General features: G+C 55.5%; 4 protein-coding genes across 5 annotated transcripts in view; all 4 read right to left on the reverse strand.

Moving 5' to 3' along the window:
* TOMM40 (translocase of outer mitochondrial membrane 40) overlaps positions 1 to 8,762 on the reverse strand; it is a 12,037-nt gene extending 3,275 nt beyond the window's left edge. The window contains exons 1-6 of the mRNA XM_080645898.1: positions 8,667 to 8,762; positions 8,303 to 8,570; positions 7,542 to 7,609; positions 7,001 to 7,093; positions 6,107 to 6,208; positions 5,921 to 6,026 (exon numbers count right to left, since the gene is read on the reverse strand). Of these exons, the coding sequence (XP_080502024.1) occupies positions 5,921 to 6,026; positions 6,107 to 6,208; positions 7,001 to 7,093; positions 7,542 to 7,609; positions 8,303 to 8,564 (631 nt within the window). The 5' untranslated portion in view covers positions 8,565 to 8,570; positions 8,667 to 8,762. The remainder of the gene's footprint in view (positions 1 to 5,920; positions 6,027 to 6,106; positions 6,209 to 7,000; positions 7,094 to 7,541; positions 7,610 to 8,302; positions 8,571 to 8,666) is intronic.
* Positions 8,763 to 10,166: 1,404 nt separating this feature from the next.
* Positions 10,167 to 39,351, reverse strand: NECTIN2 (nectin cell adhesion molecule 2). 2 transcript variants are annotated; one of them, XM_080644362.1, is made up of 9 exons: positions 38,655 to 38,937; positions 27,384 to 27,773; positions 23,913 to 24,209; positions 22,948 to 23,065; positions 22,019 to 22,167; positions 15,011 to 15,164; positions 12,170 to 12,233; positions 11,912 to 11,998; positions 10,167 to 11,320 (listed from the first exon to the last, which is right to left on the reverse strand). In XM_080644362.1, the coding sequence occupies exons 1-9, from the start codon at positions 38,740 to 38,742 to the stop codon at positions 11,054 to 11,056; spliced, it is 1,614 nt and encodes a 537-aa protein (XP_080500488.1). In that variant the 5' UTR covers positions 38,743 to 38,937; the 3' UTR covers positions 10,167 to 11,053. The 2 variants fall into 2 exon arrangements, with proteins under 2 accessions (XP_080500488.1, XP_080500489.1); XM_080644363.1 differs by lacking the exons at positions 10,167 to 11,320; positions 11,912 to 11,998; positions 12,170 to 12,233; positions 15,011 to 15,164 and adding exons at positions 17,832 to 18,518; positions 39,159 to 39,351.
* Positions 39,352 to 45,593: 6,242 nt separating this feature from the next.
* BCAM (basal cell adhesion molecule (Lutheran blood group)) lies at positions 45,594 to 55,393 on the reverse strand. Its single transcript, XM_080643882.1, has 15 exons — positions 55,226 to 55,393; positions 52,883 to 53,004; positions 52,089 to 52,317; positions 51,930 to 52,000; positions 51,592 to 51,688; positions 51,297 to 51,479; positions 50,906 to 51,042; positions 50,461 to 50,617; positions 48,328 to 48,443; positions 48,082 to 48,223; positions 47,762 to 47,898; positions 47,453 to 47,597; positions 47,227 to 47,371; positions 46,141 to 46,258; positions 45,594 to 46,043 (listed from the first exon to the last, which is right to left on the reverse strand). Exons 1-15 carry the CDS (start codon positions 55,305 to 55,307, stop codon positions 46,038 to 46,040), a joined length of 1,887 nt encoding a protein of 628 aa, XP_080500008.1. The 5' UTR covers positions 55,308 to 55,393; the 3' UTR covers positions 45,594 to 46,037.
* Positions 55,394 to 61,106: 5,713 nt separating this feature from the next.
* The window catches only part of CBLC (Cbl proto-oncogene C), a gene marked incomplete at both ends in the record, with an annotated part of 16,826 nt that continues 9,750 nt past the window's right edge, over positions 61,107 to 68,182 (reverse strand). Inside the window, 7 exons of the mRNA XM_080644139.1 lie at positions 61,107 to 61,177; positions 61,276 to 61,350; positions 61,418 to 61,422; positions 61,472 to 61,587; positions 64,792 to 64,926; positions 65,286 to 65,447; positions 67,868 to 67,999. Of these exons, the coding sequence (XP_080500265.1) occupies positions 61,107 to 61,177; positions 61,276 to 61,350; positions 61,418 to 61,422; positions 61,472 to 61,587; positions 64,792 to 64,926; positions 65,286 to 65,447; positions 67,868 to 67,999 (696 nt within the window). The remainder of the gene's footprint in view (positions 61,178 to 61,275; positions 61,351 to 61,417; positions 61,423 to 61,471; positions 61,588 to 64,791; positions 64,927 to 65,285; positions 65,448 to 67,867; positions 68,000 to 68,182) is intronic.

Genomic DNA, 68,182 nt, shown 5'->3' on the forward strand with positions numbered 1-68,182 from the left:
CATGATGCTGCTTCTCAAAGAAAATCAGATGCACAGACTCGAACTGGCCACGGGAGCAGGGCAGAAATGGGGAGAGGGCGGGCACGATCAGTGAGTGAGCACACCTGGGAAGGGGCTGCCAGCGGGGCTAAGGCAGTGGTCGGCAAACTGTGGCTTGCGAGCTGCGATTTGCCGCTCTGTTGACTAATTAGTTTGCCGACCACTGGGATAGGGGCTTAATCACAAGGAACAACAACAGCCTGTAATTATTGGAATCGAGAGACTAGGTCAGTGGTCGGCAAACTCATTCGTCAATAGAGCGGCAAACCGCGGCTCGCGAGCTGCAGTTTGCTGACCACTGGGCTAAGGGAAGCCAACGGTTCATGGTCAGGCCCCTGGTGGTGTCTTCTGGGGAGGCTAGGGTCATGGGTGGGCTCACTGAGCCACTGTGTGCACTTCTTCACAACAAGCAGATGATACAATCAGCCCCCGAGCTGGCATTAAACCATTACCAGCACACCTCTGGCCGGGAACATCCTCATTCAATTGAGGGAAACTGAGGCCCACAGAATGAAAAGTGACTGTCTAGATCAGGGGTGGAGAACCTTTTTGTGCCAAGGGCCATTTGGATATTTATAACATCATTCGCAGGTCACATAAAATTATCAACTTAGCCTGGTGCCCAGGCAGAGTGGCTCAGTGGTTGAGCACTGACCTATAAATCAGGAGGTCACAGTTTGATTCCTGGTCAGGGCACATGCCCTATTTGGGGCCTCAATCCTGAGAGGGGGTATGCAGGAGGCAGCCGATCAATGACTTTCTCTCATCATTGAGGTTTCTCTCTTTCCCTCTCTGAAATCATTAAAAATATATTTTAAAATAATTAGCCTGCTATATTTGGTCAAACATTGAATTAACTCACCCCTAATGCCTTGGCAGGGCCAGACCAAACGATTATTGGGCCTTATATGGCCCATGGGCTGGACACCCCCAACCTGTGGCCTAGAGTCAGAGGGGCCTAAAACTCACTGGCCTCTCAGGTCTGCCAACTGCTGGGACTGAGGGCTGTGTGACCCCTGAACATCTCTCCAGCTATCCCTCCTCGCATCTCCTGGGCCTGCCTTGTCCCTTGACGCCCAGCTCCACCTTCCTCCCTGGCCTGCCTGAGCCTTACCCTCTCCCAGCAACTCACAGAGGGATCCTGCTAAAGCACAAACTCAACCCCGTCCTCCCCCTGCTCAGAACCTGTGTGGCTCCCGTGCTCAGATCCTGGCTCCTTACAGCACAGCTTGCAAGGCCCCATGTGGCTTGGCCCCACCTTCCAAACAGAGCCACTTTCTCTTCCCTAACACAGCCGGCCACACGTGCATCTAGGCTGCCATCATCCCCAGGGGACTCTGGCACTCACCCCGCTCTGGTACCCCGCTTCCACCACTCCTGCCATCATGGGAACTCAAATCCTGTGGTCTTCACTACTGAAGTCTCGCTCCCAGTCCCCACGTGCCCCATGGGACCTGGCTGTTTCCATGCCGCACTCCCTTCTCTGCTCCCCAAGCACATATCCTGGGCCCCTGGCCCTTGGCCAATGTGGCCCAGGGCGCTCTTCCTCCCAGAGACGCACAACTCCCTGGGCAGGATTCAGCTCCTTTTTCTTGAACATCTCACTCCTTCCCCATCTATCTCCTCACCCACTCAGCCAGCCCCAGCTCCCCCATGGCACGTGAGCTCCCCGAGCCAGGGCTTTGCTGAGACCAGCAGCTCATCTGGACGCTATTCATTCTGCAGGGTCTACAGCAGCCATGAAGAACCCAGTGAGTCCAAATCCCGCGAGGAGAGAAAGTGGGTCAGGTTTGTGAGACCAAAGAGCAGGCCTCTGGCAAGGAGCAGAGCTGCCAACCTGGGAAAGAAGTCCCGTCTCCTGATCCACCTCCCAAACCTGCTGGACAGGGGCAGGTTTAGGCTCCCACTCCCAGACCTTTGCCCTGCTTGGCTGGGGCCACCCCAGGATTCCTTGGGGAAGTCACCTGGGGCAGGAATGGCAGGTGCCCAGGGCAGAACCTGAAGGGAAGGTGGTTCTCGGCCCCCGCCGGACAGGACTTCTTTCTGCACTGCCCCCCACATGCAGTGCCCGCTCCCGAGCGCTACCCTTCCCTTCATCCTCACTCGCTCGGACAGACAGGGCCATTCAGGGGAGTGGTCTCTGTCACTCCAGGTGAGACAGCTGGCCGCCTGTTCCAAGTTCTCATAGCGACCTGAGCTTTCCTGAGCAGGATTTCTCCCAACAGCGAGCCATCACTGTGTGATCATTTGCTTAAAGGCCAATGTCTCTCCCTCTGGCCCCGGGGCCCTGCGAGGGCAGGAGGGGTGTCTCAGCCCCTGCTGTGTCCCACACACTAGGTGCTTCAAATGACACAGAAGCTCCCGAGGAGCCGAGGCCATGGGGAGGAAACCAGGTAAGAACATGGGCCCTTGAATTAGGCCGTGATTCAGATTCCAGCTCCTTGGAGTCCAGGCAACTTGATTTCACTCGGGCCCGTTTTCTCATCTGTGAAACGGGGGCCATCAAAACAGACACCTCAAAAAACAAAACACAGACACCTCTACCCATTGTGGGGTGGCACTGAGACACACAGAGTGAGCCCTACCCACACACCTGGCCTGGAGCTTAGCGCTGAAGATGTGCTCATGCTGAATCCTTCAGTGAGAGGTGGTCACTGCTATTGTGCTCTTGTGACAAATGAGGAAACTGAGGCTCAGTCCAAGCTGTCGGTGGTAAGTTACTCCTGTGCTCAGCAGTGACCTGGACCAGTAGGTCCTGTTTTTATTAGTCTGAGGGGGAGGAGGAGGGGCTGGGAGACCAGTGTTGGGAGCACAAAAAGTCAATGCGGGGAGCATGTGCTGGGGAAGGAGGTGCTGGTACCAGAGAGAAGAGCATGGACTCTGGAGTCTGACCTGCTGCGTCCTTTGGGAATCGCTTCCCCTCTCTGGGCCTCAGTAAGATGGGGACAATGGCAGCACCTTCCCCACAGGGCTGTTCAGAGGATCCAGGAGCTACTGCCTTGCTGCTCTATTCCCAGCGCCTAGAACTGAACGCAGGAGAAGATGCATATGGCATGCTCAGGGCTTGACAAAAGGCTGAGGGAATGGATGGGACCTGCCATCACACTGCTCACTCCTTTGCTCAGCGTTTCCTGGGCACCTATTCTGGCCCCAGTATGGTCCCAGGCGCTGGCATACAGCAGGCAAGTTCCTGGCCTGAAAGAGCTGACATCCTAGCGTAGGAGACAGGTAATAAAGAGTGAGACAATTTCAGAGGAAAGTGCCATAAAGACTATGGGACAGGGTGAGGCAATACTACAGACATAGGTACACTCTAGTCACAGAAGGTCTGTTGGTGAGGGTGATGTGTGCCCAGAGACTTATTCAGCCATGTCAAAGCCAGAGAAATGCCCCAGCCGGTGTGGCCCGATGGTTGAGTGTTGACCTATGAACCAAGAGGTCACGGTTCGATTCGCAGTCAGGGCACATGCCTGGGTTGTGGGCTCAATTCCCAGTAGGGGACGTGCAGGAGGCAGCCAATCAATGATTCTCTCTCATCATGGATGCTTCTCTCTCTCCCTTCCTCTCTAAAATCAATAAAAAGTGTGTACATGTGTAAAGGTCCTGGGGTAGAAAGAACATAGCGATTCCAGGAAGTGTCAGAAAAACTCACATAGTCCAACTGCAGTGGATGTGTGAGCAGCAGGGGTGATGCCATCAGGTCAGAAAATGTTTCTTCCTGCCCGTGGCCCCGCATTCCCCCCACGGATGAAGCTTCACCTACGGGGCCTCTCATGCCCAGCTTCCCCATCTCCTGCATTTTATGACATGGCCTTCCCCTCCCTCCCCTTTCCAGCTGCTTGCCATCTCCTGCCAGGGTAGCTCCTCCTCTTCCTTTGGAAGCTCAAAGGCGCTGCCTCCTCTGAGAGGCTCCTTAGCCTCTGGCAGGCAGAAGGCAGGAGCGCTCCCGGGCCTCCCAAGGCTTCCGGCGCCCTGCCTTCATAAATGCCCTAGGACTCACTGCCCCGGAACCCACTCTCATGACCGATCAAAGGCAGGAATCAACAACTCCATCCTTCCAGGTGTTCAAGCCCAAAACTCAGAGGAGTCGTCTGGATCCTCTCTTCTATCTCCCATACCCAATCCACTAGCAAACTCCGTCGGCTCCACATTTAAAGTACACCCAGACTTGATCACTTCTCACCTCGTCCACTGCCCCTGCAGTGGGTCCCTTTCTTTCTGTCCTTCACATGTCAGCACAAGGGATCCTGTTAGAAGCCAAGTCACATCATGTCCTTATCAAGTGCCTCCGGTGGCCCCCGACACAGAGTTAAGACCAAACTTTCACAAAGCCTTGTGTGATTTGGTCCCCTGACCCCTATCCCTCACACTCACCCTCCTTCTTCATCCATTGCAGCCACTCTCCTCCTCTATGTTCCAGTCAAGGGTCCTGCCTCAGTGCCTTTGCACTTGCTGTTTCCTCTGGTTGAAAAGCTCCTTTCCCACATGTCTGCTTGGAACCCTCGCGTCTGCCCTCAGTCTTGGTTCAAATACCATCTATGTAATGAGGCCTTCTCTGAGGACTCCATCCAACCCTCCTGAGACCCGAATCTTCCTGTACAGCTCCATCACCTGACATCATTTCTTTATGTACTGCTTTACCTGGGTTTGCCTCCACTAAGATGGGAGCTCCCACAAGGCAGATTTAACTCTCCTTTGTTCAGCATCTTATCCTCTGTGCCTAGAATACATATGTACACGATCAATAAATAGTCACTAAATAAATGTAAAGAAACCAAAGGCAGACACCCAGAGACAAAAAAACAAAACAAAAACACACACACAGGATGTGAGGGCGATCTGGCTGCGACATCTGTCACCCCATTGATCGCCAGGGTTGATTCGGCTGATCTGGCTGGCTAGGCGGGTGTCCCCCTCCTCCCTCACTGATCCATGTGCGTCCCTCCCGAAGCTGCGCGCTCGAAGAAGATGACCTTCCCCCCAGAGGAGAGGACCGGTCTTCGGTCAAGGGTATACGAGTAGCTGCGCTCCCGCTAGAACCTCCAAACAAGCTCTCAAAAACACACACAAAAGCCCGGCTGGTTGTTCAGTGGTTAGAACGCCAGCCCTCGATCGAAGGGTTCTATTCCCAGTCAAGGGCATATACCTGAGTTGCAGGTTCGATCCCCGGCCTTGCCGGCAACCAATCAATGTGTCTCTCTCACATTGATGTTTCTTGTTCTCTTTCCCGTCCCCCCTCCCTAGCTCTCTCCCTCTTTAAAAATCAATGGGAAAAAACATCTTCGGTTTAACAACAAAACACACACACACACACACACACACACACACTAAAACAACGGAGAAACTAGAAGTGGAGACAGAGCCCAATGGTTCCTGCCCCAGCCAACCCAAACAAGGAATTTTCCTCGCCAATCTCTACAGCTCAGACTATGTCTCCTTCCCGACTGCAAGTGGAGCCTGCCGCCTGGGCGCTGCTCTGTGCCCTCAAACACCACCAGGGCCCCACGAGTTAATAACAGTAGCTCATTTCCTTGGGATCCATTATCACATGCCTGACCCTCTTTGAAGCATTTCACACACATAAACTTACATGACCTACTCAATGGCCCTGTGAGGCGGCCCGATTTTACGGGCAAGACAGCTGAGGCCCACAGAGGTGCCGGAAGCTGCCTACAAGCTCAATTAAGCCAGCGGCAGAGCTGGGCTTTGAATCTGCTTTCTTACCCACAATGCTATGCTGCTTGATGTTTCAAAACCCCTCCTGCCTGTGCCCATCTTTCAGATGGTAGAAAGGAGGTACAGAGAAAGGGACGGACTTGTTGGTAAAGCTGGGACTAGATTATGACCCCCCGCCGCCCCGGCCCAGCCCTGCGCCTCTTACCTGAACCCACCAGGACGTCTGGGTTCCCGAGGGTGACGGCTGCTGTGAAGTCAGAACCCCGGTACTCCCCATCTACCTGCCAGTTCACAAACTTGGACTGCTGGGTCTGTGGGGAAGGAAGGAAGTGTGAGGGCAGCCTGGTGCTCAGGATGGCCTGGGGGAGCAGGTGACTCGACTCCCACTCACCTGGATGGCCATCTTGGACCTGAGGCCAGGGCCCAGCTGGTGAATGACCTGAGCATTGAGGCTGCCACTATTGTCCATGTCGCCCACCAACACGGGGAATGCCTGTGAGGCAGAGAGTAAGGTAAGGTAAGAGGTTAAAGGTCAGAGGCCTAGAATTACGGACGTACATAAGTGATGGGCCCAGGTGAAAAGCTCAGAATCAGAAAGCTTCAGTTTGAAGGCCTCCCTTCCGGGAAGCTCTCCCTGACCACCTCGGCTGAATTAGGCTCCCCTCTGGGCTCCCACAGCCTCTGGGTTCCATTTCACTCCTGCCCACCTTGGACTGTTACTCCCCGGGAACAGACTGCCCCTCTCTCCACTAGACTGTGAGCCCCACAGCTGTTTCATTCACTGCTATGTCCCCTGCAGAGAGCTGGACACAGAACCGAGATACAACGAAGGTTTGCTGACTAAGTGCATTTATTGAATGGAACCAGTTAACGAATTCAGTCTCCTAACTCCACCTGTATCCTGCCCCAGTCTCCTTCCAGGCCTCCAGTTTTGCCCCCACTTCCCTAACCTAGCCTCTGCACGGCATCCCGAAAGACATTTCTAAAGCATAAATCTGACCGTGACCTTCCCTAGTTCAAATCTTTCCATGGCTCTCCAGTGCCCCCTAGAGAAAGTCCAAATGCCTAGCTTGGCATTCAAAGCCTCATGCAACATAGGATTGGGCAGAGAGCAGGGGTTCAGGATGAAGAATGACCCATATTACAATGCACCCTGGAGAGACACAGTCTCCCCTTTACGGCACCCTCAGCGGCTCTGGCTTCTTACTGACAAAGCCTTCTGGTGTTTGGCTACATACTTGTTAGAAGAATGATACAATGAATGAAATGACAAGAAGAACCTCACCTCTGTGGGACTCAGCTGCTTTGTCCCCACGTATGTGACCCCGAAATGGTAGTTGGACTCCCCGATTGTGCTGAGGGCTACTGTGTGGTTCACCTGAGAGAAGAGGGAGGGCTGTGGGGATGAAGCTGTAGGCCACCCCCCAATAATCCCAGCTGAGCCCACCTCCAGCACAGCTCCCCTCCAGCCTGGGATGGGGGATATTTGCCTACTGGGCTTCCCTATCCAGGAGGAAAAGACAGGCATCTCTTGGCTGGGGGCCTGGAGTAGACTCAGAGGTGTGGCTGGACTAGATTAGAGATTTAGAGAAAGAATGCACTGGGGGTGGACTACATACCTGGCATTTCACTTCTACCTGGATGTTATGGGGGAAGGGGAATCTCTGAATTCTGGGTCCCTAAACACCGCCACTGAGAAGTCAGCCTGGCACTGTCTCTTAGTCTTTGCAAGTACCAAGGAGCCCAGCCCTTTTGGGAGGAGTAAGGGGGTTGTATGCAAAGGTGCAGGGGGTGGCTGGATGACCTCTGGAGGCAGGAGGGCTCACCTGGAAATGGTTACTCAACCCTTTGTTGACTGTGAGCTTGACACCTTCCATCTGAATAGGAAACAGCTCTGAAGAAGAGAAATACTGTCACCCACACTCACCCTACTCTCATCCCAGCTCTCCCATCTCCAAGGAACCACAGCAGAATGGTCCCACAAAGTATCCAACCAGTAAAATGGCAGGATGGCCTGATGGATGGGGCCAAGACCAGGGCCTCTGCCTGCGTCCAAATCCCAGTGCCACCACCCACTACTGTATGCCTTTAGTAAGTTACTTTTTCGGTGTCAAACTTGTCATCTGCCAGATGACACTCACCACGTGGGAACATTGCAAAGACTTAACAAGTTAACACACACTGAATGCCAGGGCAGAACTCAATAAATCTCCATCATTTTTGCTACCATGATTATTCCAAGCCAGAATCCGGAAGCTTTGGGGGTTCCATCCCCACTAGACCCTTGCTGACACTGTGACCTTGGGCCTCAGTTTCTTTGCGGATCACATGAGGAGGCTGGCTAGGCCGATCCCTGGGGCTCCTAGGCTTTTCTCCGCTCCTATGCCATTCCATTCCAAGGTTCCACCATTTGATCCCATCGTTCTAAGCCCCAAGTCCAACGTTCCACCACTTGATCCCAACGTCAACTCCTAACGCTGTTAAATAATTCCAAAAGTCGGTGCCAATTCCCAAGGTTGCCTCAATGTACTCCCCCTTTCCCCGAGATACGGGCCATCACACACCCGCCAGGTCCCTCGCCCCTCACCCTTGCACTTCCGGTGGCACTCCTCGAACGTGCCGGGGTTGGGAAGGCAGCCGCAGGCCCCATCGTCCGCGGTCCCTGCAGGCGTCCCGGGGTTCCGTTCTGAACCTCGACCCGCGCCGGCCCCAGCACCCAGGCTGCCTCCGAGCGGCGGCAGCGTGAAGCCCGGAGGAGAGGGTGGAGGCGGCGGCAGACCCACGAGGGCAGGCGCGGGCGGCGGCGGTGGCCCTGCGGGCGGCGAGCTAGCGGCCAACACGTTTCCCATGGTCGCCTGCAAGGGAAAAGGTCAGAGGGCGGAGGTCAGGGCCCGTGGCCCCGGGCCCAGTCCCCAGCCAACCCCCGCCCTGCTCAGGGCCCCGGTTCTCACTGGCGGCAGCGCCTGTTCCCGGCCTGGGCTCCGCTCCCACCCCGTGCGCCACGCGCAACCGAACCCACTGCCGCCGCCGCCACCACCGTCGCCCCGCCCCGCCTAGCCTATTGGTTCAACATGCCCTAGGTTCCGCCCACCAGCTTCAGGGTCTGGCCCTGCTATTGGAACCATGGATTAGAACCCCACCCATTTCTTCGAAACGCCCTTTTTTATTGGCTCCCACTCGCAAGCAGGTCAAAGCACACCTGCCCGCCCTTCCCATTGACTTGTGGAACCCGTGCCTATTGGTTTGCTACGCCGCGGGTTTCGGCGCTCCTTTACCATTGGTTTGTGCTGAGAACTTTGCAACGCCCACTGACTCGTCGCCTCCGCCCCTCTTCAGAAGGCACGCCTCTTTCCACTTTGCCCCGCGGAGAAGTTGCCATAATAATTGGCCGGCTTTGGCCCTTACAGCATTATGATTAGCTCCGGCAGGCACAGGTTCCCCACCCCTGTGACATAATCAGACTGGTGCGCTCATTGGCTAATGTGCAGGGTCGAGGGACACGGGTAAAGGTGGGTTGCGCGGCAGAGGCTGCTAGGCAGCAAGGTCAGGCCTCGCGTCCCACCAGGCACCGCGGCAGAGGGGCAGGCCCCAGTCCGGAGTCAGCGACCGAGAACCGGAAGTTCTGGACCTTCCCACAGTGCATCGGGAGAATTCTAACCGGTTGTGTGAACCTTCGCCGGTTTCTTGTTACCCACAATGCTTTCCCTGTTTAACGCGACAGTTGCCATAGTCCCACCGATCTCTCGTTACCCATCATGCCTTCTGTCCCCCGCTCCCCACACCCCGGACCTGCGTCACTGCGGCTTCTATCTTTGGCCCATTCATTTCTGTCCCATTACCCAGCATGCCCCCGTCCCATTCATTTCAGTTTCACTGCCTTTAGCACATTTCTGTCTGTGCACTTCCGTCGTTCTTCTAGCCCTTCTTAAATTAACCATCATGTTTTGAGTCTATTATCTAGCATGCCTGCGGCCCCTATTTCTCCATTTATTCATCTGTCTGCCTCTGGTTCATTCATCCAGATCTATTACCCATCAGGACCTGAGCTCTTATTACATTATTCATAATTTTGACTTTGGTCTATTTTTACTTGCCACTTATCCATTAAACCCGAGTCCCTCGTACTTAATTATTACCATTTATATCTCTGCTCCGTTTATTTCTGTCCCTTAGACTGCTGTTGCACTGTTTCCTTTTCATTAACCACAAGCTCTGGATTCCTCTCCCCTCTCCTTCTATTACCCATCGTTACATTTTTTTTTTTTTTTGCTTATGCATATTTAGCCATTATCCCTTCCATTATTTTTGTCATGTCTTTGGCTCTTTTATTTTTGTCTATAACACATCTTGACTTCGTCTACTGATTACCTTAGGTCCTTGGCCCCCTATTTATTACCCATCATCATGTTCCACCCTCCTCCCCTTCACATTCCACAGAATACACAAGTTGAGACCTGGTCAAAGTACAAATTCATATTGGTGGGAAATGCCCTATTACAAAACAATATCAGATCCCTTACCCCAACCCAGGTGTGACCATCTCCCCCCCCCCCCCCCCCCCCACACACACACACACACTCCAGGGAGATGTTTGGGTCCCATTCCACTGGGCAGCAGTAAAAGGACTTAGTAGTCTTCAAAGTAACACGAAATTATTCTCTCAAGGCTGGGGTCAGCAAGGCACACTCTGCATGACACTCACCCTATCTAGTCCTTGATGGGGGCTTAATTCCCTGAAGACAGGATTTGGGGAAGTGGGGACTCAGGAAAGGGTCCGGACCCTGTGACTCCTGCCTGCAGGAGGAGGGAGATGGGGAAGCTATACCTTGGGCTGGGGACTCCCCTCCTTCCCACCACTGGGGAACAGACAGGGTGGGGAGGGGGCAAGTGGGGCTCTGCTGCCTGGAGGGCTCAGGTCTGAGCAGCAAGGTGCCTGTCCCCCAACATCCAACCCAGCAGAGCTATTGGGAGTTTACTACCTAAGGACACATTAGAGGTCTGGGGTTTTCTTTGGAATTTGGGAGGAGATTGCAGAATGTGAGACGTAAGAGGTATGAACTAAGGTCACAGTTTTAGGAGTCCTTGGGTCAGATTGTGCAGAAACATATTTCCCCTCCCTCAACTCATGAGATAAGGATGCCAGGTTTCCATTGTCAAGGCAGGTTTCTCTAGGTCAGAGATAATGGGTTAGAGGTCACAATGGATCCACCAAGGTAGAAGTCACAGATGAGATGCCTGTGTTTGCTGACAGTGGCCTGGCCAGAGGTCAAGCGGCACTAGATTCCTGGCAGAAAGTTGAGGGATCAAAAAGAGAGGTCAGAGCCAGGGCCATGGCAGCTCACACATACATGGCCCGGGACATGACAAAGCCTTTGCCTGAGTAGGAGTCAGAGGGACTAGCGTAGGAGAGGGCGTCATAGATGGGGTTGATCTTGTCCAGGTAGTCCTCCTCATCATCATCCATGTCCTCCAGATCCAGGGGTACCCTCTCCACAACAGGCGGCCCTGGAGGCGCCAGGATGGGGGACCCTAGACTCATGGCCCCCAGGAGCAGGGGCCCCGGCCGCTCTTCCAAGGTGGGCAGCTCATGGTACCGAGGCATTTCCTGGGGGCAGGGAGGGAATAGGAGCTCAAGGTCACTTCCTGAACTTGACATAGAATCCCCTTGACTCTAAAATCTTGACCATCTCCCCACGCCAACCAGACCCAATCTTACCCCTTGTCACGGGGTCAATCATATGGCTTGTCCCTAATTCAAAGCCCAGAGCATGGACCTCACCCTGTCAATCCTGAGTCTCTACTCTGTCTTTTGATTTCTGACCTGAGTCTTTCCCCATGAACCTTTGACTTTGATCTTGACCTCAACTCAAGCCTGAAATAGCCCCTTCAACTTTGACTAGTTACAACTTCAATATCTGACCCCTGACTTCCAGTAGACGGCTGATGGGACTATATATGTCTTGTCTTACAGAATCTAGCAGATGTAGATGTTCAACCAATCTTCACTGAGCGACTTTAAACTCTAACCTCATGTCCTTGGAATTTTTCAGTCGTGACCTCCCCCACTGAATTGTAAACATAGCTCGATGCCATAAGCTATGACCAGAGACACAGCTCTGAATTTGAGTTGTGACCTTTAATCCTTAACCTCTATGTCAGCGACTGTACCCAGCCTCATCCTCACCCGAGATCCTACCTGCTCAGCACATGAGACGCCAGCATCAAAATAGGGGGTCTTGAGTGGGCTGTGCTCTGAGGCCCCAAGAGTGAAGAGCTGGGAGGGCTGCAGTGGGAGGGGGTGGGATAGGTCAGGACCCCCGCACAGCCCACCTCTTTTCCCCAACTCCCTCTTCCCCACCATGGCCTTACTGGGGAAAGGTGGCGGGGTGGGGACGGGGTGGGGGTGGGGGGTGTGTGCAGGGAGGCGGCCCTGGGTTCCAGGCAAAGTGCTTACCATCTCTGGCTCCTCCAGCTTTGTCTTTGGGGTTGGTGGCTTGTATGATGGAGGCCCCTCCAGGCTGTGGGGTAGGAGGTAGACCAGGTAGAGGCTCAGAGCTAAGAAGCCCCCAGACCCTAGGGCCATTGCACAAGCTCCTCCTTCTGCCTGATATCCCTTTCTACCCCTCCCCCCCATTCCCCTTGCCCAGCTAACTCCTACTCATCCCATGAATCTTCCTCCAGGAGGCCTCCCTGATTCTCCAGGAGGATCACGATCTCCTGTGATGTGGTCACAAATGGTTGTACACCTCCCTCTCAGGGCATTTAACTGAGTTTGTATTTGAAGTGGGGTGTGTTTTTTTTTCCTTTATTGCTTTTCAGAGTGGAAGGGAGGGAGGGAGGAGGAGGAGAGAGAGAAAAACATCGATATAAGAGATACATCAACTGGTTGTCTCCTGCACACACCTGAACCCACAACCCAGGTACATGCCCTTGTCCAGGAATCGAACCAGCGACCCTTTAACCACTGAGCAACACTGGCCAGGGCTGAAATGTTATTTCTGATTTTACTCAATGACTGTGCCCAACCATGAGCAATGTGAGGGAGAAAATGAGATCTTTGATCAACATGGTGTTCCCAGAACCCACTATGAAGAATTCAGTAAGTATTTGTTAAGAGAACGAATAAAGGATTGAAATGCTTTCCTATCCTCCAAACCGGCGGTCGCCAACCTTTCGGACCTCACGGATCGCCAGTGGTCCACGGACCACCGGTTGGCGACCGTTGCTCCAAACTATGCCAAGTTCCCTCATTCTGCATAACCACAGATCAGAGCATCCTGTGTATGTAATGATGGGCACTTACTATGCCTTCAATACCCAACTCAGCTCTGGCTGGTGTAGCTCAGTTAGTTGGGTGTCGTACTGTGCACCAAAAGGTTGCTGGTTCAATTCCTGGTCAGGGCACATGCCCGGGTTATGGGCTCTCTCCCCGGTAGGGGGCATGCAGGAGGCAGCCGACTGATGTTTCGCTCTTACGTCAACCTTTCTCTCTCTCCCTTCTTCTTTCTCTAAAAATCAATACAAATATTACCAAAAAACCCCCCAACAACACAAAAAACACCAACTCAGATATCCCCTCCTCCAGGAGGCCTTCCATGACCTTCTGGCTTCTCTCAGCTCCCTTAGGTTCGCTAGCTCATCCCTGGCCATGCTGCCCCATCACTGCCTGGGGACGGTCTGTCTGCTCCAGACCATGAACCCCAGGAGGGCAGGGCCAGGGCCATCTCAGACACCCCTGGGTCTCGGCACTGGGCTGGGCGCAGGAGGTATGAATTGCAAGTTGTTGTTTTGCATTGACTAGATGATGAAGACAGTGGTTCACGCACTATCTTGTGCATCAGAATAACTCAGGGAGCTTGTTTATACAGATTCTGAGCCCTTTGTAAAAGTTCCGATGTAGTGGGTTTGGCATAAGCCTAGGAGTATGCATTTTTAACAGGGGTTCCCATGCCACTCCCCGACTGAGTCGTGTTATTTCAGAACCGTTTTGCCCCCAAAACACTTACTTGCTGGATGAATTTCAGCCAGTGATTTCAGCTCTCTGAAACTGTTTCCTCTTTCACGAAATGGTTACCATTAGCTCCCTATAGTAATTTATATTTCCATGATATATGTGTGTGTGTGGACTTTATTTTTATTGATTTTAAAAAAATGTTTTTATTGGTTTCAGAGAGAGGAAGGGAAAGGGAGAGAGCAATAGAAACATTCATAATGAGAGAGAGTCACTGATTGGACGCTCCTGCACACCCACTCCTGGGCATTGAGCCTGCAACCCACGTTCATAGGTCGACCCTCAACCACTGAGCCACATGTGGGCATTTTTTAAATGTTTGTCTCATCATTGCGGTCCTACCTCCAGGGCCTGGTCCTCCTGGGTGGCTACTTTTTGAATACTTGTTGAATCGATGAATGGATGTGAGACTTTGTCGAGGTTACACATGTCAAATGCATCTCGTCAAGCCTGGCACATACAAGTGCTCTACACAGAGCAGTGTGGCTAGTTTCCCCACTATCCAGGCTCCTTCTTTCTCAGACTAACAAAGATTTTGGCTGGGCACATGGCCACCCAGAATAAAGACTACATTTCCTAGCTTGCCCTGCTGCTGGGGACAGCCATGTGACAGGTTCAGGTCAATGGAAGTGAGAAGTGATGCATTTCCTTAAAGGGTGACTGAATACCCTATATTTCTTTCCTTTTAAAAAAAAAATCTATTTTTATTGATTTCAGAGAGGAAAGGAGAGGGAGAGAGAGAGAAACATCAATGATGAGTGTCACAGGGCATTGATCAGCTGCCTCCTGCATACCCTCCACACTGGGGATCGAGCCTGAAACCCAGGCATGTGGCCTGACCGGGAATCGAACTGTGACCTCCTGGTTCATAGGTTGACACTCAACCACTGAGCCACACCAGTCAGGCTTGAATACCCTGTATTTCTCCTATTTCCTTTTCCCACTGGCAGGAATGGGGGCTTTGAGGCCAGGATAGCCATGTCTGGTTGTGAAGTATGTAGATAATGATAGAAGAGTGGGGAGCCTTTGAAATGTGAATAAAGGTGGAGCAACAAGATAGCAGGAGCCTGGGCTCTGATGACTTCAGATAGCAGAGCTGTCATATCCATGATTTATGAGACAGAAGTAAACTCTCCTCTCTATCCTATTTAAGTTATAGTTATTTGGGGTGCCTCTGCTTCACAGAGCCATTATGGATGGTTTTTCTCCCATCTTTACCCTCCACCTTAGGATCCCCAGTTCTGGGACCCTTCCCTCATCCACTGCTTAGTATGCATCACTTACTCATCTTCCTCCTCTGCCCCCTGCAGCCTCTGTTCCTTCCGCTGCTGCCGGCAGATGAGGATGCCTGTGGCGACCACAGCAGTGGCAATGATGGCAGCGATGATGCCCCCAATGATGCCACCGGTGGCTCCTGCACCTGATGTGTTGGGGGACTCTGCAAGAAGAGGGACAGTGTAAGGGGGTCTCCAGGAGGAAGCCACAGCTCCTTACTCACAGCCCAAGTCATCACCCACATGCCTATCTTAAAGGCAGGGGACATTCTTTCATTCAACTTATCCTTACCAAGCAATTTTTGTGGAATTTATTCATACAAAAGCCCCCACCCCGACAGAATTTATGTTGTAGTTGGGCAGGGAGACCAACAGTACAGAAACAACTACAATATGCCAGGTGGCAGTTAAGTGATGTAGGATAAAGCTACATAGTGGGTCTGGTCGGTATGGCTCAGTTGGTTGGGCGTAGTCCCATGTACCAAAATGTTGTGGGCTCAACCCCCTATAGGGGTCCTGCAGGAGGCAGCCGATCAATGTTTTGTTTTTGAAAAAGCTTCATATTTTTTAAAAAATATTTTTTTATTGATTTCAGAGAGGAAGGGAGAGGGAGAGATTGAAACATCAATGAGAATCATTGATTGGCTGCCTCCTGCACGCCCCCTACTGGAGATCGAGCCCACAGCCTGGGCATGTGCCCTTGACTGGAATGGAACCTAGGACCCTTGAGTTCGCAGGTCGTACGCTCTATCCACTGAGCCAAACCAGGTAGAGCAATGTTTTTTTTTTTTTTTTTTTTAACATATATATATATTTTTTATTGATTTCAGAGAGGAAGGAAGAGGGAGAGAGAGATAGAAACATCAATGATGAGAGAGAATCACTGATCAGCTGCCTCCTGCACGCCCCGCACTGGGGATCAAGCTTGCAACCCAGGCATGTGCCTTTGACCGGTATCGAACCTGGGACCCTTCAGTCCGCAAGCCAACGCTCTATCCACCAAGACAAACCGGCTAGGGCAGGGCCAATGTTTTGTTTTTATATCAATATTTCTCTCTCTCCCCCTTCCTCTCTTTAAAAATAAATAAAAAATCTTTAAAAAACAAACAAAACTGCAAAGTGGGGAAGGTGATAGGAAGTGACAGAGCAGGTGGTCAGAGAGAGCCTTACTGCAGGGTGACATTTGAGCAAAGATCTGAAGGAGCTGTAGGGGGGTGAGCAATGGGGGGAGAGGTGAGAACATTCCTGGCAGAGATGGCCGCCAGTGCAAAGGCTCTGAGGAGGAAGCGTTGTTTTTAAGGAACAGCAAGGAGCAGCGAATGAGGGGATGCACAGGGAGATGAGGGAAGGGAACTGGTGGGAAGGGAAGTAGAGCTACAAGGCAGAGAACTGGGGGGATCCTGGGGTTAGGATCATAGCCAGGCATTCATTACGGGGAATGGAGTCATCCTGGTCTGAGGATCAGAACTGCTCCAACCCAGCAGGAAATGCCGTGAGAGAAACGCATGGCCCCATGGCCTTTCCTGTGCAACACACTTCACACTTCCTCAAGTTGTTATCGGAGTAATTGCTTGTGTATTTGCCAATTTCTACACTAGGCTGCGCGTTCCGGACGGGCTGGTCTTGCTGGATGTGTGAGGAAGGGTGGGCATGGGTGCTCAGGACCTACTAGAAGCCAGATTGACAAAATCCCCGCCCCTGCCCTCTAGGTGGGAAGGAGGGGGACTAGAAGGGGGTGTTAGACAGTAAGCAACCAGAATGCAAAAGGCCCACCCACAGGCCCCACCCCTTCCATGAAGCCCAGACCACAGATGAGGAGATCCAGCCCCCAGAGGAACCATGCCTGGAACCCAGGACTGTCCGTTTTCCACACTTCCTGTTCCACAGCCGGCTTGCTCAGGAGGGCTTGAATGTGGGAGGATAACAGTAATTGCCGCTCAGTCCACACCAGCCATCCTCAAGTTAGTTACTGTTATTCCAGGTGTCCTGACTGCATGGGAGTCTGCCTGCGTCCCTGCTTCATCCCCAGCAATTAAGTGGAAGTCAAAACTGGTAGAAGTAAACTCACCAAGCCCCTCCCGGCCACCCAGCCCCACTGGGCCAAGGAGCTCAGCCTACAGAGTAGTGTGGCAGCCTCAGGAGCAGAGACAAAGCCCACAGCAGTGGCCCTGGGGCCAGGGAGCGGAGGTGGCTGGGATTTACCCCTGCCCCTCCCATTCCCCACCTCAGTTCCCAGCCTGGGGTTGGGAGAGGTTCTGGTTGAGGGGAATTAGGCAGGATGCAGAGCTACAGCCCCTACCTCTGAATCACTGAAAATTCCCTCCAGCTGGGCCCCAGGGGAAAAGGAAGAGGAAGGAAGCAGGAAAGGCCACTTCTCAGGGTGGATTGGTGGGACTTCCCTGGTTTCTCAGTAACCATGCCCCCCTGGCCTCCTGGGGGCCCGGAGAATGTCGGGGGGCAGCGCTCCCTCCCCAGGTCTCAGCAACCTTGAGGAGTTGGGTCTGCGCTGCTCCCGCATAATCAGACCATAGCACCTTCTGCAAGCGCCCAGGGGTCCGGGACCCCAGCTTGGCCTGGGGAAGCCAGCCTCCCACTGGTCTGGCCACTGCACCCGGAAGGCAGCCTCAGTGCTGGAACCATCAAGTCCAAGCCCTCCCGTCTCTAAGCCCAGATCCCAGTCCCACTGGCCTCAGGGGTCTAAGCATCCAAGGTGTCCTTCAAGGACCCAGACAGTAGGAGACCCCCAGCCTCCCACTCCATGGAGCCCAGTTCAGCTTTCCTAGCCCCCCCGCAAGAGGGGGTCCAGTGTATTACAAGACACCCCCGATTTTTCCTCCAAGGCGTTTATTAACTCCTGAGTGTCACAGGGCAGGGCTGGGGCAGGCCAGAGCCAAAACCAAGTCTCTGGTGGGGTGGGGGTCCTCTGTGGGTCCCCCTCCCCCTCCCCCATGCAGCCCTGGAGACTGTAAGTCCAGTGTGTGATATTCCACCTCCCTCTGAATCCCAGGAAAGTGGGAGGTAGCATTTGCGCTCCAGTGTCATCCAGACAAACGAGTCCAACCAGTCTGCAACCCGTGGCCCCTGCAGGCTCGTCTCTGTCTCTCTGTCTGGGGGTCACACGTAAACCGCCCGCCGGGAGATGAGGGAGCCGTCCAGCTGGGACTCCATGTCATCCTCGAGTGCTAGGGATGGAGGCAACATGAGGCCTTTCTCGGCCTTCTCCTCCTCTTCCTCGTAGTCCTCCTCCGTGTCCTTGCCGTCCGGCCTCGGGGGACCAGGGGCTGTTGTGGTCCAGAAGACGGGGCCCCCATTCTCAAACACTTGAGTTTTCGGATCATAGGATCCCTGGCCGCTGTCTGGTCCTCCTCCTGCTCCTCCAGGGCTCTTCCTCCTCCTCCTCATCCTCAGCAGGATGAAGGCCAAGGACCCCCCAGCCAGAAGCAGCAGCACCAGCAGTGTCCCCCCCACGGCCCCCCACACCATTGGACCCTCGTCTCGGGGAGAGGCCCGGGGGCCGTCTGAGGAGAGAGAAGGAGGGGTGAGAGAGAGAAAGGGAGACACAAGGTCAAGAGGATACATCTGGGGAGGACACGGCAGGGGAGTGACAGGAACAGGGAGATGACTCTGACTGGGCAAAATGGGGAGGGGGGGGGCAGGGAGAACCCATTCACTCTTTGCTACAGGCTGAGTGCTTTGTATGCGGAGGGGTTGCCAGCTGGTGGCCCCAAATCTCCTTATACCCACACAGTATTATTAAACTTTCTAGCCAACATGTCAGAAACCAGGTGATGTCACTAAAAATTCCCAATTTCATTCGGGGGTGGGGGTCAAATCTGGCAACACCAAAGTCTCATGTCCTCCACCTGGTGATGGGCTGTAGCTGAGTGAAGGCTGTGACTGGGAAGGGAACAGAGTTCCACACCCGGCCACCAGGTCGCTTGCCAGGACCCAGTAGGCATGTGACCCCTTGAGGATGAGCTGAGGTCATGGTCACAAAATCTTGGGGTGGATCCAGCCAGGAAGAGGGAGAGGTGGATTTGAGCTTTGACTCCAAAGCTCCTTGTACTCGAGAGGAGAAGGGACCTTCTGAGAATTCCTCCCTTGGAGCGCTGGGGGCACCTGGTCTGGGCGGCGTGGCCCGCCTCCTGCCTGGGCCATCCATCCCCAGTGCCACCCGCCTCCTGCCTGGGCCATCCATCCCCAGTGCGGAAAATGGGGCTCACGAAGCCCCGTCCCTTTGCCCTCTAGTGCTCCCTGCACTGGCTAAACTGCAGGGGGGAGGCCTGTGGGGGAGGTGACAGGGAGCCAGGGAGGGCTGGGCTCCAAACCAGGACAGACATGATACAATGGGAACCTGATTACACATGCTCTTTCCCCACCCCCTGTATGCAGGGGCGAGACCAGAGTGTCCACTTACACCAGACCCTCCCCTCCCCAACCTCTGTGCAAAGGGTCCCGAGGGCATCTATTTCTGGGTGTTTTAAAAAAAAGAGGGCTGTCAAGGCAGTTTAGTGACTTGCAAGCAGCAGTAAAAAAGAACAGGAATGTGCCTCAAGTATGAAGGGTAAGTACTACTTTGTGAACCTCTTTTGGGGAAAATATATGCCTCTCCCGGGATACTAGGTGGGGCACGAAGCAGACTTCGTCCACACCGTCTGGAAACAGGCTGCAGCGCGGGAGCGGGGGGGGGGATGGGGAAAGGGGGGAACGCCTGTTCCTGGAGCGGTACTGAGACAGCAGTGAGTGTTCATGCGCCCGTGGGCTGAAAGTTCCCCAAAGTCTCCCTGAAGGGACACCTGGCCTGCCGTGTGGCCTGTGTACGCACGTTTGCATGGGCGTGAACCCCACACCCAGGCGATGACAGCATGTCTGGGTCTGTGTGCATGGGGGAACCTGGTGTGTCCTGAAACCCTCGGGGAGAGACTGCCAGGAGCAGGGATATTCTTCCGGGGCGAAGCCACGTGTTGGCAAACTCACTGTCAGGGTCTGGATCTGTCTGTGTTTCTGTGGGCATCTAGCTGTGGGCGTGGCTTTATGGCGTTTTTGACTGCTCCTCGGTCTGTGGCTACCTTTGGGATAGTCGGGGAGGGGGCGTCTTTCTTACTGCTCGGTCGTTCTGGGCTGTGATTGTGTGTGCAGCCCGGTCCCCGATGGGCCTCGTATGTTTCACGGGGTGAACACTGCAAAGGGCTGACCTCTGGCGCTGGTGTGCGCCCAGCAGCGGACAGCCCTGGGGTGTGTGTGTGTGTGTGTGTGTGTGTGTGTGTGTGTGTGTGTGTTTGGGGATGTTTGCACTCCTCCGATGGCCCTTAAGTGCGCCCGCGTCTGAGTTCTGCAGGCTGCGCCCCTGGGAGGTGCCTTCTGCGTGTGGGTGGGGACCTGCTTCTCAGGTGTGTTTCTGGGGTGGAGGTTCCAGTCGGGTGCCTTGCTGGGTGGGTGGAGCCGACTTCTCTGGGTGTGCCTTGGAGGGCAAGGCCTGTGTCTCATTCGCCACTGTGTTCCCAGCATCAAGGAGAAAGCCTGGCAAGAGGAAACTTGGACAATTTGTTGAAAGAGACCCTCTATAATGGGTTTTTGGAGTTTCTGAGGGCGTGCACCCCGACGGTCGTGGAGTTTCTGTGTATTGATATGAGTGATGTAACTGCATGTGAATTGCAGATTCCCGCGATCCTTCCCCTCCCCCAGCACATCCAGCGGTCGTGTCCCCCTTCAGGTGTGCGTGTGTGTGTGTGTGTGTGTGTGTGTGTGTGTGTGTGCGCGCGTGCACGTGTGTGTGTGTGCCTGAGTGTGACACCATGTGGAGAGCTGGCCAGCTGAGCGTGCTGTGTGTGACCGTGTTTCTGAGTGGGCCCATCAGATCGCCTGGCGAGTGCCTGCATTCCCCAAGAGAGGTGTGCTGTCATTTGGGTGTCTTTCTAGATGTGTGTGATGTCACATTGTCGTGGGGGTCTGCTTCCCGCCATCTTTTATGTCTATCTTCACACCGGTCTGTGGGCGTGCTTTGGTGGGGGCCAGGCCACCGTTCCCGTTGTGTCTGCACAGGGATGTGCCATGGAGAGCCACGCTGGAGGGCGTTCCAGAATGGCTCTTCCCGGGACTGGGGGTCTCGGGCTCCGGCCAGCTGTGATCTGGTTTGGTTCAGTATCTTGGCTGGTGCCCCTGCCCGCCTGGGGGGTGGGGGGTGTCGTGGTGACAGCAGTGTGTGGGCTATGTTATGGGCGAGGTTGTTTTGATTCCAATGCATCTCGAAGCACAGGGTGTGTCTGCAGACACCAGTCCTGCTGGCTGTGGCTCTGACCTGAAGGGGACTCTGCACCCAGCCATGGGGTCCGTCTGTGTCTGAGTGTCGGGGTGCATGGCCCTGTGACCGTCCCTGCCTCCCTCCAGGTGTGTGATGCACAGCTGTGACCCCAACCCCACTGCCTTCAGCCTATGCACAGGCTGAGTCTGCCTTCGCTCCTTTCCTCTCTGGCTGTGTGTCTTGGGGTCTGTGTTTCTGAGTTCACATCAAGGGGACTCGGAGAACTTTCCACCCACAGACCCATTTCATCATCAGTCACTGTTTCCAAAGTACCGACTCCAGAAACACAAACGCCCAACATGCACTACCAGTGGCTCCGGACAGAAAGGACCAGCATTCACCGTAAGAAATTCCGGTCTGTTTCCGTCTGGCGGCCTCACTAGTGTGTGATTCTGTGGGCGTGTCTCACTGGCTGGAGCCCAGGCAAGGTCGCTGCCTCTCTTCCTGAAGATCCTGCCCCGCCTCTCCTCTCCAGGAAGCACCCAGCACAGGCCTCCACCTCCAAAACTCCTCTGCCAACACCTACCCTCTATCAGCCCAACCCAGACCCCCCTGGGGGCAAGAGAGAAAAACCACACCACCCTCCTCTCCCATCCCCAGGCGGGTCTGGACCCCTCCCCCAGCCGGCGGCACAGCCTCCCCCGTGCAGCCCAGAACCAAAAGAGAGGAACGTGGGACAGACCCGGTCATCACACACCGCCCCCGAGACCCGCTCACCTCGAACGAGGACCACCTGCTCGGCACGGCCCATGCCCTCGGCGTTGCTGACGGTGCAGGTGAAGGTGGTGTTGACCAGCCTATCCACCAAGTGGACTAGCAGCTGGGGGCCCTGGTCTTTTGCTGAGGCTGGTAAGGAGCCTGAGGTCCTGGAGAATGTGGAGGTCACATGAGGGGGACAGCAGGGTACACAGAGCACAGGCCGGTTCCTTGATGACAGAGCCCTCAGGAGCCAGGCTCCAGGGACCCTGAGCTGTCCACTCCCTCCTTTTGGAGGATTCCCCCTGGTTCAGGCCCCAGCCCCTCTGCCCTCAGACCCAGGAGTCCAGGCCCCCAGCCCCTCCTCCCTCAGACCCAGGAGTCCAGGCCCCAGTCCCTCCGCCCTCAGACCCAGGAGTCCAGGCCCCCAGCCCCTCCTCCCTCAGACCCAGGAGTCCAGGCCCCCAGCCCCTCCTCCCTCAGATCCAGGAGTCCAGGCCCCAGTCCCTCTTCCCTCAGACCCAGGAGTCCAGGTCCCAGCCCCTCCTCTCTCACACCCAGGAGTCCAGTCCCCCAGCCCCTCCTCCCTCAGACCCAGGAGTCCAGGCCCCAGTCCCTCCCCCCTCAGACCCAGGAGTCCAGGCCCCCAGCCCCTCCTCTCTCAGACCCAGGAGTCCAGGTCCCAGCCCCTCCTCCCTCAGACCCAGGAGTCCAGGTCCCAGCCCCTCCTCTCTCACACCCAGGAGTCCAGTCCCCCAGTCCCTCCCCCCTCAGACCCAGGAGTCCAGGCCCCAGCCCCTCCTCCCTCAGACCCAGGAGTCCAGGCCCCCAGCCCCTCCTCCCTCAGACCCAGGAGTCCAGGCCCCCAGCCCCTCCTCCCTCAGACCCAGGAGTCCAAGCCCCAGCCCTCCTCCCTCAGACCCAGGAGTGCAGATCCCCCCAGGACTCACGTGCTCCAGACATAGCCTGTGGGCTCTGGATTGCTGCGAACATCACAGTTCAGAGTGGCCTCACTACGGCCGAGGTACCAGTTGTCGTCATAGCCAGAGATGGAGACCTCGGGGGGGTCTGCAGGAAATGGGGGGATTGGCTCAGAGAGGGGAGAGTCCCAAAGGGGATGACAGGCAAGCAGACAGATGGGATCCTATAGAAATGGAATAGGTTGGCAGGAGGGGAACCCGTGGGAACTGTCAGGGGCGAATCCCCCTGGTGTGTCTGCGAGGCCAGGACAGGGACACACACCGCTCCCAGCACTCGGAGGAAGCTTTTCTCGGGGCAGGCAGTACCCTGGGAGCTGCTACGGACAGTGTGCTATTTCCCCGGCAGCGTGGATAGGGGCATCTGGCCGAGCCTTGGTCTAACCGAAGGCATTGTTGGGAGGAGTGTGAGCATGTTGCTATGGGTGACTGAAAGACAGGGCTGGTGGGAACAGTGCCAGGGAAGCCTCTAGGGGTGTATGAGGGGGTGTGCGTGTGCGCAGTGTGGGGAAGAGCTAGCATAGGACATACTGGAAGGGGTCAGTACTGTCAGGGCCCAGTGGAGTCGATGGGAATCAATATCGGAGGCAGGCGTTGGTGTAGAGACCATAGGAGAGTCAATGGAAACAGAATGAATGAGTGTGTGTGTGTGTAGACAGTGTTGGTTCAGGCAGTGTAGATTCAGAGTGGTTGACACAGACAGTGGGGGCAGTGTTTGCCACTGACGGGCCGCGGGGAGCCAGTGTAGACGACACGGGGGCCGTGTGTGGATGTTGCCTGGGGGGGCCGGTGTGGAAGCACAGACGAAGGGCAGGCAGGCAGGCAGGGCAGAATGTGGCCCAGAGCCCAGGTGGACAACACTGAGGGGCAGTGTGGACGGTGCCCGGGGAAGCCAGTGCAGACAGCGGGAGAGCTGCAGTCACAGGTGAGGCACTCACAGCGCACAGAGAGGGTCACGGGCAGCAGGGCTGGCTGCTCCTGGGCCTCATGCTCCACCTTGCAGGTGATCTTGACACCGTCTACTTGGCTCGAGGGCACCACGGTGTAGCGGCTGGTGACGGTGACTGTGCCGGACAAGGGCCCTGACGTCTGGCTCTCTCTGGTGTCCCCATGCAGGGGTGAGAGCCAGGAGATTTTGGCGGGCGGGCGGCCCCCCGAGGAGACACAGCGCGCCACGGGCACCGGCTCCGAGCTGAGTGTGACCTCCTGGGTTTCAGCGTGGTTCTGGGGCTGGGCTGGGAGAAGAGCAAAGGGGGTGGTCACTGCGGAGCTGAGCAGTGCAGCCCCAAATGCCCGTGTTCAAATCCCGGCTCTGCTGCTTAGCAGCTGCGCAGCTTTGGACACAAGTAACTTCCCAACTCGGTGCCTCAGTTCCCTCTTTTGTAAAGTGGGGATAATAAAAGTACCCGCTGCCCTGACCGGTTTGGCTCAGTGGAGAGAGCGTCAGCCTGCGGACTGAAGGGTCCCGGGTTCGATTCCGGTCAAGGGCATGTACCTTGGTTGCGGGCACATCCCCAGTAGGGGGCGTGCAGGAGGCAGCTGATAGATGTTTCTCTCTCATCGATGTTTCTAACTCTCTATCCCTCTCCCTTCCTCTCTGTAAAAAAATCAATAAAATACATAAAAATAAATAAATAATAATTAAAAAAAAAAAAAGTACCCACTGCACAGAATGGTGTTGTGGACTAAATATATGGATACCCAAATACACTGACCAGTGCCTGGCCGCACTGCTCAACCTAAGCGCTAGCCGTTGTGTCCTGCAGCCAGGGTCCGCTTTCTGCTCCGCCAGACAAGCGGAGTGCCCAAGATCCTGGGATTTAAAAAGAAAGCCAACGCAGAACAACGTGGTCCAGAGGTCCAGCTGAAGGCCTTCTTCTTTTCCTATAATCACCACTACTTGTGGTGGCAGAAGTGGGATAAAGGCAGTGAAGAAACCCAAAGCTCCTAATTTTCTTTGCCCTTTTCACCCATCCTCTTGGAAAACGTGAGGAGGAATAAAAACCTCCAGGAGGAACAATGCCAACCCATAGGTACGGATGCGTGTCCATAACCAGAACTGGCCCCTGAGTTCTGACTCACATCGCTAGCTGCCTTCGGGACCTCATCGGGGTGTCTCCTGAACTTCTTAATGCGGTGTAGTCCACCACTCCCTGACCAGCAGAGCCTCCAATGGGCCTCCCCACATCTTCCCTGGTCACCCCCCATCTGTCCTCTGGCCGCTCCAGGAACGCCCATCCCTGCTCCTACCCACAGCGGGGGTCTTGGCGACCCTCCGCCTGAAATGCTCTGGCCTCCCTTCTCCTTGGCTTGTTCTTCCTCCTCCTCCAGATTCCAGCTCCACTTCCTCAAGGGAGCTTTCCTGACACAGTGACACTCACTCACTCACACCACCTGCTCTCCAAGAAGCAGAGCGGGGCTGTCCCGCGCTCCTACCGTAGCCGGTGCGTCGGTGTGTCTCTTGAACAGAACAAATGATTGCACAAGAGAGACCTTTGGGAAGGGCTGGGGAGGAGAGCTGTGACTGGTTTCAGCTCCTTAAAAAGAGAAGTAAGCACTCCGGGGACTGTACGGGGCAGTCCTCCGAAACTCCCTGGAGCTGAGCGGGGAAAATAAACTGCCAGAGTGACCTGGCTTCTGGGAAGTTGCTGGGAAAAGGTAGGGATTCCAGGGGAATGCCAAGATTTAGCAAGAAATAGCATCCTTTAGAGAAAAATGCCTTCCCTGATTCTGCCCCATTCCGCTCACTAAGGGGCGGTGCCAGTCACCCTCGGAGCCAGAAGGCTGGGAGTCCTTCCTGGTCGTCCTCCTCCAATTCAGGGACAAGCACCTATTACCTCCTAAAAGTAGCCTGCATTGCACCCCCTTCTCTCTACCCGCCTTACCGCGTCCTCCTCTTTGAAGCCAATGCCTCCTCCCGTCTGGTCTCCCAGCTCCCATCTACCTTTGTCTCCGCCTTCAATGCCCCCCCACCCTCATTGTATCTTTCCATAACTTTAACAATCTGATCAGGGTGCTTTTGTGGTCTACACCCCTCCGACGGCTCCAGCCTCCTCGCCGCCGCCTGTGAGGCCCGTGCAGTCTGGCCCTGTTGGTTTTCCTGCCTTGTTGAGGGTCACCCCAGCCCTGGCCATCAGCCTCCTTCCTGTTCCTGGAACATGTCAAGCTCGCTCTCACGTCCCAGCTTTTGCATATGCTGTTCCCTCTGCTTGTGCCTCCCTTCCTCTGCTTGCGGCTGCAACCCATGGGCGGCCTTCTCCTTCAGCGGTCCCTGACCATGCTCTCTAAACAAGGCCACTGGAGCTCTTACTCCCAGTGAGTATTACAACATTCTGTTTCTCTTGTTCACTAGTTGATTATCCTCTGGCTTCACCTCTAAAATATTTCCCACCCCCACCACTGCCTCTACCTTGGTTTAGTCGTCATCACTTCCTCCCCAGACTTATGCAGTCACCTCCTCTGAGGTCTCCCAGCTTCCACTTTCGCCCCCCGACATGCAGCGGGAAGGAGCCTGTGAAAACCCAAGCCAGGTCACACCTGTCTCCGCTCAGAACTTTCCACAGCTCTTGTTCTCCTAGATCAGTGGTGGGCAAACTCATTCGTCAACAGAGCCAAATATCAACAGTACAACGACTGAAATTTCTTTTTGAGAGCCAAATTTTTTAAACTTAAACTTCTTCTAATGCCACTTCTTCAAAATAGACTCGCCCAGGCCGTGGTATTTTGTGGAAGAGCCACACTCAAGGGGCCAAAGAGCCGCATGTGGCTCGCGAGCCGCAGTTTGCCGACCACGGTCCTAGATCAAAAGCCAGTCTTCATGTCGTCTGCAAGGCCGGCTATGACCCGTCACCTCCTTGACCTTGTCCCTGCCCACTTTTCCCCATTCATGCATCTCCAGCCACACAGACGTCTTTGCTCTTCCTTAGATATTCCAGGTGCACCCTACCTCAGGGCCTTTGCACTTATCATCCCCCCTGCCTGAACTCTCCTCCCTTACATAGGCCTACCCAGCTCTGTCACCTCATTCCAGTTCTTGTTCAACTATCGCCAGACCTCCCTAGCTAAACTTGTAACCTGCTCCCCCCCAACTTCTATAGCACCTACAACCACCTGACTCACTCCCCTTTTTCTTTTTACTCAGTCTCTGGCACCTCTTTATCGGAGTATAAGCCCCAGGAGGACTTTATCCCTAGAGCCTAGAATAGTGTGTGGCACACCGTAGGTATTCAACATATGTTTGTTGAATGCCTTGTTGGCTGCTATATTCCCAACTTGCAGAATAGCATCTGGCAAAGAGTACTTGCTTAATACTTGCCAAGTGACTGAAGACTGCAGAGAAAGCAGACAGAAATAGACCAGTGAGGGGGCTCTCCCACCTCCCTGCCCCCCACCCCCTCACCCCTGCTCACCTATGGTTCTGAGCCAGGTCACCCCACGACTGGTGCCCAGGGGGAAGGTGGCAAACTCGCAGGAGAAGTTGCCCTCATCCTCCACTCTCAGCCCCTGGAGGACCAGCGTGGCGTCCCGCATCTCCGAGCCTTGCCTGGCACCAGGGCCCTGCCCCATGGTGCGGAAGGACAGCCGATCCTTGCCAAACTGCGGGCTGGGGAAGCTGAGACCATGTGAAGGGTGGAAGGCGGCCACACTCTGGAGGTCCCCGGATGGGTCCAGACGTTGCCATGTCACCTGTGAGACGTTGCCTTTAGGCCCTGGCGACAGCAGGTGGCACGGCAGCTCCACTTTGTCCCCCAGGTGGCCCCGCACCTCGGGTGGCATGGTGACTCGCCCATTCTGGGCTCCTGGGGAGAGAGCAGGGAGAGAGGTGGGTCGGGGGGAGGACCCAGACCTCCCTTAAGGGGCCTCATGGGAAAACACCATGCTCAGCTTTCGGGAAGTTGCGATTCCAAAAAGGCCAGCCAGAAAAGATATTTTGTGAAAAACTAGGAACATTTGAGTCCGGACTATATGACATGTTATTATGGAGTTACTGTTAATATTCTTAGATGCTTTGAATAAATTATGGCTATATGGCATTCCTTTTTCTTAGAAAATATAGGATTAAATGTCATGTCTGCAATATACTCTCAAATGTTTTTTCAGCAAAAACTATAAAAAGGTCTAGAAAAAGTGGTGAAACAAATGGGGCAAAATGTTACAAACTGTCAAGTGTAGTGGGAGGGGCTGTTCTTCCAACTCATACATGTATGTTTGAAACTTTTCAGTATCAAATGTTGGAAGAAAAAAAAATCCTCTGAAACAAAACTGATTAAAAAAATAGCCTATCCCAAAATAAATTTTTTAAAACTTTGAGCCTCCCTCCCACCCCCCCACCAAAAACAAGAAAAAATATAGAAAACAAAAACAATTTTTGAGCCCTAGCCAGTTTGGCTCAGTGAACAGAGTGTAGGCCCTCAGATGGAAGGATCTCAGGTTCTTCAATTCTGGTCAAGGGCACACACCTCAGGGCTCCATCCCCCGGCCCCAGTGGGGCATGTATGGGAGGCAACCAATTGATGTGTCTCTCTCACATGGATGTTTCTCCCTCTTTGTCTCTTCCCCTCCCTTCCACTGTCTCTAAAAATCAATGGAAAAATATCCTTGGGCTCTAGCTGGTTTGGCTCAGTGGATAGAGCGTTGGCCTGCTGACTGAAGGGTCCCAGGTTTGATTCTGGTCAAGGGCACAAGCCCCGTTTGTGGGCTTGATCCCCAGTAGGGGGCATGAAGGAGGCAGCCGATCAATGATTCTCTCTCTTCATTGATGTTTCTATCTCTCTCTCCCTCTCCATTCCTTTCTGAAACCAATAAAAATATTTAAAAAAAAATAAAAGAAAAATATTTTTGGGTGAGGATTAAAAATAAATAAAGTGCGAGGATTGTCTTCATCTTTTTCTGCACAGTAATGTCCTTTCCCTCACCTTTCTATAAAACCTACAGCTCTCTTCCCCTATCTTATTTTTCTTTAGTATATTTTTATTGATTTCAGAGAGGAAGGGAGAGGATGAGAGAGATAGAAACATCAATGATGAGAGAGAATCATTGATCGGCTGCTGCCTGCACGTTATCCCCTGGGGATTGACCCCAAAACCTGGGCATGTGCCCTGACTGGAAATGGAACCATGACTTCCTGGTTCATAAGTGGACACTCAACCACTTAGCCACACTGGCCAGGCAACTTATCTTATTTTTTAATCTAGGCTTATTGAGATGTAATTCCTATTCATCCATTAAAAGTGTACAATTCAATGGTTTTTCCTATCTTCACAAGAGTTGTGAATCCATCACTATAATCAATTTAGGACTTTTTGTTATTGATGTTAATCCTCACCCAAGAATATTTTTTCCATTGATTTTTAGAGAGAGTAGGAAGGGAGAGAAGGAGGAAGGAGGGAGAGGGGAGAGGGAGAGAGACATTGATATGAGAGAGACACATTGATTGGTTGCCTCCCGCATGCACCCCGGCCAGGCTTGGGGACTGAACCTGCAACCCAGGTATGTGCCCGTGACTGGGAATTGATTTCAGGTCTATGCTCCCAGCCGTGGGCAAACTACGGCCCGCGGGCCGGATCCGGCCCGTTCGGCTGTTCTATCCAGCCCGCGGAGCCGAAAGAGCGGAGGGTTCTCTTGCTCTTCCCTCCGCTCCTTTACTTTGAATTTATATTAGTTCACACAAACACTCCATCCATGCTTTTGTTCTGGCCCTCCGGTCCAGTTTAAGAACCCACTGTGGCCCTCGAGTCAAAAAGTTTGCCCACCCCTGCCACTGAGTGCACTAGCCAGGGCTAGGACATTTTTTTATTTTATTTTATTTTTTTAAATATATTTTATTGATTTTTTACAGAGAGGAAGGAAGAGTGATAGATAGTCAGAAACATCGATGAGAGAGAAACATCGATTAGCTGCCTCCTGCACACCTCCTACTGGGGATGTGCCCGCAACCAAGTCACATGCCCTTGACTGGAATCGAACCTGGGACCCCTCAGTCCGCAGGCTGACGCTCTTCCACTGAGCCAAACCGGTTTTGGCGGGGCTAGGACATTTTTATAATCCCTCAAAGAAACTGCTAAAGCCATTAGACAGTCACTCCCTGTTTCACCCCTCCCCTTAGCCCCTCGCAATCACTAATGTACTTTCTGTCTCTATAGATTGCCCTATTCTGCACATTTCATGTAAATATACAGCCTTCTGTGACTGGCTATTTCACCCAGCCTAATGTTTCCAAGGTTACTGGTTTGGCTCAGTGGATAGAGCGTCGGCCTGCAGACTAAAGGGTCCTAGGTTCGATTCTGGTCAAGGGCATGCACCTTGGTTGCAGGTACATCCCCAGTGGGGGGGGTGTGCAGGAGGCAACTGATCGATGTTTCTAGCTCTCTATCCCTCTCCCTTCCTCTCTGTGAAAAATCAATAAAATATATTTTAAAAAAAGTTATCAGTCAGTACCCGCTCCTTCTTCATGGCCAAAGAGTATTCCCGTCTGGAGAGACTACATTTTGTTTATTGTTCAGTTGATGGACATCTGTGCTGTTTCCACTTTGGGGCAGTTATGAACAAAGCTGCTCTGAACATTTGAACACAAGTTTTTGTGTGAATGTATGTTTTTATTTCTCAGCTTATTTTTGTTTTCTCACTTAGAAAATATTTTTATTGATTTTAGAGAGCGGGGAAGGGAGAGATAGAGGATAGAGAAACATTGATCGGCTGCCCCCTGCACGCCCCCTACTGGGGAATTGAGCCTGCAGCCCGGGCATGTGCCCTGATTGGGAATCTAACCCTCTTGGTTCATGGGTTGACACTCAACCACTGAGCCACCCTGGCCAGGAAGTTTTCTCACTTTAAAAAAAGAGAACATTTTATTTTTTTATTTTTAATATATTTTATTGATTTTTTACAGAGAGGAAGGAAGAGGGATAGAGAGTTAGAAACATCGATGAGAGAGAAACATCAATCAGCTGCCTCTTGCACACCCCCTACTGGGGATGTGCCCACAACCAAGTTACGTGCCCTTGACTGGAATCGAACCTGGGACCTTTCAGTCCACAGGCTGACGCTCTATCCACTGAGCCAAACCGGTTTTGGCGAAGAGAACATTTTAAAAGATTGATTTTAGAGAGAGAAAAGGAGAAAGAGAGAAACATTGAATGTTTCTATGGCAACTGAGGGTAAAGACTACCTGTGTGCTGGCTGTGTGATCTTGGGCAAGTCATTTAACCTCTCTGTGCCTCAGACTCAGCTGTCAAACAAGAATAATAACCGCGTGCACTTCCTAGGGGCTGTTATAAACTTTAAGGAATATTTGTAGAGCACTTGTACACGGCCACAGGAAGTACACGACCACTGCTTGTTAAATAAACAAGCTAAGGATAATTTCAAGAGGCCCTTGACACTGAGCCTCTGGGCAAGGCCAGCCACGGGCACATGCCCAGCTCTCAAGGGGCAACTGCCGCCCAGCTCTCCCTGACCCAGCCTTGGCCTCAGCACACAAAGCATAGGAGCAGGTGACCCTAATGAGAGGGTGCCCAGCAAAAGGCAGCCTGTGGGTGGGGCCAGTCCCAGGGACCTCTGGAAAGAAGCCATCCATCAATGAAGGCCACTGTGTGACACACACATCCACCACTCAAACCCGAGGGTGCCACCTTGGGAGGGGGTGCTCCCCTCCGGGGGGCAGCACTATAGACTCAGGCGTGTGGGACTCCAGCAGATCACTGGGGGCTTCCCTCTGGCTCCTCCCGGGAGGGTGACCTTGTTCCTGAGCCTCAGTTCCTCCATCTATACAATGGGGGTGTTTAAGCTGCCCTGCAGGGCCCCTTGGGAAGTTCCACGAAGTGATTTCCTCCCCTAAGACTTCACAGGGCCGGGCGCGGCTGAGCCAAACACAGGTGGTCAGCTGCCACTCTGGCGGCCCGCACAGCACTTTCAAACTGAACTAGCAGCCCAATGGGTCAGGAGACTAAACGCCAAAATCCAGACTGAAATGGACCTGGTGGGAGGACAGCTGGGTGGAGCTGAGGTGGGACCGCCCCTTCCCTTAGGACATTCCCTCAGGTGCCAGGACCCTTCACCCACCTGGCCCCCAAAGGCAGGATGTGGGACAAGGGGCCCCAAAGGCTCCGCCCCTTTCTAGCTGGGCGAAAAGGGGAGGGCACTCAGTCAGGAAAAAACACCCAGGCCCGTGAGCTACAGAGAGCAAAGTAGGTGGGACCAAGGAGGTGGGCTTTTTCCTTGAGGCAAGTGGGCGGTGCAAAGGGTCCCTCAATTGGAGAATGGCTTGGCTTAGGGGGGAGCTGGACAGAAATGGATCATCAGATAGCAAAAGGTCCCCGAAAAGGGCTGGATAAAAAGATCCGGCCATTCTTTCCCCTTCTATGCAAACCCAAATAGTGGCTCCACAAACAGGCCCAGGGTGTTAGAGAGTCAGCCCCTGAGGACAGGGACTTGTCTGTCTGGTTCCCTCCTGTATCCCCACAGCCTACACCAGGGGCCCCCAAGCAGCAGGTGCTCAAGAAATACTGTCAACTGTGCTGGGAGCTGGTGCCACAGAAGTGCCAGGCCAAATCAGGCACTTGTCCTCCAGGAGGTGACATTCCAGAGGGGAAGACAAATATTGCACAGTCATCACCAAGGATGTGGTTAAGACTGAAGGAGATGGGAGTGGGGGAAGAACCCAGAGCAGGAGATAACCCACTTGAGGGAGGCTGGGAGGGCTTCCTGGAGGAAAAGACCTGATTTCTTTCCAAGGGAAACTGAGCTCCAGGCCCAGAGCCCCACACCCCTCTTCTGGGTCCTGTGATTGTGAGACGCTTCCATCTTTCTTGCACAACTAGGGTGGCGTCTCAGCAGTCAGCCTCAGATTAAAAAAACCAACCCACTTTGAGTTTCTGGAGCTGCAAACTCCTCAGGTCATTTTCCTCCCCAGGACTCTGACCCCGATAGCCACATGCCTCTCCCCACTCTGACTAGGTTCTAAGATCCTGCAGCTATAAGGCTCCCATTCTAAGTTTCTAATTCTGAATGAATGACCGGGATAGCTCTGTCCCTGTGCGTCGACAGCCCGATTTTTAGGCATTTCCACTTCAGTAAAAGGTTTAGGATCAGAGTTTTAGAGTCATCCCTGAGTCCCCCCGCCCCCCGCCCCCTCACCCCACATGCAGTCCATCAGGAAAACTGTCAGCTCCATCTTCAAAACATATCTACAGCCCTGGCCGGTTTGGCTCAGTGGATAGAGCGTCGGCCTGCAGACTGAAGGGACCCGGGTTCGATCTCGGTCAAGGGCACATGCCCAGGTTGTGGGCTCAATCCCCAATAGGGGGTGTGCAAGAGGCAGCCGATCAATGAGACTCTCTCATCATTGATGTTTCTATCTCTCCCTCTCCCTTCCTCTCTGAAATCAATTAAAAGTCTCTCCTTTAAAAAAAATCTACAAGCAGCTGTCACCTGCCTCCTGGGTCATTCCCCCGCGGAGGATGGCAGGTGCCTCGCACAGTCTGTTACCGCAAGCAGCCAGAGGGGTCCTGTGAGACCCTATCGCAGATCCAGCCCCTCCCTCCTCTCTGCTCTGAGTCCTCCCATGGCTCTCTCTTCGCTCAGAAAAAAGCTCAAGTCTTTACCGCGGTCACAAGGTCCCCATGGTCTGTGCTCGTCCTCTTTCTGACCTCGTCTCCCACCCTTCCCCCTTGGCTCACCCTGTTCCAGCCACACTGGCCTCCTCACCGCTCCTCAAACATGTCAGCAAGTCCCACCTTAGGGTCTCTGCACTTGCTGTTCCCTGACTCTGGAAAGCTCTTCCCCATGTGTCTCCACAGCTCCCTCCCTCACTTCCTTCATCTTTCCCACCCTAACCTTTCCCTCTAGCTCCTGATGTATCTTCTCCACTAGAATATCAGTGTGGGGAGGGGCAGGGATTTTCGGCCTCTGTCCCGTTTCCTGCCGCCTCCCCAGAGCCTAGCACAGTGCCTGGCACACTGCAGGAGTTTCATAAATGTGGTGAATGAATGAGATGAGGATGGGAAATCAACAGTATACTGGATCACACAGGCTGAGGTTGAGTACAGGCTTGGACTTTTTCCTGAGGGCACTGGGGAGCCATAGAGAGTTATAGACAGGGGGCAGAGGGGGTGGAAACAGGGTTAGGTTTGTGCTTTAGAAAAAAAGCCCTCGGAATGGAGTGGGGCTGGGATCCAGGGGAAAAAAGGCACCTGGACCAGGGTAGGAGTGATGGAGATGGAGGACAAACTGGACTGGAACACGTTCAGGCGTGAGAATGGTTAGGAAGACAGGGACACTGACAGGCTGTGGGGTGAGGGGGATGGGGTGTGGGCCAAGGCCCTGATGTTTTGAGTTTCAGGTGGAGTAGGGAGAAATAAAGCCAGGAAGATGGCTGGCCTGGAGTTAGGGCCCTAGTATCCAGCATGCTGCTGGGTGGGTGCCCATGCTCTGACCTTGGCCGGTCCCACAATGGGGGAGAGTGGCCATGGGAACACCGGCTTCCCTCAGGAGGTCAAACTGGTGACAGCTTCATGAGGTGTCAGCTGGGTCCCCAGACATGCTTCCTTTCCCTGTGGCCCGGGCCTGCAGGCTTCCTGGGGTGGCAGAGTGCAGCACATGGTGTAAGCCCAGGAGAGGGGAGATCCAGGCAGAGATGAGGGGACACAGTGACTTACGAAACCCTGGAGGAGGGAGGGGCTAGGCCGGGTCTGGCCTTTAGGGTCTGAGACTGGGCTCCACCTAGCTGGCTCCTCAGGGCTTGGCTCACCCACTCAAAACCTATAAAGCCCCAGTGTGACCTGCCCTCTCCTACAGGGTGAGGCCAGACTCCACAGGCCTTTGAAGGCCAGTGTGCTCCAAGCGCTGGCCTCAGCTGCTGCCTCAGCCACCTCCGTTAATTAATTAATTGCATTAATCACAGGGCCCACCCTCACAGCAGACATCCGGGAGGCAGTCTGGGAGGATATGGGGCTGCCTGCCTCGGCCTGGATTCTGCACCTGCCTTCCCTTTCCCCAGGGGCTTGGTACCCCAAAGGCCTCCCCTGTGGGGTCTCCATTGCTGGGGGTGAATCTCTAGGTTGCCCTTCCTGGCTGAGCCCCTCAAAGAGAACCTCTCAGACGCTGCTGTACATGTTTCTGTTTCTCTGATCCTGTTTCTCACTCTGCCATCTGGTTTTTAGGGTCTGACTTTGCCTCCTGTGTCTCCAACTCCCAGGGGCTCTGGTCTCTGCCCGTCTCTCTCAGTCTCTGTCACCCTTACCTGTGGCTCCCAGGAGGCCCTGGTCTCTGCACCATTTCTTTCATATTCTCTAACAGGTTTAGTGAGATATATTCCCAGACTGTACAATTTGCCCATTTAAAGTGTCCAGTTTTAGCCCTAGCCTGTTTGGCTCCGTGGATAGAGCGTCAGCCTGCGGACTGAAAGGTCCCGGGTTCGATACTGCTCAAGGGCACATGCCTGGGTTGCGGGCTTGATCCCCAGTAGGGGGTGTGCGGGAGGCAGCCGATCAATGATTCTCATCATTGATGTTTCTCTCCCTCTCTCTTCCTCTCTGAAATCAATAAAAATATATTTAAAAAATTAAAAAAATAAAGTGTCCAGTTTTAGTACATTCATTGATTTGTGCATCCATCGGCACCACCAATTTCAGGACAGTTTCCCTAGCCCAAGAAGATACCCACATGCCTTAGCTGTCCCCATACTCTCTCCTCTGTATCTCTTGACGTCTGTGGTCTCGGTGTTCCCGGGTCCTGTCTTCCAGTCCCTGGAATCTGGCTCTCTGAATTGATTCCCTGGGTCTGTAATCTCTCAAGGTTTCCTGGTCCACATCTCTCAGGGTCTGTTTCTCTGCCTCCTGGGTCTCCCCATGTCTCTCCTCATCTCTGACATACTTTCTCTCTGCCTGGGCCATCTCACTGGGTCCCTTTTTCTCCTCCCCCACCTGCTTCATTTCTCTGTATCTCGGGGACATTAAAAATGTAACAGCGTCTCAGGCGGGGGCGGGGGAGCTGGCCAGCGTGCCCAACTCCCTGTCCCTCCCATGTCCCCCACTCCCTGTGGCTCACACACAATGCTGGCCTTGAGGAGCCTGTGCCCTGACCTCCCAGTGTCCTAACATCTCCACCAGTCACGAAGGGGTTCTTTTGGGCTCCCTGCCTGTCACCAAACTCCGAAGTCTCTCTCCATAGGCCACTTTCCTTTATCCTGGGGTCTCGGTCCCACCCGGTGTTTTTCTGCGCCGTCCTTTCCCGTATCTCTTGGCTCCACTCCTGTGTTTCTAACCCCATCCTTAAATCTGTTTCTGTTGCCTTCCCTCTATTGGCTTCTATCTCCATGTATCCCCGCCCCCTCTCCCCAGTATGTGAGCAGACGCACCCCCTTTGCCAGTATCCCTTCCCTAATGAGAAGAGACAGCAGGCTGTAGTCCCCTCTGCTCCCATCCCCCTCACTACCATGGGGAGGCCTGGCTGACATGGATGGGCAATGAAAGCTGGGGAGGCCCTGGTGGTGCACCCTCATTAGTCAGGCCAAGGAGAAGGAAGTGGAGAGCCAGAGGCAGGCGAACAGAGATGGAAGGAAAGGAGAGAGATGGAGAGAAGGGAAGAGAGAGAGAGCTCTGAGATGGAGACAGATGAGGGGCAGAGAAGGAGAGAGAAATGAAGACAGGAAGAGGGGGAGAGATAGTGAGGGGAAAGGAAGAAAGGAAGGAAGAAAGGAAGGAAGGAAGGAAGGAAGGAAGGAAGGAAGGGGAGACAGAGAGAGAGAAAGGGAGGGAGGAAAAGGCAAAGAGAGAGAGAAAGACAGCAGAGAGCAAAGGCACAAGGATAAAGGGTCAAGAAAGGGGAAGGCTCCCCCCCCCCCGCCCCCCGGGCAGGCGCTAAGAGCTTTCACATGGGATCAGCAGGACTTCTGAGTCCTCCCAGTGGCCCTGCCAGGAAGGGACTGTGATCCCTTTTATGAAGGAGGAAATGGAGGCTCAGAGGGGCTGTCTGGAGCCCACCCCTGAGAGCAGGGCCAAGAAAGGCTCTGCGGTTATGTCTGAAGTCTGGCTTCTCAGACTGACCCTGGGAGAGTGGCTGGCCCTTCCCAAGCCTGTCTCCTCATCCGCAAAATGGGAACAGGAACAAGACCTAGGCCCATTCCACGAGCTCACCCACCAAGTCCAGGCCTGGCTCAAAGGGGGATGAAGTCTGAGCATTCCCCCAGGAAGGAGAGGCAGGGAATGGAGAAGACAGCACTCAGCTCTGAGTCAAGGCTGGGAGACTCTCAGAGACATGCGGGGGGGAAATGAGGTCAGAGAGGTGACCCAAGGTTCCCTGCAGATCCCCTTGGGCAAACCCTAGGGAAACCCAGGGTCCTGAGCTTCCGGTTGGAAATGAAAAGCCAGGTCACCTGCAAGGGGCGGGGCCACAGCCAGTTTCACCTGTTTTCTCCCAGCCCTTCCCTCCCCGGGGCCCGCGCCCCTCCCCCACCGGGGTTGGGGGTGGGAAACTGGAGGGGCTACCAGGCTCAGCAGAGGGAGGGGCGGGGGATTAGGGCGGCGTCTCCCGGCTTCCACCTCCCGCGGAGGCTCGGAGGACAAAGGCGCGACTAGAGGCAGATAAAGTCCCGAAACTCAGGAGTCCGGAACCGGGAGCCAGGAGAGCGCCCGCCGGTATCGGCTCGGGCCAGGTGAAAGTGAAACGGGAAAAAACTTCCCCAGGGAGGTCCCTGCCGACGGCGTAGGCCCGGGAAGTTTCCGGACTGCGGGACTCGCCTTTTCCTCCACCGCCCAGTCCACGTCCAGCTTCCAGACAGAACCTCTGGCCCTCGATTAAATGTAGAACCCAAATGACAGGGTCCCTGCCCATATTCGTATTTGGACCTCAGGGCACATTCTAAAGCCCACAGTTAAATCTGAAGCCCAAGACAGAGGGCCTCTTACATCCACCCAATTCTACCGAGGACCCAGGGGCAGAGGCCCCTGCTCACCATTAGTCTAGAACCCACGAATTTGAGCTCCTGCCCCCAATTCTACCAGAACCCCAGTAGGCATAGCCCCTAGCCTTCATTCTACCTGGGACCCAGAAGACAGGGCTCCCAGCCCCTAATTTTCCTGGAGCCCTTGAGTCCGGCTTCAGCTCCCTGAAGGCCCTCCCCAGGTCGCCCCAACTCCCATCTCTGTCTCTCCAAGGGACCGAAAGTCCAGCTCCCCGCCCCTCTCGAGGCCCGTGCCCTCAACATTCCCAGGGCCTCAGAGGCCCAACCCTGGGAAAACAAAAAAAAGGGGGGCTGATCTCGCCTCGTCTTCGCGACCCTCCAGCTAGGGGGAGTGGGAGACATTCCTGAGGGAGGAAGCGGAGACGGATATCCAGATCTAGATTAACTGAACGGCCCGGGGTGGGGAGGGGGCGAGAGGCCTCGGTTTTAACCCTTTCGGCCTCAGATCAGAGCCTGAGGAAGGGGTAGTGGGGGGGACGGGAGTCCGGCGAAGGTTGGGGAGTTGGGATTAAGATGAGAGGGAGGCAGAGAGGGGAGGGTCGGAGTCTCACTCAGATGAGGGGGTGTGCGGTCTGAGTCGGTGGGGTCGGTCCGGAAAGGGGCGCGCAAGACAGGGGCTCGGTGAATTGGGGGAGGGGTGGGGAAAGGTGCTCAGGCTCCCCCCTCGGAAGGTGGGGAGGGGCTGGGTCCGCGCGGGAGGGGCGCGTCTACGGTCGCTCACCGGCTTCTCGGAGCAGCAGCAGCAGCAGCGGCAGCAGCGGCAGAGTCGGAGACGGTCTCGACGGCGGGAGGGCTGCGGCCCGGGCCATGGGGGGCCCGGGGAGGGGCTGGGGACGGGCAGGGGCCTGCAGACCACTCTGCGTGCACCAATCGCCTGGGCGAACCAGCAGGTGCCTGAGGGGCTCCGGCTCCCGGCCGGTTCCCGCAGCGTTCCTGTCTCCTGGCTTCTATCTCGGTCCCGGCTCTCCCGGCTCCGTGCCCCCTGGCCGCTAGCTTCTTTCTGGCTGTTAGAACGACGTCACAGGACCCACCCCCTTCCCTGCCCCAGCCCCAGCCCCAGCCCAGCCCCGCCGAGCCTCGGCCCCGGCTCCGCCCCCTCCTGGGATTCCAAATAGTCCCTCCCCGGGAAGTACGCCCCGCCCTCCTAGTTCACTGACCCTCCGCTTCCCATAATCCTACACTCCCCGTGCCTCATTCTGCACCGCCCCCTCCCACGATTCCACACCTGCCGCCCCTCAGGATTCCACGGTCGCCCCTCCGGGAGTCGATGATCGGCCCACCCTCCGAATTCTCTAACCCTTTCGGGTGTTCAAACCTCTCCCCCTAGTGTTCTAACCACGCCCCTTCTCCCCAGGAGCTTCGCTCTCGGTCTACTGGGGGCTCCACTGAGGTCCAGACACTCGGAGCTCCCGGCGGTCTCCGCCCCCCGCCCCCCTCCGTGAGGCCCCGCCCCCGCCGCGTGAGGCCCCGCCCCTCCCATCCTCTCTCTGGGTTGTAGTTTCTTCCCGAGAGCCCGTTGCCCGGCCTTAGCCCCGCCTACAGCTCTAACCCCGCCCACGTCAGCGAAGGTCCTGGCCCTCCTGCCACACCTGCGTGAGGCTCGCGGGTTCTCATAGGCTCGCCCCCTCTGGAGCCCCGCCCTGGCGCCAAGACCCCCAGCCCCATCCCCGCCTTTCGACTTCTGCTCGCCCCTGGCTGTGTGTCTGTCTCCCGTTTAGGGGCTTCTCAGAGTAGCTTCTTCTCTTCCTAACCTCTACCTCGGACTCTGGGAGTCGCTGCATCGTTTCTTTCTAGATTTCTCTGTGTTTCTTAGTGCCTCCGTCTTTGTGTCTCTCACTATCTTTGCGTCTCTGTATTTCTCTATCTCTTGGGTCTTTCATTTTTAATGTCTTGGTGTCGCTTTGTGTTTCTGGACTCTCTGTGTCTTCCTATCACTGTTTATGTTTCACTTGGTCCTGTGTGTCTCTATCCCTTCGACTCCGTCTCTGTGTCTCTGCCTCTGTCTCTATGCCTGTCTTTCTGTGGCTGTTTCTGCCCCTGTCTCTATGTGTGTCTCTCTTTCAGTGTCTCGTTTCTCTCAGTGTCTCTCTCAATGTCTCTGCCCTTGTCTCTGTTTTCTGTTCCTGGTGCATCCGCGCGTCCTCCTCCATCTGGTCCGCACCGCCTCCTTCCTGCGCCCGCCCGCCAGGGGGCAGCACAGACCGACCCCCGCGCTCCGCTTTCTCTGCTGGGCTGAGCCAGGGTCGGGCCTCCAGGCACCGCCTGCCACTCCCCGCGTCCTTGTCCCACTTCCCTATCTTCCCAGCCTCCTCGCGTCTCTTCACGTCTCCCGCTCTGACTCTGCCCCTTTGTCTCTCCCAGGCGGCTCCCGCTCCTCCCCAACCCCACCTACCTCTTCACATTCCTTGGGCTGCCCCGGGGGAGCTGGTGAGGCCGCCTAGCTCGTCTGGGTGAGGGCGGGAAGCCAGGAGGCCGAGGGAGGGGATGCCACTGAGCGCCTGTAAATCCCTCCGTTCCAGGGCCTCTAAGGCGAGGAGGCGCTGAGCTGATCAGCTGGGAGCAGATGCTTGGGGGCTTCCTAGCAAAGAGGACCCTTTAGATTTTCCCTCGCGCCCCATCCGCCATACACCTGAACTCTCCCAGAAGCTCACGTAGCGGAGACTCTTACTGAGCGGCATTCATGTCTTGGTAATAATACTACTAATGAATGTATATGGCACTTACTATGTGCCAGCCACTGGCTTGTGTGCTCTATTATCGCCCAGAGCTGAGGCTGCCTTCTCCAGCACCCTCTTTCAGCACCCCAAGGGATAAGAAAATCGCGGCACAGAGAAATGACGTGACTTGATCCAAAGTTGCAGAGTTACAAACTGGCAGATCCAGAACTGACGGACTTCTCTTAGTTAATTTCTCCTAAGAACCCCATGAAGGGGACACTCTCATAATCCCCATTTCACTGAAAAGGACACGGAGCCCTGAGCAGATTTCTCCAAGCTACCCAGCAAGGAAGTGCAGGCTGGGACCTCTAGATAATGTGTACCTCAGGCTTGGCACAGCCTAGTATGAGGTTGGCTGGGCTAGTAAGTGCATAATAAATGTGCTCTAGATCTTTGTGTCCTTCTTTCCCCAATCTGGGGCCAGGCTAGAGGGCCAGCACTATTACCGGCAAGACGATGAGACCTCGGTTCTTGTCTGCATGGAGGGAAAAATCCAGTCAAGAGACAAAGTGCGGCAGAGCAAGCGAGACTGTACTGGCCGCAGCAAACGCACACTCAGGACAGGGACCCCAGGAAGGGCTTGGCATTGAAGCAGCAGCAGGAGAGCCAGGCGGGGCTGCTGGGGCTCACTGGGAAGTCAGAGGGAAGGGGGCTTGGAGACAGGTCCCTGGGGTTAGCCCAGGACCAGCTGCCGCTGCCCATTGCTCCCCCGGTTGCAAGACTCATGGGGCCTCTTAGAGTTTAGAAGACAGGTGCCTCAGGGGAAGAAGGGGGAGGGAATGGCCGGGGTATGCTCCCCAGAGGGAGAGCACCTGCTGGAGCTTTTGTCTTGAGCGTTTTTATTTCTCTCTTGCAGGTGGGAATCTTGGGATCGGTCTCAGAGAGAGTTTCAGCAGAATATTCATCAGTTTTCCAGGTGTGCTTTTTCGGGGTCCTGGTTTCCCCTGATTGGTGGGTGCCAGGGCGGGGGGTCATTAGTCAATGCAGCTCGTCCTGAGGCAGTCTTCGCTTGTCTGGTGTTGCTTCTTTTCTGAGCCTGGAGCTGAAATACAACGGAGGCCTAGATGTTGTCTTTAGGGAGGAAAAGTCAGGGGGTCCAAACCGAAGGACCAGTGATATGGAAGGGGAGGCAAGGTTACCCTGGAGGCGAGGTCCTTGTTTCCCTGGCAGAGCTCCTGGGGTCTCCACCCTGGTGACCTTCTATATCTGGCCTTGCCCTGCTCCTACTCACGTCTGTCTACCTGCCTATCACAGGATCTCTGAGTTTTATGAGCAGCTTTGCTACTAACTTGCTTTGTAAAATTCTGGGCCCCCATTTCTCCCTTGAGCAAAATAGCTAGTCTCCAAGAGATTTCTTTCTGGGAGGCCCCTGTGTACCCACTCTCCTCCAGGCTCTGCTCTCCATGCTGTTCCTTATGGGCACAGGTGAGGCCAGGAGACAAACCCCAGGAGAGTAGGCAGGAGTTTCACCTTCCCCCACCCCCGGTAGCACATATAAGGCTGAGCACTGCGGTTCTGTTGACAAAGGACTAGGTGGGTCCCATGCCTGGGGAGCCAACTTCCAGTGTCAACAAGTTCCAGAGATGGCACTTCACTGAAGAGTCATAACCACGAGGAGGTAGGGGCCCAGGGCCAAAGGCATTTGAGGGAGCTGTGAAGTTGGCGCCAAGTTGTAGGTATATGCAGATTTCCTACTGCACAGGAGTCAGCGCCCACAACCCCCATGTTGTCCAGCGGGCAACTGTCTTTTACCTGCCCAGCAACCTCTTTCCCTCTCTCAGCTCCCTTCTCCCCCACCTCATCCCACCCGTTTTCTTTCTTTTTGAAATATATTTTTTATTGATTTCAGAGAGGAAGGGAGAGGAAGAGAGAGATAGAAACATCAATGATGAGAGAGAATCATTGATTGGCCGCCTTCTGCACACTCCCTACTGGGGATGGAGCCCACAACCCAGGCATGTGCCCTTGACTGGAATCGAACCCAGGACCCTTCAGTCCACAGGCCGATGCTCTAGCCACTGAGCCAAACCAGCTAGGGCCCATCTATTTTCTTATGGGAAATCCCTACTGAATCCTTAATGGTTCAGTGAGCCTGATCCAGTCCTGGCCAATCAGATCATTTGATGCCCTGACCACAAGGATTGGTTCGGGGATGAGGGTGTGGGGACCCATTCCTGATCAATGAGAATTGGCCCTGGGGCTTTTGTTAGAACTAGTAGGAGGGGTGGGGGGTGGCTAAGCTGGTAGGGTAGAAATCTGGTACTGCAGGGCAGTGGAGACAAAAGACCCTGCCTGGGCCTGGAGGACAACAGAACTGAGAAATGGAAAAGGACAGCTTTCTGGTGAAGACTATGTGAGCCCCTGGTGCCCTAACAGGTTTGGCTCAGTGGATAGAGCGTCAGCCTGCGGACTGAAGGGTCCCAGGTTCGATTCCGGTCAAGGGCATGTACCTGGGTTGCGGGCACATCCCAGTAGGGGGCGTGCAGGAGGCAACTGATGTCTCTCTCTCATCGATGTTTCTAACTCTCTGTCCCTCTCTCTTCCTCTCTGTTAAAAAACCAATAAAATATATTTAAAAAAAAAAAGACTATGTGAGCCCCTGGGTCCAGCTATACCTGAAGGTAGTCAGCCTTTGATATTCCTGCTATGAGGGAATAACTTTTCCTTTTCACTTACACATTTTTTGGGTCATTTGCAACCAAATACAGGTTCAGAAGAGGTACAGATTCTTGTAAAGTCCCAAGGGCAGGGGAAGAGGAGTGAACACTTTTCAGAATCCTTCAAGATGTGCATGCTTTGAAGCATGGGCAAGCTTTGTCACAGTGGGGGACCTTCCAGGTGAGGGGAGTAGTAAAGTAAAGAAGGCACAGGTGGGGACATCTGTGAGAGTGAGTAATGGATGGTGTGAGGGTCCTGAATGTCAGGTGAAGGGTGGCTCCTGCTCCTGAGAGCAATAGGGAGCCACAGAAGGCGGATGACAAGGGGAGTCTACTCTAAACTTGTCCTCACTTCCTGGAGCCCCAGATCCTGTAGTTTACCTCTCCTCCCCCTCCTCCCAGAGCTCAGCCAAGGTGGGAGGCGGGGTCAGACTGAGGAGGGCTCAGGCTGCCATCTGCATGCAAATTTGCTGGGATGCTATGCAGATGAGGGATCCTATGCAAATGTATGCCCTCCTGGGAGGTGGGCCAGGACGTTCCCCTCATTAACTTGGGGACCAGGTGCTGGCGGAGAACCCCTTCCTCCCTGGAGTCTCCTTTCTCCCCTTCCTCCAGACATTTGCTCACTACCCCTCCAGCTCCTCAAATCCCCTCTCACCAACGTCTGCTCTTAGAATGGGCTCTCTCTCCACCTGGCCCTTCCCTGCGACAAGGGGCCGCATTTCGCTTTCCTGTCCCTCCATTTCCCTTGGGTGAGAATACCACTAGTAAACATGTCTTGAGCTCAGCCTCTGTCCAGGCTTTGTACTAAACACTTCCCACTGTTGTCCATCAGATTCGCCCAATCACACTATGACCCTCTGTGTTGTGTGTGTCTGCTGTATTTTTTTTAAAAAGAATATTCAATTCTGTTATAGAGAAAATAATAAAGCCACACGGAGGAGACAGATGAAATGAAGGTTGGATATTAAGAAGCAACGCATGAGGCCTGTTAGACATATGAAGACTGTGAGCTAAACATGGGTGGGAAGGATATAAGGATCCAGTAAGCCCCAAGTTCCACGCATCCTTAAGGGGCTTCCCCGTTGGCGACTCCGGCCCTGTTCCAGGAGTCCTGTGCCCAAGTCATGTGTGACCCTGGCACCTTCCAGGCGCAGACCCCTCTGGCTCACTTTCTACTCTGAGGGTTTAAATCACATCACGGTGTGAGAGAGACTGGATGCAGAGCCATGCGCACCCCAGAACGCAGGTGTAGGGGACCTTTGATCGCTGGTGCCCCGAACTAAGTGTGTTAACCTGGCCCATCTCCTTTAGCTTCTTGCATTTGTTTTAAAGCCCGCCAGGCTTCCATAGACTCTCGTGGGATCCCCGGGCCACGAGGTCCCACTTTGTCCATTTTGTGGCCGAGCAAACGGAGGACAGCGAGGTGGAGTCCCTTGCTGAGGTCAGAGGCTTCTGAGCGCGAGACAGCCCGTGCATGTGTCATACAGGGGTGGCCCCGCTCCCTCCTCACTGCAGCCCTCCCTGGCCCGAGCGTGAGCATGATTTATCCCCGTGTGATGGGCTCGGGGTCAACATGCCCACCTCCCACTGCTTCTGGGCTTTAATAATATCTCTGCCTCCCATTCTCTGTGTTTCTCTTTGTCTGTACTTGACTATCTCTGCCTCCCTCTTCTGAAACCTTTCTATCTGTCTGATTCTAGGGCTCTCATCTCTGAGCTGCCCCAGCCTGTCCCTCCTTTGTTCCCCCTTTCCCCCCAGGTCTTTCCACCCCTTTCAAATCCCTCTTCCTCAGTAAGTCACTCTAGCCAGCCTCGCTGCTCCTGCCTTCTCTTCTCTCTGCCCCAGGTCCCTCGGTCTGGGTCCCTCCAAGCCACCCTCCTCCCGCAGCTGCAGGAATGATGCCATACCCAGAGGAGGCAGTTCCATCTCGAATTCCATCCAGTCTACAGCTCAGAGAGGTTTTCCTCTCCCAGCGTTAATTCCCTCTAGGGCGCTGGGAAGAGAGTCTGGGAACTTTTACTTAAGGGGACAGCGCCCCACCCGCCAAGCAGGCACTGGTCCTCAGGGGCCACGCTCAGCGCCCTCTAGACCCCCGGCATCTCTTTCTTCCATCCTCGGCCAGCTGAGTCACCCTCTGCTTTCTCTCTCTCTCTCATTTCTTTCTCCATGACGTCAGATCTCTCCCAGATCTTGCGAGGGGGCGGAGGAGCAGTGGGGAGGGGAGCATCACCTGCGCCCCTTCCCCTCTCAGCCCCCAGAGCAGGCTCTGGCCACAGGATGGTGTCGAAGTGACAGACAGCATTTATTCCAGACTCCAGTGTCCATGATGAGGGGGCGGAGCAGGGGTGGGGATCCAGTGTCAGACTATGCAGCAGGACGTCAGGTGGGGGACCAGCAATGGAGGCAGGAGGTAAAAATAGCCTCAGCTAGCCGACCCTCAGAGCCTCAGGCCGGGCCCCAGGCTTGGGTCCAGAAGCTATTCTGGGGCCTGGGAGAGTCATACTCCCTGGAGGAAGGTCCCCTCCCACCCACGAGCCAGCGCACCCTCCCTTCCTCCCAGCAGTGTCTGTAGGTCCCTGCCTAGCCTGCAGAGGAAGGAAGGGAGGGCCGGAGAGGGAAGAGGGCAGGCCGGGAAGGCGGGGGAGGGCAGGGCGTGAGCAGGGCTGGTTCTCTGATGCCTGCAACTCCAGGTTGTGTCCGATGGCTGCCTCCTGGAGGCCCTCAGGCTTAGCACTGGGGAGAAAGTGGAAAGGTCAGCCTGTGCCCCGGGAGGCTGCCCCCGCCCCCCCAGCCGGTCCCTTCTCATCAGGGTGCGCAGGCCCTCACCCACCTCATCTCCAAAGCCCCCACTGCCACGCCTGGCTCCTCCAGAGGCACCTCCCATGAGAAGGCCTGTCTGCTCGGGCCGCTGGGACCCTGAATGGCTCAGGTCTGGCTCCCCAGGTGGCCTGGGGAGAAGAGGTGACATGTTGGAGGTAGTCCCAGCGGGGGAAGGCATTGGGGATGGGGTTGTAGTGGATGGAGATAGACTCGGAGGGTGGGTAGGAATGGATTGGGGATGGGATGATAATGCATTGGGGTTAGGGATGAGTTGGGGCGAGGGTCAAAGATGCAGCTGGAGTTGGAGATGGTATTGTAGTTGGGGTCAGCCCTGGGACAGGTTTGGGGATGGCTATGGATTGGAGTTGAGGGTGGCCATGTGATTGGGGTTGGAGATGAGGTAAAATAGGGGTGGGTTTGGTGTTAGGAATGGGAATGAGGTGGGTTGGAGGGGCCTTGGGGATAGGGATGTGGTTGAAGCTGGGTTTGGTGCTGGTTATGGGTTGGAGCTGGGATGTGGTTGGGACTGGGGAAGAAGTCGGAGCTCAGAGTTCAAGGAGTTAGGGGTGTGGTTGGGATGGAGGTTGGAGATGGGATGGTTATGTTGAGGTTGAAGATGGGGATATGGTCGGGGTTGGAGAGGAGGTTAGATGGGATGGGTTTGGGGATGAGGGAAGGATTGGGACTGGAGGGGTTGGATGTGGGGATGAGGATGAGATCAGGGTTGGAGAGGAGACTGGGATTCATATGGGGTTAAGTTGTGTTTGGTGATGGTTATATTAGGGTTGGAATTGGAGGTGGGGACGAGATTGGGGTTGGAGAGATTAGGGATGGTGCTAAATTGGGTTTATGGGTGGGTTTGAGGATGATAGTGAGTTGGATGAGGCTGTTGTAGTTGGGGATGAAGATGGGGGAGGGGATGGCTATGGACTAGGTTTGAGGTTAGAGATGGGATTGCATTGTATTTGGGTTTGGAGTTGAGGATAGGATGCTACTGAGGTTGGTCACGGGCAAGGGTTTGGGTCTGAGGTCAGAGTTAGACCTAGGGATGGGGTTGGGTTACAGAGGTTAATTCTGAGGTTGCAAGGTCACTCACGGAGCCCCCTTTTCCCCCTTTCGGCAGCAGCCAGGGCGCCCCTTGCGTCGCATGCAGTAGAAGGCAGCAACGACGAGGAGCAGGAGGCCTACGCTGACGGCCACGGCCATGACAGCTACTCCGGCCTGGGAGGTCTGGGGGGCCACTGCGGGGACAAGAAGAGGGGAGCTCGGCCAGCAGCTCTCCACTGCCCCAGGGCTCCTGCCCCACCACTGCGGTCACTCACGAGGGCCGAAGTAGAAGACATGCTGGGCGCTCCCGTAGGGGTTGGAGGCCTCACAGGAGACGCCGTGCTGGCTCATGGCATTGGTCAACTTCAGGGTCAGGGAGCTGCTCACCCAGCCCTGCCCTCCGGGCACCGGCTCTGTGGACTGTGGAGACTTGGGTCAGGCCTGGGCCCATTGGATCAAGGGCTGGGGTGAGGGCAGAGGTGACGTCCAGTCCCTCAGGAAATAGGAGAGGGGACACCGACGCAAGCACTGTGAACTGGGGGAGGGTGCCTGTGGCCTGGAGGGTGGAGGTGAGAGTCCCTTACACTGTCGCCCTTTTCGCTCCAGATGAATTTGGGCTCTGGGTAGCCCCGGGCAGAGCAGACCAGCCTGACTTCATCTCCTTCTCTCCAACTGCCCCCTGACTGGGGGTGAATTTTCTCCGGCTTTACTTCGGGTACCCCTGTGGGTGGTGGGGAGGAAGGGTGTGAGCAGGAGGCACAGTGGGGAAAGAGGAGAGCGAGTAAGAGAAGGAGAGAGGGGAGAGGAATAGAGTAGGAGACAGAGGACCAGCCGCGGTCCCATCCCATTGGTCCTGGCCGCCCACCCCCCTTGTCCCCATCCCAGCCTGCCCCTACCCCCAAACCTTCAACCAGCAGCTTGAGGGCCCGGGTGCGACTAAGGAGGGGGACCGTGGGCGTATAGGCCTCGCATATGTAGGTGCCAGCAGAATTGAAGGTGATGGAACTGAGTGACAGTGTGGGGCCATCCACCAGGCGGACTGCATCCTGAGGGTGGGGGAGGGGAGAAGAGGCCAGGGGGACCATGAGAGAAGGGGAGGCAGTGTTGGGAGGGAGGGGGTCCCGCCGTTGGGGTCTCCTTTCCCTCTCACCTTGGTCCAGCGTAGAGCAGGGGTGGGCAGGCCTTGCACGGAGCAGGTCACGGCTACACTGCTGGCCAGGGGCAGGGAAAGCTCCTCCTCGTTGCTGAGCTCAATGGGGTCCAGGTCTGGAGGGGGGTACAGACGGTCACCTTCCGGGACCCTCACCAAGTTGGTTAGGGGGCGCTCAGGGCTTTTGTGGGTACAGACGTGAATGCACAATAGTCAGCAGAGAATGCCAAGCGCTCCTCATTGTTCTCCCCATCTCCGTGAACTCTCCACTCTGCCAGCAGGCCAAACCTCGAGCACAAATCTAGGAGTCTAACCTGGACCACTGTCCCCAGAGCTGATGTTGGAGCCCAGGGTTAATGGACAACCTTGGAGGTGTGAGGTGTAACTTTCCACCCAAACCCCTGCCTTCTCCTCCCCACTGCCCATTCATTCATCAAGTCTTTCTCTGCTCTGCCCCCCAAAACGGATCTTCCTACTTCTGTCCATTTCTGAACTCCAAGTCCAACTGCCTTGACCACTGCAGCCGCCTCCTCACTGGCCTCCCTGCGGGGTTGGACTCTGGTCCTCTGAGCAGCTAGAAGGATCTTTTCAAAACACACTGGTCAGCCCTTCCCTCTGCTTAAAATCCCACAGTGGTTCCCCACAATTCCCCTCCTTAGTCACACCCGGGCCCTCAAGCTGCTGGTTGAAGGTTTGGGGGTAGGGGCAGGCTGGGATGGGGACAATGGGGGTGGGCGGCCAGGACCAATGGGAAGGGACCACCCTTGGCCTAGAGGCCAAATTCCTTGACAAAGCCAGAAGGTCCTCCTGGTGTGACCCCTGCCCTCTTCTTTGACCTCCTCTCCCACCCTCCTTTCTTGCCCCCCTGAGCTCCAGGTACCCTGCCCTCTTCCTGTTTTTCTCCAGCACACCAAGCTGGGTCCTGCCTCAGGACCTTTGCATGTGCTGTTCCCTCTACCTGGAGTGCTCTTCTTCTGCCTCTTTGCATTTCTGATCCCACTCTATGGTTTCTTACTCAAATATCCCCTTCTCGAGAGAGGCTGCTCTAACCCCCTGGTGTGGCCACTCAGCTCTCTCCTTCAGCTGTTGAGAGGGACATCAGCTGTCAGCCCTCAGCTGTCAGCCCTTTCCGGGAACTGCCTCAGCTGCAGAGCCCCTTGCTCAAGGTCATGCCCCTTCCTCAGGCAGCCGATGGTCAATGACGAGTTGATGTGGGGGTACAAAAGCCAGGCCCCTTCGCCCCAGCTTCCAAGTGCCCTGTGGGGCCAACCAAGGCCTTCTTAGACTTCAGCCCAACTTTTCCCTCTGCCCAATCCACTTCCTTCCCCTCCCCACCCCTAGTAGACGTGGATGCCAAGGCACTTCTCATAAACTTCCTGCCTTCAGATCTCCACTGGCAAATCTGCTTCCTGGGGATGCAGCCTGCCAACACCCCCAAACTGTTCCTAGCTCGCCCAGCCAATTCCTTATCCCATCATTCTGCATGAGTCCCTGCCGATGTAGGATTGCTACCCCTAAGCGTCTTGTTTAGCATTTGCCCTCGGTCTCCCCTATTGGGCCAGGAGCTCTGTGAAGGTGGGGACTGGGCTGACTTGTTCACAGAAGTGTCACCACCATCTGGCCCAGCGTCTAGCTCCAGAAAGGGAGACAGAAGGAGTGCAGTGGAGGAGCAGAGCCTTTGCACAGGGCTGGGGGGCAGGGGGCCTGGGGAGGCTTCTTAGAAGATGGACCCAAGAGACTGGTCAGAAATGGATGTAGAAGGACGAGGAGTGATCATGGGAATGAGAGAAACTTGGGTATGATGAGGAAACTGCCTTGGTGGGGAGAAGGGTCAGCCACAGGCGAAACCAAGCAGGTGGGCCTTGAAGACATGGTGAGACACCTGGGCTTTCCCAGAGGGCAACGGGGAGCCATGGCAGGTTCTGGAGCAGGGGAAGGTCAGGTTTGTGCTTTGGAAAGGGCTCTCTGGCTGCCTGGTGTGGGAGTTTAGAGGGGACTGGGGCAGGGTCCCCAGGAGGAGGGAGGCATTTGGGATCCAAACAGAGGCTGCACATTTGGAGGCAGGACTGGGGGGTGAAGGGGAGGAGGCTGCCAGTGCCAGGGCCCCCCTCCAGGTTCTCCCAGTGCTCTCACAGGCCACGCGCAGCTCCAGTGTCTGGGAGAGCTCAGCCTCCTCAGCAGCGTCATAGTCTAACACTCTGCAGCCGTAGGTCCCGCTCTGGTTCCGCTGCACACCCTCCAAGGTGAAGTTCCCGTGGAGATTTGTGTTCAGCATTTTCTCCTCCTGGTCCTGGGTGACGAGGGACGAGGAACGGGCTCAGAAGCCACCTGGTGCAGCAGGATCCTGCTACGTCAGGGGCCTCCCAGGTCAGAGCCAGGCATCCCAATAGGTCGGGTCTCCAGGTGAGGGTCATGTTAGGTCAGAGCCCCTCAAGTCAGGGGGCAGAGGTCGGGTTAGCTCTTGAGTCACTGGCCAGGCTCCTTGCTAAGCCAGGGCCACCAGGTGAAAGGTGAGAAATCGGTGGGGGTCAGTATGTCACAGAGGTCAGGGTTTCCAAGGAACAACGGGGTCAGTCACCTGAAGGCGATAAAACATGTACTCGGGCATGGGGTTGCCGTCCCCACGGCAGATCAGCTGGACGGAGTCGCCCTCGCGGACCCAGCCCTCTGTGGTGGACGGGCTGTCCACCCAGAACTGCACGTGCTCCGTGGGATCTGAGGGGGAAGCAGAGAGGACAGGGGAGTATGAGATCTGGGGGCCCGGTTCAGTACAGGAGGATGCCGTACAGAGTTTGGTCCTTGTGCTATGGGGGTCAGAAGTCAGGTGGCGCTCGTGTGACTCCTCGAGGTCATATTTCAGCATAAGGTAGGGGATGGGGGCCAGAGTGTGGGCCAAGGTTGGCTGGAGGGTCAGGCCTCCGTGAGGTGTGAAGTCCCAGGTCGGGGAGGTGGGGCCGGTGTGGACGCACAGTGCAGGGTGAGGCTGAAGGCCAGGCTGTCCAGGTGGCCGTGCTGGCCCTGGGGCAGGCTGTAGTGCGCCGAGCAGTGGAAGCTGGCGTCCCGGTCCTCCTTGTGGACCCGCAGGTAGAGGGTGCTGGAGAGAGACTGCAGGCCGGAGGCCTCGCGCACGGTGCGGCTGGTCATGTAGCTGTCTGGGAGGGAGGGAGGGAGGGAGGGAGGGAGGGAGGGAGGGAGGGAGGGGCGTCAGCCAGCTCCGTCCTGTGTCACCCCACCCACCGCCAGCCGGGCTCCTGCCCCGCTCACTTGAGTTCACCTCCATGGGCACCTGCAGGGGCTGCCCGTTCCGGTACCACTTGATCTGGGGGGCTGGGTTCCCGTTGCGGCTGTAGCAGGTGGCGATCTGAGGCGGACACAGGCATGGCCCGGGGCTCTGAGCCAGCACTCGGATGGCTGGGTACCCCGTTCCCTGAGAAGTTCTCCCACTCGGATCCAGGGTTCTGGGCCCCCATCCCTCCGCCCCACCCCGGGATGCAGGAGTCCGGCACTCCCGCCCCTCCAGCCTTACGACCCAAGGCCCCAGGATTCTAGGCCCCCAGCCTGTCTTCCCCTAGGACCCTGGAAGCAAAGCCGCTCCGCGGTACCTCCTGGGCATAGTCATCCATCACAGACAGTGTCCCTCTGTTGGGGGAGACGTCGGTGGTCTCTGGCTTTGCTATGGGGGAATGTTACTGTCAGGAACCCCTTCCCGGGCTCTCCCCTGCCCCACACCCTTCCCCGCCCGGGTGCCCACAGACACTCACCAAATACCTGGAGCTTCGAGGTGGCCTCGGCAGTGCCCGCTGCCCCCGCTGTCACCACGCACACATAGTCCCGCTCGTCTTTCACCTGCGCCTCCACCAGCACCAGGTGCCCCTGGCCTTGCAGCTGGTACGGGGGACTGCGGCCCCGGGAGGTGTGCACCCTGGGCTTCACCTCGGAGCCCTGCACTTGGGCCTCAGCGAGGAGGTGGCGGGCCCCGGAGCGGTCGGCCTGTGGGCAGGGAGGGCCTCCGCTCAGGGCTGCCGCCTGCCCTTCCCAGCCTCTGTCTCTCTCCATGTCCCTTCCTTTCTGCTGCTCTGTGGCTCTCTTCCTGTTGTTCCCCCTCTCTCAGGCCCCTCTGTCTCTCTCTCCACCCCTCCCGCCCCTGTTCCCTGTCTGTTGTCACGTTTTCTTCTCTCGGTCTCCCTCTTTCTCCATCTTACTCTGTTCCCATTTATCTCCCTCTACCACCCTCTCTCTGCTTTTTATCTCCTCTTTCTCTCTCTTAGTCCCACCCCCAGTGCAGCGTCCTTGGTGTCAGTCTCTGGATGTTCTCTCTCGAGAGCCAGCACTTTGAAGGGGGATTCGTCTCAGCCGGGGCCCGACACCAGCTGAACCTAAAGGATGCCTTTTCTTGCTGGCCTCAGTTTCCCCAGCTGCAGAATGGGAAGGCAGTGAGGTGGCGTTCTTAGGGCCCTTCAGGTTCCGATGAAGGAAGGAATGTTTGCAGCCCCACTGGGCTCTGACTTTCAGATCCCCCTCCAGGACCCCCTGGCTCCCAGCCCGAAGCACTCACCAGGAACCATTTCAGCAGGTATTGGTTATGGTCCCCCAAAGGGGTGCAGTCCAGGGTGACTGTCTCCCCCCGCATCACCTCCACCAGTGGGGCCACGGACACCTGCATCCCCGCCTGGACACCTGCAGGACAGCGACAGCGCTCTAGCCACGGCCACCAATGGGAGAGCCCTCCAGACAGAGCCCTCTTCCCCCGGACAAAGGGGTCCAGGACACCGCCCCCCCCCCCCCCATCAGCCACTCCTGTCTCCCTCCATCTCTCATCTCTGTGTCTCTGAACTCAGACCCGACCAGCATTTCTCTCCAGCTCTCCCGTCACTTGCAGAGCTAAGGGCTCCTCCCCTGGGCCACACAGCACCCTAGGGACCTCCATTCAGCCCTCCTGGGGCATCACTGCACCTGTCCCTGCTTTTACCACTAGACCAAACACCCTCCAAGGGCAAGGGCAGGGCCAGGGCTGGCTCATCCCTTTGCCTCCACAGCCCTGCGCAGGGCCTGGCACGCAGTGGCATGAGCTAAGTGTCTCCATCTCTGCCTGTGTCTCTCATCCTGGGCTCCATCTCTTAGTCCCACCGTCTCTGCCTCTGTCTCTCTCAGCCTCTGAACCTCTCCCTCCTGAGTGAGGGGCTGAGGTGGGGTGTGGGCTGCGGCTGGGCCTGGAGCTGAGGCGGATGGGTGTGTGGGGGTGGTGAGGGGGGTACAGGGCTGGGCAGGTTTTAGGAATGTGGGAGGGACAGGCTGGCTCAGACATGCCCGGCCTGGCGCCAGAGCCCCCTACTCGCCCCATGGCCCCCCTGCCTCTTTGATAGAGCAGGGGAGGGGTAAGGTGGGGAAGGGGTAAGGTGGGGAAGGGGTAAGGTGGGGAAGGGGTAAGGTGGGGAAGGGGTAAGGTGCATCACCTCACAACAGGATTGAGGCCCTACATCCAGGTCCTGAGGGAGGAGGTGCTGGGGGCCTGGACTCCTGGGTCTGAGGGAGGAGGGGCTGGGGACTGGACTCCTGGGTCTGAGGGAGGAGGAGCTGGGGGCCTGGACTCCTGGGTCTGAGGGAGGAGGGGCTGGGGACTGGACTCCTGGGTCTGAGGGAGGAGGGGCTGGGGGCCTGGACTCCTGGGTCTGAGGGAGGAGGGCTGAGGGTCTGGACTCCTGGGTCTAAGGGAGGAGGGCTGGGGGCCTGCACTCCTGGGTCTGAGGGAGGAGGGGCTGGGGGCCTGGACTCCTGGGTGTGAGGGAGGAGGGGCTGGGGGCCTGGACCCCTGGGTGTGAGGGAGGAGGGGCTGGGGGCCTGGACTCCTGGGTCTGAGGGAGGAGGGGCTGGGGGCCTGGACCCCTGGGTGTGAGGGAGGAGGGGCTGGGGGCCTGGACTCCTGGGTCCTAGGGGAATAGGTGGCTGGGCCTGGACTCTTGTCCCAAGATCCTGGCAGATGGAGCTGCTCTCATCAGGAAACCACGCTCTCTCACCCTCTGGGCTGGCATCCTGGCATCAGCTCTCATTTCTTAGAACCTCCCCCCCCCCCCCCAGCCCGGCCCATCCCTGCCCCTGGAGACCCACTATTTTGCTATGCTTGTGCCAGGGGCCTGGATTCCCAGGCACCCACCTCTGGCCCAGGCCTGTCCCAGGGGAGGGGGCACGAGGCCAGGCTGCTGCCGAGGCTGGGGCTGAGCAGCGGAGAGCAGGGCGGTGGGAAAGATCGCCCTCTCTTTGCCAGTTCCTCGCTCCTTCTGCTGCCAGCCGCAGGGCCGGCTCCCCTCCCACTTCCACACAGGTGTGCGGGCTAATCTGGGGCCCAGGAAGGGGCACTGTCACTAGGAAACACTTTGTTCACTGTCACTGTCCAGGGCTGGCGCTCAGCCCTTCCCGAGGGAGGCGGGCTCTTTAGAGTCTGGGCTCTGAACCCCTCAGATGCCCGTCATCCCTGGGTTCTAGCTATAGGATTCCGGTCCTCTCAAAACTTGAGACGCTTTCAGGAGGGGCGCCCTGGGCTGTGGTCTCCTGGGCCCTGGGAGGAAGCCATTCCAGCCACCCGAGGCCTGGACCTCTGGGTCTGAGGGAGCAGGGGGCCTGGGACCCAGATCCAGGGGCAGCGGAGAAAGGGGCTGGGGTCCCAGCTCCTGCGTTGGAGTGGGAGGGGCTCTGACTTCTCGGATGGTCTCTGACCACTGCTGTGGTGTCCCCAGCTCCTCTGCCTGGCTGTCCCCAGATCTCTCATTGGGACGGACGCCCCGCACGCTCCCATACCCCTCCTTCCTGGGGTCCCCAGGTTTGGCTTCCTGGGGTGGGTAAAAGTCCCTTTCCCCTTCAGTCCCCGGGGGCCCCCTCGCACCCTGCTCCCAGCCCAGCATACCTGGGTGCGCCCCCAGCAGGAGCGCCAGCACCAGCAGCCGCGGGGCCCTGCGCATCTCGGCCCAGGCGTCCGGGGGCTCCATGTCCACCCACAGCGGAGGCAGCAGCAACTAAGCCCCAGCTGCGGCGGGCGCCGCCGGGCTGGGAGGAGGAGGCCCCGCCTCATGCCACGCCACGCCCTCCCGGCCCCCCTGTTCCCCCCAAACCTGGGCGCCAGGCCAGGACCTCCCACTGCCCCGGGAGGACCTCCCAGCGCTCTGCCCAGAGCGGTGCTCCCTCCGTTTCTAGCCCCAGGCTGTCGCTCACGCGGACCAGCAGCCGGGACCCGCGGCGGGTGGCTTGCCAGACCAGTCCAGCCAGTGCTGGGACCTTAGCACACAACCGCGGACCCTCTCCCCCTCCGACCAGGGGCCGTGCGCATGTGACCCAGCTGCACCCAGCACAACCAGTGGCCCTCACCGGCCTCTTTCAGCACAACCAGCGGCGCCCAGTGGCCTAGAACAGCTTCTCCCAGTTTGCCCTGGGAGGCCCCTCCTGTGGCCTGTACTCTGGGCTGCTTTCCTGTCTGCCCACTGGTCTGGAACCTTTCAGTTTAATCTCATACTAATGGTCTCCAAGCTCCAGTTCTGCCCAGGCTGTGTGTGTGAGGTGCTCTCTCTTTGGCTCTCCCGGTAGGGGCCGTCTCTCTCCCCCCATCCAGGGAATCCCAGGAATGCCACCCCCCTTCCTCCTCCCTGCTTCCCTTCACTCCCCACCTAGGGGGGAGGGGAGGAGAAGCAGGCTGGCAGCAGCAGGTGAGTGGGAGAGGGGAGGAGGACAGGGCACCTGAGGGGTGGGGGAGGAGCTTGTCCATGGGTCCAGGGAAGGGTCACAGGTCACATTGAGGATCACAGATCAGAGGGCCCAGGCTCCTCATGAGCCAGGTCAGACTGCTGGCTGAGGGGTCAGGGGTCAGGAGAGGTCACTGGTTACCAGGGAGAAATGAAGCCCTGGATACTGGACAGAATGGGGGTCACTAGTAAGACTGGGTTTTGCCCATCTGGCACAGAGGGAAGGCTCAGGTTACAGGTCCACCTAGGATCTGGCTGGGCAAAACTCCTTTATCCATCCGCGATACAGGAGAGCAATTGTTGAACCAGGAGAGGTGACCTTTTAGTATCAGCCGCACCATTTCCTCCTCCAGGAGGCCCTCCCTGCCTCCTCCCCGAACCCCGCTGGGTCAGGTGCCCCCTCTGGGCTCCCTCATCCCCCAGGCCTCCCCAACTGCAGTCCTGCACACTCTGGGTCGTCCCTGTCTGGGGACAGGCCTGTCTCCCCCACTGGACTATGAGTCCATGCGAGTAAGGCCTGGAGCTGTCATGGGCGCTTTTGTGTCCCCAACACAAGGCCAGAAGCACAGCAGACACTCAGGTAAGGTTTGCACCGCTTACACTCAGGAGCACCCAGGCTCCCGTGCAGACCCCAGCCAGACTGGACGATATAAACGCACTCGTGGACAAACGCAGGCGCGCTCCCAGACAAGCTCGCACGTTGTGACCCCAGACACCCCCTCCCCGGCTCCTCCACCCTGGCTCGGCACCTGCTGCTTGGGCTGGGCCCTGGGAGGCACCTCTCATCAGCCACCCCCTTCCACTTTTCCTCAAGAGCCCAACCAGTTGAGTTCCTAGGTGAGGAAGGACTAATATGGCTTGTGTTTGAAGGAGCGAAGTTACTTAGGATACCAGCCACAGACTTGCAGAAACTAGTACTATAACGTCATCTGTCCTTGTCCCCTACAATTTATTCCCACAAAACAGCCATTAAAACGTGAGTCAACGTACATAAGCCGAGCTCAGAAGCCTCCCCTGGCTCCTTTCACTGAGTAAAAGCAGAAGTGGACTCCTTGGCTCACAGGTCCCTGTTACCTCCCTGACTCACTCTTCCTCTCTCTTATCCCTTGCTCCTAGTAGCTCTGCTCTTGCCCTCTCTAGGCGAAGGTCACACCAGCAGGCATGTTCTGGCCCCAGGGCCTTTGCACTTGCTTTTTCCTCTGCTGGGGCATTCTTTCCCCACATACTTGCTTCAGATCTCTAGTCACAGAGCTTCCCTGACCCTCCTACCTAAAAGAGCAATTCCTGCCTTCCCAGCCCCGCCGTATTTCTCTTATCTCACTACAGTTTTCTTCCACAGCACTTATCACTGACACATACCTACGTAAGTGGCTTGGTTCAGTTTTTACAGTGCCTGAATTCATTTTCCAATTCCATCCTTGCTTTCATGTGCACATACTTATATATTTTAATGAACAAGCCTTATCTTTTCTCCACCTTATCTTTTCTCCATTATTTTACATGCAATGTGTGATGACGGTTAACTTTTTTTAAAAAAATATATTTTATTGATTTTTTTTTTAAATATATTTTATTGACTTTTTACAGAGAGGAAGGGAGACAGTCAGAAACATTGATGAGAGAGAAACATGGATCAGCTGCCTCCTGCACACTCCCCACTGGGGATGTGCCCACAACCAAGGTATGTGCCCCTGACCGGAATCGAACCCAGGACCCCTCAGTCCGCAGGCCGACGCTCTATCCACTGAGCCAAACCGGTTCCGGCTATTTTATTGATTTTTTACAGAGAGGAAGGGAGAGGGATAGAGAGTTAGAAACATCGATGAGAGAGAAACATCTATCAGCTGCCTCCTGCACACCCCCCACTGGGGACGGGCCCACAACCAAGGTACATGCCCTTGACCGGAATCAAACCTGGGACCCTTCAGTCCGCAGGCTGAGGCTCTATCCACTGAGCCAAACCGGTTTCGGCTTGACGGTTAACTTTTTTAAAAAAATATTTTTAAAATTGATTTTAGAGAAGAAGGGAGAGGGAGAGATAGAAACATCAATGATGAGAGCCATTGATCGGCTGCCTCCTGCACGCCCCCTACTGGGGATTGAGCCTGCAACACAGGCATGTGCCCTTGACCAGAATCAAACCTGGGACCCTTCAGTCGGCAGGCCGATGCTCTATCCACTGAGTCAAACCAGCGAGGGTGACGGTTAATTTTTTTAAAAATTTCTTTATTGATTAAGGTATTACATATGTGTCCTCATCCCTCCATTAACCCCCCAACCCCCCCTCACCTCGATGGTTAATTTTTTAAAAAAATATTTTTATCGATTCCCGATAGGGAGAGGGAGAAACATCAATGATGAGAATCATTGATCGGCTTCTCCTGCATGCCTCACACTGGGGATCCAGCCTGCAACCTGGGCATGTGCCCTGACCACGGATATTCAACCGTGACCTGGTTCATAGGTTGACACTCAGCCACTGAGCCACGTCAGCCGGGCATGACAGTTAACTTTAAAATGAGCTCACAGCTCATGGAATACGGGATCATGACACATTTCAAGGACAAGGGCTGTTCCCCAATGATTCCAGACTGGCACCTGGAAAATGTAACTACTGAGAATTTGTGTTGTCTTGGGGGGCAGTGGGAATGCCTTTTTGGTTGGACAAGAGTTAGTTATGCAGGGAGTTTATTTTTAATATATTTTTATTGATTTCACAGAGGAAGGGAGAGGGAGAGGGAGATAGAAACATCAATGATGAGAGAATCATTGATCGGCTGCCTCCTGCATGCCCCCCACTGCGGATCAAGCCCGCAACCTGGGCATGTGCCCTTGACTGGATTCAAACCCGGAACCCTCAGTCTGCAGGCCGATGCTCTATCCATTGAGCCAAACCAGTTAGGGCTGTGCAGGGAGTTTAGATAATAGAATGGAAGCATAGAAGAAAGGGTACATATCGATAGTGAGTGTTCAAAGGGGTGGACTGTGGAGGACTTGGGGGTTACCTAGCTAGCATCTGCACCCTCTTTCCACAGTTAGAAAAAGTGTCTGCTGTCTGAGAGCCAGTTGCCCTCTGTTGAAGCCAACAAGGACACGTTTGCCTTTCTGTGTCTGCTGGCGCTCAGGTGACCTTGGCAAATCCGACTCTACTGGGGAATCGGGAGCTAATCACATCAAAGAAGTAGAGACTGGAGAAATCTATTCTCACCAGGGCATCTGGGACAAATTCTATTTTCCAAAGATGGCTGCGACAACATCTCTTATCCTACCTGCCCTTCTAACATCTGACCTTGATGCTCTTTCCACCAAGAAGTGGGGCCTATGTCCCCTCCTCTTACATTTGTGTGACTCACACGTAACCAACAGAATATGGCAGAAATGACACTACAGGTCTCCCAAGATTAGGTAGAAAAGCCATGTAGTCAACATCACTGAAATACTGTCCATGACGCCTTCAGCCACTGTAGAAGCAGTCTAACTACCTGGAGGCAGCCATGTTGAGGGGAAGCTCAAGCTAGCAAGTGTGAGAGCACATGGGAAGGTCTGAGACCGCAGAGGGACGCCTGTGCAGCCCCCCGCTGCCCCGCCCCAAGCACCACTTGATTGCATTCTGAGCCAGAACCACCCAAATCCTGGCCCACAGCACCCATGAGAGATAATAATGGTTATTGTTTGCCAATAAATTTCGGTGTCATTTGTTCTGAGCAACAGCTAGTGGACACAGCTTGCTTCTGGGGCAGCAGAGGTGAGGTGACAAGTGTCCAGTGGTCACCAGTATATCCTCATCAGACCGGTTCTGTGGCGTGATTGTGGCTATGGTTTGAGGCCAGCGGCCGGTGCTGCTGCTCACTTTCCAATTCTGGTTCTCGAATCACTTCCAGGATTCTGTGTGTGATCGATCTCAAGTCCTCTCAATCAATTTCCTTTCTGCCCCTGAGGCGGCTTCTGTTGCTTGAAACTAAATCTGTGGTGCACATTTCCAGCTCCATTTACACTGGAATACCTTCTGCTCATCCCTTCAGTTTTAGCTTGGACGTCCCTTCCTCCTGGAAGCCCTCCTTGACCTCCAAGGCTGGGTCAGCTGCCCACTCTGGGGTCCCTCATCCTAGCCCTGCCCACTCTGGATCACCACTCTCAGGGACGGGTCTGTCTCTCCCATTGGATTGTAAGCACAGGGGGTAGTGATTGCTGCTTCATGCTCAGCGTTGTCCAGCCAGGGCTGGGCACAGGGTAGGGGTTCGGGGTATGCGGCCTGCCTTAAACTTGTTCAGCTTGATGTGGACCAGAAGTCATTGTCACGCCCTCTTCCCTCTGAGCCTTCTCCCAGAGGAATAAAGAGAGAGGGATGAGCCCTAGCCTGTTTGGTTCGTTGGACAGACTGCTGGCCCTTGGACTGAAGGGTCCCGGGTTCGATCCCAGTCAAGGGCACATGCGTTGGTTGCAGGCTTGATCTTGGGGGACATGCGGGAGGCAATCAATCAATGACACATGGATGTTTCTCTCTGTCTCTCCCCCTCCCTTCCACTCTATCTAAAAAGCAATGGGAAAAACATCCTCAGTGAGGATTAACAAAACAAAACACACACACACACACACACACACACACACACACACATACACGGAGAGGGAGAGAGAGAGAGAGATAGATATGAGAACAGATGTGGCAAGACTGGGGACATCGCTCTAAGGGGAATGTGTGCTCTTTTAGACTAAGGGACTTAGAACTTGGATAGCTGGGTCTGACTTCAGGGATTTTTGCCCTGATGGGGAAAGGAGGTGGGCTCTCTCTCTGAGAACTTGGGAGTTTGAATTCCTCGGTCTGAGGGAGGAGGGACTGGGGGCCTGTACTCCTGGCCAGCTGGGAGGAGGAGCTGGGTCCCTCAGTTGTGGCTTTCTGATCTCAGACCCCTGGGTTAAACCAGGTGGGGCTCAGGGCTCAGGGCTCAGGGCTCAGGGCTCCGGACCCACACGTTCCCGGTGCCAAGCTGCCCCCTAGTGGCCGCTGCACGCTCTCCACACACCGGAGGACAGACCAGGCTGGGCAGTGGCAGTTTATTTCCGCTTCATAAACCCCTCCAGCTGGGAAGCCACTGGGGCTCCCTTTAGCAGCAGATCTTTGTGCCCTGTGAGGCGGAGAGAGAGTGACTTAGATAATATTATATCCCGGTGGGGTGGGGTGGAAGGGCCATGAGAGGGAGCTGGGGCAGGGTGGGGGACTCACCTGGCCTCCGGGCCTGGGCAGCTATCATGGGTCCCACAGGGGCAGCTGGAGGGGTGACCTTCCCTTTAAGAGTTTCTGTAATGGAAAATTTGAAGGGGGGGGCAGTTGATTTTTAGAACCAATGTTTCCCTTCTGCTCCCACGCCCTCTTCCCTCAGACCCAGGAGTTGGGGACCCCGGCTACCCTCTTCACTTACTTTGTGGCTCCCCCCCTGGCCCGGGGCCTGGAGGTGATTTCCTGTGGGGCTGAGGCCGAAGTCCTAATTCTTGGCAAAATAAGAGGGGCCCGAAGTTTGGGGAAGGCCGGAGGCCCCTAGAGGGAAGGAGATGAAGAGATTTTTCAGCTGAGCTGCCGCAGTACTGCATTTCACAGGCCCAGACAGGGTTACACCGTGGTGGAGGGGGGTCTGGGGGTGGTGACAGGGTCTTGTTCCCTGCACATGCTTTTTCCCCCTACCTCTGGCTTGAGTAGGAAGAAGTTTTAATTTGTTTGTCCATCCATCTACCCACCCACCTACCCATCCATCATCCATCCATTCAAACTGTGGTTGGGGATTGAGCCTGCAACCCAGGTACCTGCCCTTGACCAGAATCGAGCCCCAGACCCTTCAGTCCACAGTCCAATGCTCTATCCACTGAGCCAAACCAGCTAGGGAATAATATATTTATTTTTATAATATTCATTGCAGCCCTACCTGGTTTGGCTCAGTGGATAGAGCATCAGCCTGTGGACTGAAGGGTCTGGGGTTCGATTCCAGTCAAGGGCACATGCCCGGGTTGCAGACTCGATCCCCAGTGGGGGGTGGGGGGGGCGTGCAAGAGGCAGCCGATCAATGATTCTCTCTCATCATTGATGTTTTTATCTCTCTCTCCCTGTCCCTTCCTCTCTGAAATCAATAAAAATAAATATTACTCACAATTCGGGTGTTCTTGAATATTTTCAGTTGAAAATTCTCACCAAAAAGAAAATATTTTAAAGCATCTATAGATGCTTATGGCATACAAAGGGTTAACACAGCTCCACTCACCCAGGGCCCCAGCAGCCCCACAGGCGGGAACTGGCATCACACCCATTTTACAGACAAGGGAATTGAGGCTCACTGAAGAAGAGGATGGGCTCTGGGATCTAGAGCCAGGGGGCCTTGGTTTCAGTCCCGACCGTCCCCTTTGAGTGGGGTGACCTTGAGATCTCTGGGCGTCAGTGTCCCCCTCTGCACAAAAGGGACCATAACAGTACCCATCTCACTGAGTTTTCAGGACAATTAAATGAATACATTAAAAAGCAGTGCCAGGTACCCCTCAGGGAATATCGTCAATAATATTGTGCCCGGCTCGTGTGGCTCAGCGGTTGAGCATCGACCTGTGAACCAAGAGGTCACGGTTCAATTCCCGGTCGGGGCACATGCCCGGGTTGCAGGCTCGATCCCCAGTGGGGGGCGTGCAGGAGGCGGCTGATCAATGATTCACTCTCATCATTGATGTTTCTATCTCTCTCGCCCTATCCCTTCCGCTCTCAAATCAATAAAAATATATTTTAAAAATAATAATATTGTAATAACTTTGCACAGTGACAGGTGGTTACTAGACTTAGTGGGGCAACCGTATTAAGGTATACAAGTGCTGAACCACTATGTTGTACAGCCGAAATGAATATAATACTGTATGTCAACTCTAATTAGAAATATTTCCTCACAAAGCAGTGCCAGTCATCACTCGGCAAAAGGGATTCACACATGAACTGTTCTCACTGTGACCGTCACCGTGCTGGGGAGCCAGGGCCGTCTGGCCTGCGGTGTTTTGAAGAATGAAGGAGTAGGAGTTGCCTGCACTTTGAATCAGGCAGGGTTTGGGGAGGAGGAAAAGGCATGCCAGGCGAGGGCACAGCCTAGGCAAAGGGGTGGCCACGTGGCCAGCAGTACCCCTCAGCCTGCCGTTCGTTCTAGAAGGCTATGTCCCCCTCACTGTCCTCGGGGAGCCGGCTGAGTGGCTCCTAATGTTTCCATTTGCTTTTGGCTGCAGGTTGGGATCTGTTTTTAGCTTCCCTGGCTGGTCACACTCCCTCCTCCCCCCCTCCCCTTCCTGCTGGCTCTCTTGTTTGCTGTGGTAGAATAATGTTCCCGGACTTCCTGAGTTGTTTGTTTGAAGTCAGCCGGTATTGATTGAATCTGTGTGTACTCAGCCTGAGATGCTCTCCGAGACCTGCCCCTCCTGATTGAATCTGTGTGTACTCAGCCTGAGATGCTCTCCGAGACCTGCCCCTCCCCAGTGGGCTGGGGTCTCGGAAAACCCTGGGGTGGGAGGGGCAGGGTGCGGGGAGAAGAAAGCAAGGCTGTGCTCCCTTGGACGATAAGCAGGTGATGTTAAGGCCCCAGCGCTAGCTGTTCCTCTTCTAGGCCGTGTGGGTTTGGGCAGCCGCCCTCGCCTCTCTGGGCTTGGCTCCTCCGAAGAATGGGGAGAGGACCATTCTCGATCGCATAGGGCTGTTGGGAAGACCCAGTTCCACCTGCTCATTCAACATCTACTGATTTATTTATTAAATATATTTCTATTGATTTCAGAGAGGAAGGGCGAGGGAAAGAGAGAGGGAAACATCAATGATAAGAATCACTGATCAGGCCGAAACCGGTTTGGCTCAGTGGATAGAGCGTCGGCCTGAGGACTGAAGGGTCCCGGGTTCGATTCCGGTCAAGGGCATGTACCTTGGTTGCGGGCACATCCCCAGTGGGGGGTGTGCAGGAGGCAACTGATCGATGTTTCTCTCTCATCGATGTTTCTAACTCTCTATCCCTCTCTCTTCCTCTCTGTAAAATATCAATAAAATATATTTAAAAAAAAAAAAAAAAAAAAAAAAAAAAAAGAATCACTGATCAGCTGCCTCCTGCACGCCCCCTACTAGGGATCAAGCCTGCAACCTGGGCATGTGCCCTGACCGGGAATGCCTTGTTCATAGGTTGACGCTCAACTACTGAGCCACACCGGCTGGGCTCAACATCTATTTATTGAGCACCTACTAGGTGTCAGGCACTGTTCTAGTCTCTGGCAGTATCAGGAGAATAAGGCAAAGTCCTAATCTTCAGGAGAGCGATACCCTGCTGATGGTTACAGACAACAACAGGAACTGTCCCCTCTGCCAGGTGATGAGAAGTATGAGAACGCAGCGGGCAGGGGCTTGGCAGGACTGGGGCTCTGCTGTCAATAGGGTGGGCACAGAAGGAGAGGATGAGAAAGTGAGCCTGGATAAAGGAGATCCAGGCAGAAGGAACCACTTGTGCAAAGGCCCTGGGGCAGGACCTGCCCGGGAAGCTGGACGGAGAGCCAGGAAGCCGGTGAGGTGACGGGGAATGAGGAAGGACGAGCACAAGAGAAGAGGCCTTGGAGGTACGGATGCCACATTACACAGCACCTTGTAAACGGGGGCCGAGAGTGAGTGCCTGGCACCCCGAGTGCCTGGCTAGACTAGGGACCCTGTGGCTGAAGGAGACCCCAGCTGCCCACCTCAGACCAGTGCCTCACTCACCACCTTCAGCTGGCCTTTACTTCTGGGATGCTCAGGGGGCAGATCCCGGTGAGGGGGCAGATCCAGGTGAGGGGGCAGATCCAGGTGAGGGGGCAGATCCAGGTGAGGGGGCAGTGGGGGCGCTGAGGGGACCACCTAGGGAGACAGAGGGTTATGTCTTCCTGCCTGGCGTCCCAGAACCAGGCCTGTTCCAGACATTGCAGATATAATGAAGAATAAGTCAGAGTCCTAACCCTCAGGAGGGTTCAGACTGGAGTAGCCATGGTCCCAGACCCTCGGCGAACAAAAGTCCAGGCCCCTAGGCCCCAGAATCCTGTCACCAGCCCCTCTTCCCTCCGACCCAGGCATCTGGGCCTCCAGCGACCTCCTCCCTCTGACCCAGGCGTCTGGGCCTCCAGCGACCTCCTCCCTCAGACCCAGGAGTCTAGACCCCCAGCCCCCTTCTACCTCGGACCCAGGAATTTTAGTTCCAGCTCCCGCCTGGCCCTGCTTACCTGCCCCAGCGCTTCCTCTCCATTTTCCTGGCCATCGCTGCTCCCTGGGCTCAGAGCAGCGGCCCTGGCTTCCGCTGGCCTCCCTTGGGATTGATGGATACTCACGACCTCTCGGCCCTTGATCTGGCTTCGGCAGAAGGGGCAGGTCTGGCTGTCTGATTGCTGGGGGCAGGGGTGGGGGGAGAGTCAGAGTCTCCCTGTTCTTCTCCAAGTCCTCTGGGACCACAAGGGCCTTCATCTCCAGCAGAGTGAGGTGGGGAGGACAGACAGAGGGAGGCCCATGAAGGGGAGGGAGCCATGGAGAGAGGGAGATGGGGAGAGAGATGGAGGACAGGAAGGAGGGACTGGACCAGAGCCCGAGGCTAGGGGGGTACACAAATGGGGAGCCCAGTGGAGCCAGGGTGTGGGCCCCAGCTATGGACAGTGATGCTACGGGCGAGAAAGGCCTGAGGCACTTGCCTAGGCCTCCAGAGACACCCCCCTCCCAAACCGGGGCCAGTGTTGTGGCTGGACCAGCCCTGGTGGTTCTTATTATGGCCGCAGGATGCACCTCAGCAGAAGCCATCAGGAAACTAGGGAGAATGAGATTTATTACTCAGATCCTGGAGGGTACACGGTGTGCCCAAGGCCACACGCGGCGGTCGTGGGAGGGTGCGTGGACCTGGGGTCTGCCTTTCTTAGGGGCCAGGTGGAGTGGTTAGGGTTTGGTGAGTTCACTTTTCTTTTGTTGTTGTTAATCCTCACCAGAGGGTATTTTTCCACTGGGTTTTAGAGAGAGTGGAAGGGAGAGAGAGAGAGAGAGACACTGATGTGAGAGAGACACATCGATTGGTTGCCTCCCGCATGTGCAGCCAATGTGTATATGCCCTTGACCGAAATTGGACCCATAAGCTTTCAGCCTGTGGGCCTACACTCTAACCACTGAGCAACACCGGCTAGGGCAAGGGTTCACTTAAAAAAATTTTTTAAATTGATTTCAGAGAGGAAGGGAGAAGGAGAAACATCAATGATGAGAGAGAATCATGGATTGGCTGCCTCCTGTGCACACCCCCACTGGGGATCAAGCCCTCCTGGTTCAAAGGTCAATGCTCAATCACTGAGCCACACCAGTTGGGCAAGGGTTCACTTTTTATTGGTGAATTTCAAGCATAGGAGCGGCCCTGGGCGGGTGGCACAGTTGGCTGGAGCATCATCCCGTACACCAAAAGGGTTTCAGGTCCCACCTGGTTAGGGTACATGCCTGGGTTGTGGGCTCGATCCCAGCTCCATCTCTCAGGGGCATAGAGTAGGCAACTGATCAATGTTTCTCTCTCAAATCAATTTTTTAAAAACCATATCCTCAAGTGAGGATTAAAAAAAAAAATCATAGAAGCAGGAATTAGGGTGTAGAAAGGAAAAAGCCTGGGTCACTTAAGTAGGTTACCCAGGGCTTTCTAAAGGGAAACTTCAGCCCAGCCAGCATGGCTCAATGGTTGAGCTTTGATCTATGAACCAGGAGGCCATGGTTAGATTCCTGGTCAGGACACATGCCCGGGTTTCGGGCTCGATCCCCAGTGGGGGGCATGCAGGAGGCAGCTGATCCATGATTCTCTCTCATCATTGATGTTTCTATCTCACTCTTCGTTTCCCTTCCTCTCTCTCTGAAATTCGTAACAAATCCTATATAATAAAAGCCTAATATGCTAAGTGTCTGGTCATCCATTCAACCAATCGAAGTGTAATATGCTAATGAAATGCTAAGGCTGCTCAATTGCTCGCTATGATGTGCACTGACCACCAGGAGGCAAACAGTCAACTGGTCGACCAGACGCTATGACATGCACTGACCACCAGAGGGCAGACACTCCAACCAGTAGGTTAGCTTGCTGCTAGGGTCCGGCAGATTGGGACTGACCAAGATGAACTGGACACGCCCTGGAGCCCTCCCACGGTCCCTCCCCCCGGCTGGCCCCACCCCCATTGCGCCCCCATGGGGTGGGGCCGGCTGGACCCCACCCGTGCACAAATTCCTGGGCTTCTAGTATTAAATAAATAAATAAAATAAAATAAAGGGGAACTTCATGGGTGGGGGCAGCCTGGTTCCTTATCTGCTCCTTTTCCTGGTTGCTGTGTCATACATCTGGCAATTTGTTTATTGGAGATGGATATCTTTGAAATGAATGACTCAGCTTAATGTCAGGCATTTACATTACAGTAAAAAGTAGGTGATGTCATGCACTGGCCTCAGCTCCCCTCCCCAAGGGGCCTTCCCTGAGGGCTTCAGGGCTCAGACCCTCACTGTGGCCTTGGGAGGTGACCACTGTCAGCTCCGTTCTCCAGAGAGGAGGCTGAGGCTCAGAGAGGTGAAGCCACTAGCCCCAGGTTGCCCAGCGAGGGAAGGGAGGAGCTCTTTCCGTGAATAATATAGCTGGAGAAGAAGCAGAGGTGACAGATGCAGAGTGAGACAGGGACAGACACAGACAGGCAGGCTCTAGGCCCTCGCTCCTGAGTGACCCTGAGCAAGTCTCTGCTTTCTTGGGCCTCAGTTTTCCCATCTGATCCCTGAGGCATGGGGGAGACGCTTCAGGACAGGGGAGGCCCACCTGCCAGGCGGCCAGGCAGCGGCTACACAGCAGGTGCCCACAGGGCTCGATCTTCACGTCCTTGTTGCTCTCAGCACAGATCTTGCAGAGCTCGAACGTGGAGTTCATGGCCCAGTACAGCCGCAGCTGCTCCTGGCAGGCGACAAGATGGATGGGTGGTGACATGAGCCAGGGGCACAGAGCCGGGCCACGGGAGAAGGTCCCGAGCCTCTGCACCAGCCCCCAACCCTCTCCCAGGTTCCAGGCCGTGCCACTGCCTCCTGCATGTACCCGTGCTATGAGATGTGCTCCCTGGGGTAGCCTGCTCTCGGGGTT

This window comes from Plecotus auritus (assembly GCF_963455305.1).
Source record: "Plecotus auritus genome assembly, chromosome: 10".
NCBI classification, from domain to species: domain Eukaryota; kingdom Metazoa; phylum Chordata; class Mammalia; order Chiroptera; family Vespertilionidae; genus Plecotus; species Plecotus auritus.

Bases quoted from the DNA above. Each gene is read 5' to 3' on its own strand.
- NECTIN2 (XM_080644362.1), bottom strand. From the start codon at position 38,742: ATGGCCCGGGCCGCAGCCCTCCCGCCGTCGAGACCGTCTCCGACTCTG. The intron at 22,168-22,947 runs GTGAGTCCTGGG...CACATTCTCCAG, and splicing joins ACAGGCTATGTCTGGAGCAC to GACCTCAGGCTCCTTACCAG. The intron at 15,165-22,018 runs GTGAGCGGGTCT...CTCTTCTTGCAG, and splicing joins GCAGGTGGTCCTCGTTCGAG to AGTCCCCCAACACATCAGGT.
- BCAM (XM_080643882.1), bottom strand. From the start codon at position 55,307: ATGGAGCCCCCGGACGCCTGGGCCGAGATGCGCAGGGCCCCGCGGCTG. The intron at 51,480-51,591 runs GTGAGCGGGGCA...CCTCCCTCCCAG, and splicing joins GCCCATGGAGGTGAACTCAA to ACAGCTACATGACCAGCCGC. The intron at 46,259-47,226 runs GTGAGTGACCTT...TCTTCTCCCCAG, and splicing joins AAGGGGGAAAAGGGGGCTCC to GCCACCTGGGGAGCCAGACC.